We start from the raw sequence: 72,089 nt of genomic DNA on the forward strand, positions 1-72,089 counted from the left end.
TCAAGAAAGTTAAAGAGATAAGTTGTGTTTAGAGAAACTTTATCATCAAACTTCGTGTGTGAAACTCGTAAGCTCATTAAGGAGATACCTCGGCGTTAAGGAAAGCAGAGTTTAGTTCCTGCCTCCATACATCCTTTTTTATTACTTTCCATCACTTTAAATGTCGAGACAATTCTGCAGGGTTGTTCGGAAGAAAGTATTCAGAAATTATTTGTTAAGTGTAATGGAGATTTAACTTATTCTATTTGTTGTACAATGGCCAATACATATATTTACGCTGACTTGTTTATTTTGACTAATACCTATTCAGCACATCTAGATTTTGAATAACACCTCTACTATTTACTATTATTTTCCAAAAACCATCTTTAAATACAATGAAAATGTCCTTTTACATTTTATTGTGTCCCGTATATATTAAATTACAGATTGTATTGTGTAGATTGTAGCTTTGAAAGTAACCGTTAAAAAGAAGAAAGCGTGCATATTGTATGTCAGACATACTTCAAAGTGAAGAATCACTCGCTGCCAGGGCCATAACTATATTCAGACATAAACATAATGGCACGGAGCAGTTGGAGTTTACTGCGTATATGGATCCCGCTATATTGGCTCAGTTTATTATCTTTATATATGTGACTGTAATTTACCTCTGACATGCTACCTGCAAAACTTACAGCCTTTTAAATTTTTTGTACAAAATACCTTTGTAGTTTTGTTCGTTAAAATTGAAAGTATGTAATGGCATTTTAACACTTTAATTGGCAATTTTAGATATTGAGGAACAAAAAGCGTGACTATTTCATTTTCTTACTAATATACAACTGAGAACATTGAAATTTCTGGAATTTATAATGTGGATAAACTTTAAATCAAAATATATAGTTTAATACCGGCAACCGTATTATTGAGCAATATGTTATAATTACAATGTTTTTCATTCTTAAATAGAAAATACCTATTTCATTTGAATAAACAACCTTTTTGCATCACAATTCTTCCATAAATTAATGATTAAGTATAACAAAAACTAGGTTTAAAAGTATGATTTGGGTAAAACCCCATTACATATATATATATTATATATCCTTTTTTGTTGGACGCAATAAGACACTATGTCTGTGTAAGACCCTAGATGTGTTTAATGTGTGTTTTTAAAATTCTTTTACAGTTTTAACTATTTTTTGATATTGTTTAGGCTATCTTTTGGGTACCGTCTTTTGAGTGTACAATTCTACTATTATCTTCAAAAACAAAACATATTGTTAAATCTCAATTACGTAATTCATTTAAAATATCCAAATCCTTATGTTGAATCTCAGGGTGCTTTACTTAGATGAATATTTAAACATTAAACTGAAGTAACAATATTAAATTTTTCTATCATCCGAAAGTAATATTACGAAGAAAACCAAAAATTCTTGAGGAAAGACAAAGCTATTTTTGCCTTTTCTACAAAAAGGGTCTTCAAAAAACTTCATAATACTGTAAAGTTTTTAAAATAACTTACATTAATTTTAAATTGTATGTTTGGTAAAGTTTTTCAGAAACTATTCCAAAGTTATAGCGGGAGGGAGATTGCAATTGACTGATTTTGTATACACAATCTACTTAAAGCGTGTCAAATTGATAACATGTTTTGAAGTATCAAAGAATTGAGTGCAAATGTGTTACAGAATAAATATTCAATATATTATATAACATTCTAATCTTTACGGCAATTTTGGTTATTCATAAACAATGAAGACAATTAAGCCACGCAAACCGTTTATTTTAATTTGCAGCAAATATTTACCGGGCCTTTCTTGTGGGATATGTCGCTGGCCATTGTTATGAATACAAGGTAAGAACAGTTACATGTCGCGTACCATGCTTAGCTAAGGTTGTATGCAACGTTTCTATAGCTCATTTCATCGTCGAGCTATGACAGACAGACAGTGAGTAGTGCAGAAATATTTACATCCCCTCCGGCAGGAAAAAGAGAAACTGCACCAGCTTAATGAGCCTAGAATGGCGCTTAACATAATTTTATGGTTGGATGTGCAACATTATATTCCTCTGTACGTATAAATAAGTTTCAAGCAAAATTTAAAGTCTACGGATGTAGTTTTTCTCAAAAGATCCGAATTTATTCATTTTGCCTTTTCTTGTTGAGACTATGTTTACGCATATTGTAAAAATATTTAACTCAACCCAATCCCATGGAGTGACATGCACTATTATGGGACTTAGTAAGCTTGATATAAAATATCAAGTCAGTTCGTTTCCAAGGTATCGTGTAAACAGGTATATAGACAGACAGACAAATAAATAGACAGACAGTCAGAAATGAAATTCTTCCAGCCTCACGAGTGGTAGACTTCGTTAAAGCTCAGCCGATAATTTTATAAAATTATCATACTCTGGACAGTTAATTATTGGATTCATTATGTTGTAACAGTACAATAAAGTAATTAGGTGTGTATTTAAATACTATGTAACATATATATTATTGACTACAAGGCCTATTATTATTATTTTAAATTATTATATTGAGAATACGCGATGCCTTATGTTGTAAAAAGATATATTCCCTAAACGTGTTGTTTTTAATTTGAGAGCAAAATAAAGACAACATAGTTTAATAAATTAAACTATTCCGCAAATTACAATTATAACATTTGGTACTAAAACGTTCATATTTGATTTATTGCCTTATATTGACTTCCGCAACAGAAACTAACTTAAATTGCTTGCTACTTCCTTCATCTCTAATCTTAAACCACGTCGTCTTAGTAAAGTTTAGAGACCCTTGCAGTTCAAACCTACGAGAAGTTTTGATTAATCTAAGATTTAGCTAACCATCGCAGTTAGTGAAGTTCATTTAACCGTTGTGTTCGACTTTACCCGTTTTCCGTGACCATTTCTAGATTCCTGTCTTTGGCAACGGAATTTATTAAAACAACTTATTAATTGTACCTAAGTATAACGGTTAATTATTCTAGTGTAGCACTTTATTTTGTTTAAAAAGTTTTATGGGTTCCCGAAATAGTTCATAATAATAGACAACGCTACTTATCCGTTACAATGAAGTTTCTGGTAATTTAACTTATTCACCTTTTTTAAGATCAGTGAAATGAATTGTTAAGTAGAATACATTAGCATCTAAGATTATTCTTCTATCTTAAATTACAACATATTTAACTTTAAACGCGAACGTGATAGGAGTCCTTAGAATTTCTATAGAACCTAGAATTAAGCTACACGAATACATTTTACGGATATTGAAAGTGATAACGTTTAGTTGGACAGATCACAGAAACTGTATATTTGCCACAGTTCTTAAATTTGTATATAGTTCGAAAGATCTGATAACATGAATTGTTGCAAAAGGTATTGTGTTTCTTCGTAAATTCAGGAACTAAAAAAGTATTTCAGAGATTTTAATAATGTCCGTATAATTTCTTGTGGCCAAGAATTGAGATCCATTTCTTGATGACCAAAAACAAGTGAATAACTGAAATATCATACTCAGTTTTGCAAATTATAGTTTGCATGAATTACATACAGACATATTTGAGGTATTATAAATGTCCGTACAAAATGCCGTAACATTGTTTACTGAAACATTAAACAATGATGCAATAACATAAAATAGTTTATTATTCTAGACGCCATGCTTATAATTAAATCTAAGGCAAAGCAAATCTAATTTTCTTATTATATTCGTGTATTTAATAAGCTACGATGTTGAGATGGAAACAATTATTTAAACAAACTTCATCGCAAGTTTTTGTCTATTTTGGATAATAGTCCATTTTTTAGTATTGGTTCATTTAAGCATTAAAATTAATGTGCTAATATTTGGAAGACTGTTTTACGTTTATAATGTTTTTGAGATTTTTTATTCCTTACCAGACACCATTACGGAATTGAGAGTCGGTCTCAAGGATTTGAGAAGAAAATTAATAAATGATTTTTATATCTATGACGACGAATTGAGAGACTGCTGTTCACTAGGTGTGGCTGAGCTTAAGACTGTTATATTTGCACGTATTTTTTTATCCTAATCAGGCTTAAAAGTTATTCCATCGTTCCATCAGCAGATTTTTGTTTTAGTACGATTGTGTTGTATAATTTCTTGATTAAAGCATCAAAATGAGTGTTTCCATTTATAATAAAGGTAGGATAGTGAATTATAATATTTTTGATTAATAGTACGTTAACTGGCATAGAAACATTTAAGCTACTTTTATGCCGAAACCAAAATAATTGCTAATGAAAACATTCAAATCCAAGCTATGATGGTAAAAATGAAATATATTAATGTTGCACAATGTTAGTAATGATTGCAGTATAATTATATACTGTATAATCATAATATTATAAATAAGTATTTTGCACAAACAGATCCACGTTACATTGAGCTGCAATTCAGCAGAGTGCTCTCAGAGCAATGTGTTCTCCTTCAACTACACCTGGTATCCAAACAGTCTATATCATGGTGGTCACTGGTATGTTGGCAACTCGGTTTCATTTTAATGTAATCAAAGCTTTCGTTTTATTTAAAGAAACTCTATTATGCAAAAAATTAAAAAAATAATAACCACATTTAAACTTCTAATGCTTAAGGCTCTATCTATGTTTATGCTTTCACGTCTCCGCGTCGTTAGAAGGGAGTGCAATACTTTATGAGGTTTCGAGAATTTATATCTGATTATATCTGATATCTTCAACAGATTATATTAATTTCATATAGAGAACTTGTTTGATACATTCATCACTATATACAAAATTATAGTTACAAAGCAACGATTATCAAGCAGTAATTAGTGATCTTATTTATTTCTTCCTTATCGTGTTTTTAATTAAAATATACAACGAAAAATAATGAAATAGAGAAATAATAATGAATATAATATCATGAACTGTTAGAGTGGAAGGATTAAAGGACAAACGATAGGGTAGTAAATGGATTTTACCCGATGGAGCCATAAATTTGTGGTCCTTGTTGAGAATGCTTTCATTGGCTGTACCCAAGTCTAACTTAATTCACCGTATTACACAAGGGATAGAGAGTCTCACACGGGAAAATTATTCAGAAAAGGATTTAAATGCCATGTAATTTTGGAGTAAGTAACATGAGGTTTAGGAAACAATTCTATTGAGCAGAATTTTACTGAATCGTAAAAAATATATATGCTGTATAGGTTAAAGTAGTGTTAAATTCTGTAAATCAACAATAAAATACATTTATTGGTGGAAAACTGAAACAACTCTCTTTTCCGTCTTAGTCTTAAAATGCTAAATAGAAATATGTTGGTAATATATTGTTAACCTATAGCCCAGTAATAAACCTAGAATAGGGCATTTACCTATATGTTTCATTACATGTTTAATTTAGTTGTTGTTAAATGTTGTTAATTTAGTTGAGTTTTATTTAAAACAATAACGAATAAAAATAATATATTTCCAAATTGTTCAGTCAGGTCAAATGAATCAGTCTATCATGACGATTTATCCAAAAGATGATTTATAGTAAACGATTGCTTCAGGGTTAAACTAGCATGGTCTGATATATTGTGCGTTATTAACTTCAAACTTTGCATGAAACTTAAATTATAAATTAGAAACACTGAGTTAATTGGTAGTAAGTGTCCCTCCATGTTATTTGGCTGAGCGTTAGTGAAATTTTCTATATTGGTGTTATGGATAACCAAGATAGCAAAGAAAAAACAGCAGAATAAATAAATTTGTACCTAAACCAAACCCAATAATTAAGATTTTAACTTTTATTCATAGAGTAAAGGAATATGTAACAGAATAAAAGTCATTATTCAAATTCGGTAACAATACTCGATTCACCAAAACTCTTGGTTTGTAATAAGTACCATCCCAAGATCACAGGGTCTTTTATTATTTAAACACTCTATTATGAAACCAAATTTAATGAATAAAAACGTAAATGTATCATGTAGCGAGAAATTTAAAATCACCTGTAGACATTAAGACTTACACGAACTCATTTTTACATAGTCAAGAATGAGTTATATATCTGTCAGTTTGTAGGCTGGCACAATTTCCTTCTTGTCTACAGCGGGATTAAAAATTTCTCTTTTCTAAGATATCTGCCTGTATATCACAGAACATTTCAAGAATAAAATAAGCTACAGCTTTCAATTATCACATTTATTTAGTTGCAATTTTTTATTCGATTCTAGATCAGCGTAGTATTAACCAAAGAGCAGTAAAGAAATAAGGAAATTAATTTATACAAACTATATAATATAAAAATAAAAGATAGCATATGTAACCTTACTTGCCAACCATTAAAAATACGGGAATTCTTGTCAGTGCATCTAAATTAGTGCTAGTAATTTAAAGAGAGATGAGGAAATTTGTATACAAATAGTTAATGTTTTTTTGTTTGGAGTGTATATAATCAAACCAACACCATTATAGGAATTAAACTGCCTCATCACATTCTATGTCTCTTACTACTTTACGGAAAACATTTAATGTTATTGTTCACAATTTAGGATTCTATAAAAGCTTATTTATTTATATAAATAAAAAAAATTTTACCTCTGCTGAAGTAAACAGACATTCGTAGGAGAAGAGTCTCGGATATCCCGTATCTGAAAAATAATGAGACCATTTAACTAATCAAGCGGGAAAATTTAACCTTTATAATATCGTATTACATCCTACAATAAATTTTAAATATAGCTATCTTTAGATAAAGTGCCATTCGAAGACGAGGTTAAAAGCAATTGAAACCACAGTTTAAGTAATAAAAATCGCGAATTAAAAACTAGTATTAGTATTATGTCATTACAGTATTACAATTTAAAATGACAATCCCCGAATAATAATGTTAAGAAAATGTTTACATGATTATAAAGATTATGTTGTATAAAAATAATTTATACACTACAAAACTCATTTGCTGATACACCACTTGGTACTGTATGTTTCTACTATACATTAAAAACAATTAAATTCTCCGGAAAATAAATTGTACAAGTCCAATGATAATTATTTCAGATATGAAGGTTATAACTATGGATAAGGCTAATGTTATTAAAAGAAGATCTTTCATGAAAAAATTAAAGAATATTATCAGGAACAGCGGGGTGGCAACAAAAGTGCTACAAGCACATCTAAGGAAAGGTAATTAGCATAATAACTCTGCAATATGGCGCCACGTGAACTGTCAGCAATTAAGGCGGGCACACTTTGGCAACTGTGACGGTAATTTCAGTGATAAATATAAAGTTTGTGTTCCTATTATGCCAAGCAGCATTTGCATATATGCCACTTTGAGTTTTTAACTTTGTAGTCTTTCTACATTTAAATTATTGAAATTATTTAAGTAATGAATTAAGTATAAAACACGTGAGTATCTCATTATGCGTAATCATTTAAATTTTGAGTCAACTTGAACGTAGTAGAATACATTTGGTAACAATATGAAGGCGAGTATTTTAAATGTTTTAATTAAATTTAAAACTTTGATTGAATATGATTTTTTTTAACTATACCATCTTATTTGTTTTAGGCTAAGAAAGAAAATAACACGAGGATCCATACAATAATTTAACGATTAAGATTGAAATAGTAGAGTTTTATGCCCAATATAAGTTAAACCATAATAAGTGAAGCAATAAGTGTCTAAACTTTTTGGAGCATGAGATATCGTCCAAATCGGCTTATAAGTTTCGCAAATTTAATGAAGTGAAGATTCTTCAAGAAAGTTATTCGTTCTGTTTTGTTAACTTTAATAAGCGCTTAGTTTGGCTGTCAACTCTCACTTTACAAAAATAGCATTCAATATTTCAACTCATCTCTGTCTCTCTTCGACACTTCCGTTCTACTGACTATAGAAAAACATCTCCTAAGCTTGCACTACCGTTAGTCGTAAAATAATCTTCGACATTGGACTAGCAGTTTTTGTAGACTCTAATTTTTCGTACTTTAAACTCCACGTGCATAATCTATAGAAAGCATTACAAAATTATTGGGAATTTTCCACCATCTGTAGGAAACACCACTCATACAAATGAGTTTGATCAAATTTATATATATATATATATATATATATATATATATATATATATATATATACATTCATTAAATTTATATAAGAGGCAATAGCCTAATTTAATTTCAATAAATATTGAATCGCAAAAAGTACTTGCTCCGCCGGGATATAAGTGAGGGCTCTGTGTTATATATATATATATATATATATATATATATATATATATATATATATATATATATATAAATATATATAAATATATGTGATTGTAATTTGGATCATAAATTAATTAATAACTTACTTTAACTCCAAAGCCTATCATTTCTCTTTCCAGATTTTCACAGTGCAAAATTTTTATTTCGTATAGCTTTGATATATTAAAACAAAGTACAAACCTAAATCGTACAAATTGTAAGGATATTATGATTAGAATACAACATTGTAAAGTTATTATCTGTTGAATAAAGCAGCTCACATTAAAACAGCTATTTTTGTGGCTTACTAGCAGTGCTTGACACTGTTTAGCACTCGAATTTCCAAAAGTAAGCTATCTCCCTTACTTATAAAACGATTTTCTTAAACTTGGTGTCTTTGAATTTTTAATTAAATGGTCTAACCACAGTGTAATAACAATGGCTTTTTGGTTATTTGTTACTGTAACTTATTTACGTTTAAAGTTTTAAAAAAGCCACCATTTAAAAAATGAAGTTTTTATATATTTATTAATAATATAGTAATTTATATATAGTAAATGAAAATTTAAAATATTTAAATGACAACCTCTAAATGGTTGCTGTACGGGTAACTATTGAGTTCGGAAATGAAATACAATATTTTGTTTCGTGTTTATTTCAGGAATAATATCTGAAAATGTTGGTAGAGAGTGCTGAACATGTACCCCGGTACATGGTAAGTAATATACGGCCCTTTAGATAACCTCCCATTTGAGCACAAAAAAGATTTCATTCTTCCTCTGTCGATTTAAAATAAAACCAGGTTGAGTTCTTATACAATTCAAATTGGCTATCGGCTCATAGACAATTAGAGATAATTGTCAATACCGTTCTATTTATATTTTAAAAGTAAATGAAGGAGTTGCTTCTTAATAAATAATTCAAATGGCTTCTTAATATGAAATCTAAGTTAGTTTACTGAAGTATGAATTTGTGCAGAAGATAGATGCGTTTGAGAGGAACTTAAGGAAGCAGCCCATAGAACACGTGTACCTATATAACTTCGATTGCTCGATACATAGTTTATATCATAGCAAATCAACATATCACTATCTAATTTTCACAACAAATCCATCGTGGTTTTAAATGTTAACGCTGGATAAATATACATCCATTTAATTAAGCTGTAATGTGCCTTGTAATTTACTGCGGTATAAAACTCCAAAACTCTGATTACGTCCACTATGACTAATGGAACAGTGAAGTTCACAATCCATTACGATCGGATCAAATATTTATGTGATAAACATGTAATTAGTTCTGTTTGGCCGACACAAATGTTATCGGGATGCTTAGCGTGTTTGTCCGTCGTTAGGCGCGCCCAGCGATTGATGTGTTTAGTTTCCGACACCGATCTGTTAATGGGTTTGTCCACTGAGCCTTAGTGCGCCGCCGCGCCGTTATCATAACTTATCGTGTTCTCGAACCGAACGCTCGTACAAAATGTAACAAAGTGCAGCAAGTGATAACACTAAATTGCATTCATCAGATCCAAGAAGGAGTTTCGAACTGTATTTTACTTTTACACGAGTTTCTATTAGTTTCCCAAAGGAAAGTTTCGTGAAAAGCCCCGTTCGATTATCAATAACGGAGCTTACATCGCGTCATATATCTCTCACGTCACCCTTTGTGCAGTGAGTGGCCTGTCAGACGAGCGAAATCTACTGATAACTTCTCAAAAGGAGGTCTTCAGCTACCTGTCGTCATAAATACATTTATATTTTCCTTTGATTCTGCAGTGCCTTCGTAAACATTATTTTTATTTTTACTCACATGCGTCGTCAACACTTATTTTTCTACGTGTATCTAATTTGTTTTAATCAAATAATGTTTTGACTAGCGAGCAAAAATGTATTAAGCAGTGTTAGTCATTTTCTTGAAAAGGCAATTCATGCATAATATTCAGATTAGAATGTAGTTTATCACATTGTTCGGAACTGTGTTGGTGCTACTTGATTAAGCACGTGGGACTTTTTATTAGAACACACCTACACGCTCTGTTGACCGAACTAGATGTTTCCTATGCATGTATATTTACGTAAGTTCTCGTTCATTAAAAATACACCTCGCTGCAATTTTGAAGTTTTAAATTAAAATGTTGGTAGCCAAATTACATTTCTTGTTAACAATAAACCACTTCCATTATTTAGGTAATTAAAGTTTTTGAACATAAACGAAATCTTTAGTTTTGTTTATTTTGCTATATATAATGATATTCTTCATTAATTAAAATGCTTTATATATTTTATCACGTTGTTTCTGACATAACTAAAATATGCTTAAGAAAAAATGTGTTCAATCTTAACGTGTACGTCTAGTTGCCTTTGATATAATAGAAAAAAGAGAATTTTATACTTTTTCACAGCGAGCACTGCCTAAAATATATTATAAATATGAATTAATAAATTAATGAAAAATGCAAAAACAACGAAAACTTCATGAAACAGCCTACCTGGATTTGCTTTTGAAAACTCTAGTATAAACAATAGTAATAACAATTGCTCCATTACTTTGGCTTACGAGAAAGCATATATTCTTGATCAATCTCAATTAGCTATGATAATCAGGCTTTATATTTTCTGATAGTTAAGACTTTATTCTCAGAAAAGGTTTATTAGAATTACTGAGTAGTTTTGCATGAAATTTATCATACATCAAACATTTATCATAAAATACATTCAAGATTGTGCGCAAGACATAAGTCATCAGTACAAAATGTTTGCTATTAACATAATTTTGTTCTAGGTATGCTGCATTGTGTGAAAAAAAGGAAGTTAACATGAGTTTCAATAAAACAAATTAATGTGATATTATCTTCATTAAATTTATAATGTGCTTTATAAAATAATGTAATTTGTTTGGGTTTTGTAAACCCCCATAATGTGCCATTTTATATAAATAGATTGTGTAATATTTATAATTAAATTTCTAATAAATAATTTAAAAAATCTAAAATGAAAATTGGAACTCGGACTTCAAGATTTCAATTTAATTTGCATCGTGTAACATATTGTAACATTTCATGAACATACAGACAAATCTATTGTTTTGTAAGTGTATATTTTTAACTGCGCTTGTAGAAAAAGAACGAAAAAACCAAAACATCTGTTTAATTCTTGTAAAAATATAATGCTCTGTTTAATTCATATATTTCAAAAATATATACGAAGTTAGTATAAAAAAATATTTTAGATATGCTAAATATAAAATGTAGTAAAATATATGATAAAATTTAGTATAAATGTTGTAAAATATTATTTATGAAATTTTAGTAAATATATATATATATATATATATATATCATTTTAACTATTGTAAATATTACTAAATAAGCAATAACTATAGTATTTTTATAATGCAATACAAATATGAATTATACAGCTTAAATTAGATACCAAGTTCAAGGATCTATTGTAATGCACTTTGAAACCACTTTAATTAGTATTATTCATACCGAATACCTTAACTTGTCACGTGATTTATTTTCTTTACAAGGAAGAGTTTTTGATAAACCCTGATTGCGTTTGGGTGCTCTCGGTATAGATAGACCCTACATAAATCGTATTGTGTTTTTGGGGGTTTTCTGTTATTTATCTATTTACTTTTTTCCGAGACCACGAACGAAATTTCTAAGTAATTTTTCTTGGCGATAATTCATTATCAACACTTTAAAACTGCAAACATAACAAAGTAGCTTTTTGAACGGAACCATGCGATGGAAATGACTGCAGGGCAGTGAGACGCGAGTTAGCGCATGTATTACGAAAGACCGCACTTTTCCTTTTGCGGAATGACATTAGGTCAGATTGTACCTGGTACATTTCCTAACCCGTAGACTCAACCCGTGGAAGGGAATAGGAAAATGCCTAAAACATCAACAGTCCTATTAGTAGATTGCGTTACTTTATTCCGTTTTACATCAGAAGAATTTGCTAACTAAGTTTAGTTGTATCTATCTGAACATTGTTAACACAATTAACTCTCTTGATATATTTCGATCTCGCTATGGAAAGTCATATTCATTCAATAAATATTAATCCGTAACAGATTACCAACTTTTAACTGAAGATGGCTCTCCAAAATTAAAAAAATAAATTAAGCTATGATATATGCAGCGCAAGCCAACCATCATTCATGTGGTGGTATTTATATCAAACCTAGTTAAAGGTATTATACAATATTAAAGAAAGAAATATTACTGTAACTGTCAAAGGGGGCACGAATATATTATTTACTTTGTGTGATTGTTTGATTTTGACTTTACAACTAATGTAAAATTTGAAATTTGTAGGTCAGTTTCTTCTTGAGGTACGTGCGCACAGACAGTGAGAAACAGAAATTAAATTTTTCCAGCATCTTGAGTTAGTAATAGGCTTCGCTAACGCTCAGCCAACTACCGAATATTTATCATTATTAGCAAGTAGTTACTAATTATTAAATATTTTTAATATAGTAGTTTTTTAATTTTAATATAAAAATTATTGTAATATAATAGTAGTAATAAGTAATAACAACGGATAAAATTTATTTTAAGGAAAGGCCAATTCCTTTCCAGCCTTTTAGTTTTGCAAAACAGTTTTAGAAGTCTGTACTTTAACTTGTATTTTATCCAAAATCCTAATTTGTAACAATAATTTTAATACTAATACTCCTATTTTTAAGGCATTTCATATAGTTATATTATTATTCTTTTTATCAATAATTATTTAATTTTTAATATCTTAGTTGTAACTAATTCATTAATCTGTGGAGTGAGAGGTCATCAAAACGTATAGAGCTCAATGATGGTCATTGGCAGGTATCTGCGTTTATATCTCCATCTAGGCACAAAGGCACGTTGCAAAATCAGGAACACATGGAACGTGAAAACTATATATTGAAAAACAATTTGTAAATCTGGTGTATTGGGATAACACATGTGCCACATGGCAGAGATCTGCCTAATCTTATTTACAGTATTTATAACATATCAAGAATGACTGAATCCTTACAAGGCTTAAACGGTAATGTCATTATAAGAAAGTTATTATGTAACACATAAGGCAGTGAAATCGGTATTCTGTATATTTATAATAATATTTATATAGAGAGAAGAGAGTCGTTTTAATATTTAATAATAATGGGTAGGATTGTGGGACATCATATAACCAGGTTGAGGTACAAAGAAAACCAGTTGATGATAAGGATAAGAGACTTTTCAGTATTTACATAAAATAAATTTACTGAGTAAAAAATATTTCATAAACACAAATTATTAAAAATTATTTAATATTCTCAAGTGGTAATTAATAAAAAACATAATTACCAAGAGGCAATTAATGAATATAAAACTCTCACTCTCTGAAGCTATAACTAATGTATGTAGAGCAAAACGTATTTATTTATTGATCAGCTGTTTATATTAGAGGCCTGATTCAAAATTACCTAAAATTCCTATTTCAAATGCCTACAATTCCTCCTAGAGTAATCAGTTTAGTTTAACTTTTTAAGTCTTCAAATCTTAAACAGCTGTGGATTTATTTAAATGTCTCTACCAAAAGGTATTTACAACAAAATCTAGAAATTATAACAGCATAGAAAACTTTCCACTTGTGTTTTCATAGCCTTAAACATACAAAAGGATTCACATTGGCCCATTTAGAATGTATTGGATGCTCGGCGAGACTCGTGATAGATGACTGTGTGCGCTTTCACGTTCCATGGAAACTTCCTTCTGCGGAGTATTTTCTACGTCAAGACTCAATAACCCCGGACAGTCAGGAGCCTAGATCGATTATCGATATCAACAGCGTGGATACATCCACTATAAATCACGGCGTTCGCCGTTGGGGAGTGAGAACCCCTCATTACGACCTGTTGTCTGGTAACGTTCTATTCTAACCATAACAAGGTACACTTTGTATAACGAAATGTCTACAATAAATTTTAACTTTATTGAAACAAATAAGGTAGTATACCAAAGTTAAATTAATATTGTAAAATATAACATTAGTCTGTAAGTTAAAATAAAAAGTATTATTTTTGTAATGTTAACGGATAAATTATGATAAAGATTATGTGCTGTGTAACAAAATTATAGCTTTAACTTTGATTTTCTAAATGCTAATACTTACACGCGATTTTTTACTGCAATATAGGCATATCCTTTTAAATGGCATAATAAACACTCCTAAAAATAAATAATGAACACTGGAAGATATTCCAATATCCAGGCCTATTTCAGAAGAATTTAAATTTACAATAAAGAGCAAGATTTTGAGATCCTAAAGTACGAAAGTGAAACAGGTTTTATGAGATCTAATGTAATAAACATAGGTTATTTCGCTGTAGTATTCCATAATATTTGGATGAGAAGGTTTTAAACTTCGGAGTCGATTAAACTATTTTAGGCCATAATAAATAAATGAATAAACATATGAAAATGCCTTTTATTCATCGAGCGTATTTCAACGATACATTATTGTTTTGCGATTGTATCTAGTTCTAAAATAACAGTAATAAACAAACATATAGGCCTATACACAATACATGTATTAGTCTATTCCTATCTTGAAAATATTATACCTAATAAATAAGCTTAGCTAGCGCAAGTACAACATTTCTGGCGTGTCCAGGAAGGTCATTAAACCAAAAGGCCAATGGGGGCCAAAAAAGGAGAAGCCTCTTCTCCGGACTTCCAGTCTTACCTTAAGCTTTCCATCCCGGCGGGTGCTTTGTTCAGAAACCTCCCCATGGTGCAAGAGACACTGTGGCTCTCCAACCATGAGTACCTTTTGAATCATGTGGCATGTCAGATATTTACGCACTACTTCGACGGGAAACATTTGAGCAGTATTACGAAAAGGAGAAACATGGTCACGAATCCGGAGGTTGAAAATGAATCCGATTGCACAGTTCTGCCGGAGATGATTCCGGCCTCTATCCACATCGCCTTCTGATATGCTGTTTCCCTAAGCAGGATAACAGTAGCTGAATACTGACAAAACCAATTACTGCATGAGCTTTAGCTTAACAGATTCCGGTAACAGTGTTGTGCAGGCTTCTTAGTCAATAACGTAGTCAGGAGGGATGCTGAAGGTGCTCCAGCACCCCCGAAATTCTCATACAATTTTGTTTACGTTTTTAACAATGACTAACAGTAAGCCTACTTAATAACCTTCAATGTTGCTGTCTTGTGTTACACGTGGGAATTTATTCATAAATTTAACATATTTAGATACGATACAAAAATGTTCAATAAGCGGAGTAAGCGAAGTTAGTTGACTGTATGCAACGCAATACCAATGATGTGCACTGGCTGTACGTAAGTGCATGCACAGTCGCAGGCACAGGGTCGACTCACATGAGTCATTATATCACACACGCAGCTCTTTTCAAACAAACAAAAGTATCGATACCAATTCAAAATAAAGCTCCAGCTTTTTGCTCAACAAATACATAAGAAAATGAAAGGTGTGACAATGACAGTTGTGCCATATTTATCCTAAGAAATAGGATGAATATTGAAATATGAACTGGTCTTTCACTCTTGTCTGTTCACTGCAGGAATGTCAAGGTTACACCAGAGGTACTGGATGTAACAACGAGCGTTCCTGGAGAAGCTGGGGTTTTTTAGTTTTGAATCATTTTTTAAACTGTATAATTGATCAATTGTAATAAGCTTTCTGTTCCATTTGCAAGCAATATAAAACAAAAGTATTTTAATTGTTTTCTATCTGTTGTCCACCACAGAGCCAAGTGCTGAGTGTATCACCGTTCAGCACCTTACAAAATATAATCCTGGCTACGTCCTTGCTCTCAGTCTACCACGAGTACGTTGGAAGGCGCGAGAAACGTGGTCAGTGAAACTGAGATTGCCGTCATACAAAGCACCGAGAGTCGCACACGGTCAAACCCCCGCCTTCCAGCATGACCGCCACCCCATCCCCACCAAGGACGTGCACCAGGTTGTGTGGGACAGTATGAAGAAAGGAGTATTTGTCTGCTTCGAGCTTAAGACATTATTCACTGACTAGGTTAAGACATGTTGTAGATGGAGCTTATATTGGTACTGATAACTTACTTACATTAAAACATAAAACCAATATTTAACACTTTTATTATTTTGTGATGTGTCTGAAGAAGATATCCTTGATATCAAAAGGCCTCGCAAAATAATAAAAGGCTTAAATATTGGTTTTATGTTTTAATGTAAGTAAATTACGTTAAAACAGTTTGAAGGTCTGGTTTTTTATTAATTAATGGCAGTTACCATTTTCTCAGACTCATAATCCAAATGCGGTTGGTAGTCATCTGCATATAAATGAGGAGTTCAATATGTAACACAACTGCGGAAATCAGAAGTTTTCACTAAATCCGTAGTAATCTTAGAATTCTTCTTATTATGTAACATAATGGAATACTGTACTATGGTAATTTTAAATAGGAAGTAGACATGTTTAAGTTGTATATTATTTCAGGTTTAGCACGGAAATAGCTCTTCTGGTTCAAACCAAATATATTTCACGTGCCATGGTAGAGGTTTTATTCTTGCAAGTGAATTAAATTTCATCTTTCTTAGAAATTAAGAAGATGAGAAAGGAAATATAGTATTTTTTTGGGTTGCAGCCTTTATAGGTGTTTGATCTGGTTTGATACAGGTGAAAATGCTTGGTTTGTCCTCCTAGGGCAAGTAGCTTAGACATTGAACAGAGTCCTAAAGCTATCATTGCGCTGCTTCTGGATTAACAGGATATTCTAATTAAGTTTTGGGGTAAGAGCCGTATCCTGTCGAGATCCATGAGGAAGAATTCCGGGCATTAATCTCAGTCACTGGAAAGTAAAAAAGAGCTAGAACTGAATCCTCCTGGGAATGGAAATACTTTAGTTTTTATATATAGGTATACATGTCCCAAATTTAAACTTTCCCTGATATTGGAAAATTTTAGGAATCAATGATGATTGAGAACGATTTTTTTTTGATTTTTATTAATCAAATGGTTTGCTTTTTATTACGTCAAATAAAAATTAGATACTTGGAAATCGTACTTTTGAAAATAGAAAGTCTTTTTTAATTTAATTCTCTCATAAATGTTAGGACTATTGGAGTTTGGGAGTGTTGGAATACATTTATGTATATTTTAAAGGACAAGCTTCATTGATTTATAACTCTGTCGTACATCTGAGAAAAAATCCACGAGAAATTGATTTAAATTTTAAAAGTAAGTAGTTGGTAAACTAAAATGTTGGTAGTTAAACTGTATATGAAGCTAAACTTACGGTATGAAAAAATATTGATATATAAAGATGAATTTTGTTCAAAACTTTGATGAAAATCATTTGAGCTATACTGCTCAATCAAAAGAATTGATCTAAATCTATACTCATTACCAATACCATCTTACAGTTCAGGGGAATTTATTTAAAGCAAATACAATACGTCGATGATATACTTTTGTTTGACCGTAAGGCTCTATATTAATTAAGAGCAAGTTAAGTAGTAAGAGTAAGTTAAGTTAGTAAGAGTAAGTTATTAAGAGTAAGTTAAGTTATTTTTGGAATTAACTAATTTAATGGCAAAGTTTAGAGTGCACAGGTAATGAAAAGTTCCCCGCAAAAACGTTTTGGGAAATGTAGGATTTTTATTGAAAATAAAAGAGTATCCAATAAAACGTAAGCATAGCGCACGGCAGATTTACTTCTGTATTAGTGTAATATCCATTAAACGTTATTATGATTCAATAAATTATAGTAGATAAATGAAATTAGCCAAAGTAAAATTCTTAAAGAACCGAACTATGAATAATGACTTTCACTACGTTCACGGATTTTCTGCAAGTCCTAATAAGGATACTGGTTAGGATACATTTAAAAAGATTATAGTCTGTTATATAAATTGGCCAAATCATCATTACATTACATATAAACAGATACTGAAATAGACCATTTAAAGTTTTACTTATACAACTAACGACAGTTTTATGCAAAGAAACACTTTACACGTCACAGTAGGTTGAATTGTCTACAGTAATTGAACTGACGAAATAATAAATGAATTAATAAAAAAATTAAACAAATGTAATACTCCACTTCAGAAAGAGAAATGTACGCTATGAGCATTTGCAGGGCAGTTGATTTACCTGGGTGTTAAGAAACCAGTGCTTCTCTATATTTCTATTTTACCTAGTATAAATTAAAATTTGAATCATCAGGAACAATCAATATTCTAACTACATTAATTACAAGTGATATGAAAATTTAAACAGGTACATATTTTCACTCAGTATATGAGTCCCTTCTGTTATCCACGGCTTCGCAAGAAATTTCGTAGGCCTTGCATGTGTATGAGTACTTCTGGTTCGAGTGAAAAAATATGTGAACAACAGTGATTGTAAAAAAAGTGGAAATAAGAATTGTTATTACTATCAAGCTTACTATATGTTTTCAAGATTATAAATGTAAACAAACTGAATGTAATGTTTTAATTCATTAAACGTATGGTTGACCTCTGAAAAATCAATCTTTTACCAAACAGTTAATTACATTTAACAGACTCTTTCCATCCATAATATGATGTAAAAATACTTTTCTTTTTCTATTTACCTGGTTTATTCTGTGAGCTATTATATTTTAGTAGTTATCCTGCCATTCAGTGTGGAGACGAAGACATCAAATCAGAGATCATTATTATCAGTAAAACCGTTCTTTAATTATAAAGGTGTAAATGTAACTAACCCGACCTTATTTTGTGTAAAAAGATAACGTTAAGTTTCTAAATTATATATTTTTAGTAAACATGTTTTGTGAATATACATTTACAGTAGTTGTATTAACTTTTATAATTTCAGTGTAGGATTTTGTATTATATAACATATATAAAACGATTTCGTTTCATATTTCAACAAGATGAGAAGGATTCTACCCACATAAATTGCTCTGTGATCCCCAGAGGGAGGATCAGCCAGATGGAGTTCAGATCAGGTTTACTGATTGGGAACAAGCAAGATACTATACTCAGTGTTGCAGTAGTAGCCTTCAAAATATATTAATTCTGTTCTCAATTATATTAAAGCGTGATTGACTAAGTCTAACCCTTTTTAGTAATAGGCTTTTATAAAATAAATATAAAATTACATTCGTTTCCATAGGTTGTTGAACCAGTAATACTTAAACATTTGGAGGGTGTAATCCGTTTTTTGTTTCTTTTTTAAATTTAAACCACAAAACCCTGAACATCAGCACACTCTTCAAAATTGCTTTGCTCTAATTTGCCTAAACACATACTAAGCTATACAACTACAATCAAACACAAAAAAATTACAACTGTACAGAAGAACAACACTAGGTCCTTTTATTAGACAATTATTCAATAGGAACGTATTAAGATATGATTTTCACTTTCCACGTAATTTAAAGTCTTGTTAAAACATTTATGATTGTGCACATGCTATTGAACTTCTTGGTTATGACTTTCTAATAATATACAGAAACAATAATAAAATATCTATGTAAACTAAATAAAATATCCAGACATAACATTTTATTACGATTTCTGGCACATAACATGATTTAACTGACAAAAGCAATTTGATATGTTCATTTGTGTAATTTTATTTAACCGAAGCCTCTGGTAATTTGGTTGATTTCCATCTACTCGTATGAGAAATTAATATTATAATATATCACTAGCTTACAATGCTACACCTGAAATTTTATTTATTTCAGTAAGAAGTGTTATACGTATAATGGAGCTGACAAAACCTTTCCATTTTCAAAGGTTAGTTTCTGATTTTGTTTTTACGTGTCTTTAAGAGAAGTTACATAGAACAAATTAAATTATTTTTATTTTAAGTTATTTTGTTTTTGTGTTACTATAATGCGTAAGGTATTTATTTGATTTGAGTTGTCAAAACTTTGCGCACAAATCTTCGTGAAGATACCTAGACAAGAACTCTACGGGGCCGATTTACTGACTTTACTTTATTCAGCCAGTAAATTTATACGAGATCATTAAGCTTATTAAGATGTATAGTCAGTCAGTCTAATAAGAGGAGGACAGTTAAAACAATTGTGAACGAATGATAAATTTCTCAGTTTCTCTAATGATATTTTTATTTAACGATCCTATTCAATCAGTTCAGCCAAAAAGAAAGTTGCGTGAAAAGACCTGCTCGGTTATCAATAACAAGCTTAGATCGCGTCATATATCTCTCACGTCACCCTTTGTGTATTGAGTGGCCTGTCAGAACGTGCAAAATCTGCTGATAACTTCTAAAAGAAAGTTCTTTATGAATGCTTATACTTTATAATAGAGATTAAAGATATTTTTTAAATTATTGAGATATTAATTATGTTACGAAAACTGTTTCACAAGCGTATTTTCCAATTCAGTATGGACGTATTTATAATTTTTACAAGTATAAGGAGAATGTATCACTTTGAAAGAAACATCTTGTAACAAAAACGTCTAAAAATGTCAAAAACAACTACCTAAGGTATTCTCATATTTCCCGTAAAAGGGTGAATAATTTGGTGCGTTTTTGATTTTTTTAATCGACATAAAAACGGATTAGAATCTGAAGTATTAACTGAATAGGGTTTTTATATATGTCCTTCCCTTTGTAAACATATAATAGAGACTACGATACAAAACGTTTGAATTTCATCTAGCAAGATTTCATTGGCGGTATTGTAATGTATAGGTTCCATTAACTAAACTAAACGCCAAGATATAAGCACAAAGAAAAAAAATTACATCTGTGAATTTAACATCACCCAAGTCCTGAAATTCGACGAAGGTGATTTGAAAAATTGATTCATCAGTGAAACAAACCATCATATTTTATCAGAAATGTTTCCAGGATCCGGAAGATACGACCTTATTTGAAATATCCGGCAACACACCTTAACTCGCTTCACAAAGGTAACGAAAGTTTGAGGTATCTGAAACTGGACATCCTCTGATTGACTACTCCGCAGCAAATGCTAACTCACACCAACGGACAGAAAGTTTCTGGTCTCTAAAATACAAATACATCATTAGCCAGCCCATTACAACATATTAGAAAGTTTTGACCTCCATAAGATCAGTGGTTGAACACCCTTACCTATGTTACTATACCACAGCCCATTACAACATATTAGAAAGTTTTGACCTCCATAAGATCAGTGGTTGAACACCCTTACCTATGTTACTATACCACAGCCCATTACAACATATTAGAAAGTTTTGACCTCCATAACATCAGTGGTTGAACACCCTTACCTATGTTACTATACCACAGCCCATTACAACATATTAGAAAGTTTTGACCTCCATAAGATCAGTGGTTGAACACCCTTACCTATGTTACTATACCACAGCGCATTCCAACTCAGTCTTTCGGCGTGTCCTTAATAAATATCAGACTTTGAAAACCCTTAAATAATCGACTTTACATCGTATATTACTGCACTACATTAAGTCATAGCCTCCGTATAATCAGTAATCAAAACATTTACTTACTTATCCCGCAGAACGTTCCAACTTACTCCGTGTGTGGCTGTCACTCCAAGATCTGTTTTTTTTTAAATCCCCTCCTGGAACATCCGCAGCATATCTTCCGAAGGGAACACATGAACCCGAACGGATATGATATCCGGAATATTACTTGTTATAATAATCTTACTATAATTTGAGACGTTTCCAAGAACCCAGATTTCTATAATTATAATTGAAATAATGTCAATCCACACAGTAAGTCCTAAATCAATGCATTATAACTGCACTAGCCCTACAAAGATGCTATCAGGTACATTTCCTGAAATAAAATAGATCTCTAGATATTTATCAGGTCAGTAACATCCACATCTTTCACATACTGTGAGAAGGATCGAGCTACAGACGATACATCAATACAATTGCTTTCATTCAGAGGACTAAGTCAATTCGCATTAAATCTGTTTGTCTGTATTCAACAGGATATCTGAAGAAACATTTGAGCTGTAGGTGTTAAATATTGCATGAATGTTCATTTGCACATAAACTCGAGTTTGATGAAAGTACATGTCCATCTATCAAAGTTTTTTTATCGTTACCCTATCGCCCAGAGAGATAAATTAAAAGTGAATTAAACAATAAACTTTCAAATATTGGATAAAACTTCTTTTCTCCTACATGTACAAAACTTAATTTCATGTACAGTATGTGTGTCAAAATTATTAGATACTTGACGTTTGCTATACAAATGTACTATTTGTCTCCGCAATAAATACTTGACTATTGACTAAAGACTATAATATTTATTTTGCTATGTAGGAAACGTTGCACGTCAAAATTTTCACTGTTTTTATAACGAACTAAACCAACTATTATCAGAATACCTTCATCACAAGTGTTGTAGAGTATCGAACATGTCATTAACTTTAACAGTACTTATTAACTATTTGCATACTCATTTGTTTTTCCTGTTTTTATCGTTAATCGGTCAATGGAAAAACTTAGGCATTTTATTTTTATTCTTCCTTTTAAATATGTATATAAAGAATTCTTCTAAGAAATATTAAGAGTTTAAAGTATCTAGACCATATAGAGGTCGGTTAAATATCGAGTGCAAAATTTATTCGTTACCAACGGACTTGACAGTGAGTTAATAAAAATAAAGTTAATAAATTCACCTGCATTATGAAATAACCGAATGAATGATACTGTTGGTTTAATAATTTCCACACATATAATCAAACACAGCAAAAAGATTTTAACGACAGGTCTATCTCATTTCCAGCCAAAAGGAATGTCGTTGAAGGTGAGATCTGTTAACAACGGTATGGTACTGAACATTTCCGGTTTGAAAGAATAATGTTAAATGAAAAGCTTTTAAATCTACCATTTAAGTCGTTGTGTTTGTCTCTTTGAAGGACAAAAGCCGGGTTAATTCCAAGTGACTGTTGTGAAAGGGCTGTCCCAGCGCTCTCACAATAACACCTGCCTCTGTCTTTGAACGTAACTCAAACACAGAATACATTACATGCTCCATAGCCTCATCTGGCTTCATTGAAACACGTACACACAGAATCACTTTTCTCAGGCAACCGTTTGGTTCTGATTCCTCCATCCATACCTGAAGGTGTATAACAAGCTTCTTAAGGTTTTGTAAAGCGTAACACAGTCCTTCGTCACGAGTACATGTTTTATAGGTTTTCACAACAAATTTTAGCAATTACATTTTTACTGAATCACTGAGAAACTAGAAAAATTGGGAAGTTTTGAACTTTTGAAATATGGATAGGCCTAATTATCTCTTTGAGGTAATATGGCAGTGCAAGTCTGATGAAATACTATGTCGATAGAAACAAAGAAATATATCATATAGAATGTTTCTTAAAAAATAAAAGACGTGCTTCTCTTCTCTACACCACTAACAATAACAAAGATAATACAGTATTACAACCTCCAATCGTACACAACTGATGTATCAGTAGATGCAATTACTAGTTTACCATAGCAGTTTTAGACAATCAGTAATGCTTATTGAGTGGACAGAATCACTCTCTCCGCACTCGTGTCAATTTTACTGCATTAACTCAAAATGTTGAGGCTTTAAAAGGGGGCCTGAACTGGCACCTTAATATTGCCTACAGTCGTTAATTAGAGTTCATGTACTCTATTGGGAAACATATTATAAAAATGTTGTATTTCTATGTTTACAGTTTCATTTGACACGTTAACTAACTATCGAACATCACATGGAAATATCCTGTAGAAAGCTTTTATATCACTTTAAAAGTAATAGTTATTTGAAGTAATGTGGTGTATTTCAAATCGTACTTAACTAGTATTAAAAATATTGTACGATGACTGTTTTTTATGATAACAAACAATTGCATATCTTATTTTCGTAATATTAGAAATTAACTTACAGATAGTACAAGGATGTACAAATTCTATTACTTATACAAGCGTGTTCTTTGCATATTTGACAACTAATGGTGCTCAACTGACGAAAGAGTAATTCATAATTTTCTGTAAATATTAAAAACGTTATATATTTCAAAACGTAAAAATTACTTTCATCAAGGATTCAATGCTGACTCAATGAAACACTCTTGAAACAAAGCGGGACATTACTAGAATGTATAGTACAGAAAACTCATAGAAAGTAGAATTTGTACAGAAAGCTCAATACAAACCAGAGATTTTACATGCAACACCTTTGGTTCAATAATAAATCACAAAATATATTTCCTAATTACATTCCAATCCAAATCAAAGCTGTATACAACAGTTTAGCCCACATTATCCTACTGGTACATATACAGAACACCTAAAGTATGGTCTCAAGATTGGATAGGTAGATATAAGTTAATTCAAAATCAATAAAGCTAAAAATATTATGGCTAGCAGATGAAATCATATATTGGTATGGTTTACACAAAAATACTAGCATTTTTCATCTTAATATTGTCATAAATTATTCATTCTGAGATTAATATCAGTTCAGTTTTATGTATTTAACCTGAACCTTTTGATATTGCTTGTGATACGATTAATAGTGTTTTAACAAAATAGGTGTAAAAAGACCTAACACTGTGTATTATAATTTAAAAAAGCATCGCGTTCTGGTATATAATACAGGATTCAATAAACAAAACTACCTTCTGATAATAACTTGACAAATAACAATCAATTAAGTCTGTTATCTATTTACGGTTAAAAGAAATACACTAAAAATTATGAGCCTGTATTTTCCCAAATAACATATTTGTACTTAATTACTAGTTATAAATATCATTTTCATACTTTTGGTTTTTGTTTTCTTACACTTTTTGTGCAGACGTTTTATGACTGATAATGCTCCAACAGGCGGAAATGTTTTCCCATTAAGATTTGTGTAGTTTTACTCAAGTACTCGTACATCAGTTCTTAACTATTTGGCTAGAACGGTATCATTCTGATATATATATATATATATATATGTATTTATTACTGGTAAGTTGGTAATAAATATATATATATATATTTATATATATATATATATATATATGTAAGTGTATATATAATATATATACATATATTATAATATATGTATTATAATATATAACCACTTTTATATATATATATATATATATATATATATATATATATATATATATATATATATATAAGTGTATGTGTGTGTTTCACTTATTCAAACATTATGTTTTCAATCAACGAAGGATGTTAACTTCACTTCAATATTAAAATATACTTATTGAGCAAACTTTGATTGAAATTTTTCACCTTTCAAACTTGCTTTCGATACGTAAAAATCACGTTAAAGCTAGAATTTCATTTGTAAAACATAACTAATTCAAGCTTTCAATCAATTTAAACCAAATAAAAGGTAACCATATATAACGAAAAAGAGTTTAATCTGATTGTAATATGCATTACGAATTTACGACAATTTTAATATTTAATAACTATTGAAAAATCTAAGTTTATTTGTCACATGGCAAGGATTATTTAACAGTTTTTAAAATACTCCGTATTTGAAGTGGTGTTCGGATTTAACAGCCTTTAAAACCACTGTTTTATTCCATATCTCAGGTATCAATCAGTATTTTCTTAAGAAGTAAGTGATTTACTTCCTCTCACAGGGTAAACATATTTACATTATACTCTGAGATATGAGTGATTTCGTTACTTTAATATGCTTATATTTTCAAACTGTTTCCTATCTGAGATGTATTAAACTGTTACTATTACAATCCCTTTTGTTAAGTCTACGATATACCTCAGTTTGCAGTTAAGACCACGACTGAGCTACATCGTTCGATCACGTAGTAATACTGTAGTAAATTGGTAACTTTACAGAACTCAGCCACGCAATCGTGTATTGACAAGTACAGATGGGGCAAACTAGTATCATCAACTGGAATGTCTATATAAGATTAGGAACATCATATACCACATAATAAAACTATTATTTATCAAACAAACTGTAGTATTTGTTCTGAACAGATTTCATAGAGAATTTAAACATTATGGGCCTTTTAAATCACTTGCATTTGTTTGTAAGAATGTTTGTACTTGGTTTTGTAGATTTAAAGCAGTTCGTGTGGCTTTTAAATTTCAACTCTTACCAACTGGATTATTTCAGTTCCATGCTTTCACACCTGATTAGAGAATATTTAAATAAATAAATTATATATTTAAAAATTCACAATATATTAAACTATAGTGTGAGATTAAATGTAGGTTTCGTGGTACAAGTTTCCGGAAAACATCCCAGATACGATATACCAGATTCTTCTTGATTTATAACATTTCCTATCCTATCCTTCAAGAGAATTCAGATATGCAGTACCCAGTCTCTTCTGGGAACAACCGTCTCTACTAAGGGTCATTGCTAGGTGGTAGGGCTCTTGGTTTAAGGAATGTCGGGGTAGATTATTATTTAAAAATATATGAATACTGAATAATTGACCGATAACTTGTCTTTTGTGACTTTTCCGTGGTCAAAACTACTCTCAGAAGTAAAATATATACAATGTAAAATTTTTAAATTTCAACGAATCTAAACCCCACCTGATGGTGGGTACATGATTTCCTCCACTAATTTGGATGACATTAAATATTTTTAAACTATTAGGCCGTTGCCAGTAAACTGCAATATATGACACCATTGATTATAAACTCATAAGCTTTATTATTAAAAAACAACAACAACCGAAGTGAAAACTTAGGGATAAGGCTCTAGTGAAAAACAAGTCTAAACTAAAAAGTTTTAGATACGATGAATACATATGCACGGCATTTAGTGAATAGCTCGAAAAAACTTATATGTATATAATTCAGAGAAGCTAAAGAAATATTTTTTTAAAGAATCCAAATATAAAGAGTCCCTTTGGTTCAGTTGGAAGAAGTATGTAGATTTTGGGACAACTAAAATATTTTTTCATCATCTCGAAAACTGGTAAAGACTAAATAATGTAACAAAGGGTATAGGTGATTTTATAAACATTCCAGAAAAATTTTAATATTTTTCTAGGTTTATAAAAAGTTGTGAACTGATTTCAAAGTTTGAATCGCAGCCATACTGAGACAAAACGTTTGTACCAATCTGGCAAATATACTTGGTGCAGATATCTTTAACATTAATCTCTTAACCAATTTTAGGTTTTTGGGACATTTGTAGTTTCCACAAACTATTATAAGAGTATACCATATTTAGCTTTTCGAACGGAGAGTGGTTTTAGGCTTTAGGGGCCATGTTCGGTGATGTTATGTAGAAATTTGTATCAAGTGCTACCATTAAGACAATTACAATAGGCTGATTTTATAAGGACCAGTAGTTCAATTAGAAAATTAATTTTATCTCCATATTTAAAATTCTACCAATTAACTCATATGTGGAATCTGTGTGTGCAAATACCAGCCTAATTATTACGAGGGAATTACCTCCGACTGTATATCCCTGATGGTACAAATAAAGGAGACTACTGTCTATGGCCAACGGTAGCTATATTCCATATGCATGTCTACCGATCCCTATAGCTAATATAATGGTTAATCGTGTACAGAAGATCAATTATCTGGTAAAAAAATGAACGTACCGAGTACGGAGCGGTCTAAGTCATTAGACTTTAGATCTGATTTTGTGATAACGCAGGCCCAAATCCTTGTATGTCACCTTTGAGCTATCTATCATAAACACCCTGTTATTTTTTGTTTCAAGTTTGTTTTTTACAATAGAAGGATTATAAAGGAAACCGGATTTTTCGGACATTTGCTATCGTTCAGTGAAACAAGAAATCAGTAACACTACGTTTCAATATGTGCAATCTGAGCTCTTCTTCAAGTAATAAGTAACCTAACACATAACTACTAATTAGGTTAAACTAAAGAAACTAAACCAGAGCGTTGTGACTCGCGTAAGTCAGAAATCACAACCACTATTTTGTGTGTCAACTTCACTAACTCTGAAGGTTGCACTTAATAAAAATTAAACACAACACTAATTACTAAAACTGAACTATAGAATACAGGTTACAATAGGTCTGCATTCGCCGACCAGCCACCTACGACTGACCAGGGGCTAATATAAAAATCGTCACGGCAGAAAAAATGGCGGCAAAAAGCAGGGGACAGGAGTGGGATTTTTTATTATTGGTTCATGCAATATGTACTTCTTAATACCATACTGTAACACCAAATTTGGTTTTTTAAAAATATCTAATATGATTGATACTTCTGATTTACTTTTTAGTTTATTTTTTTTGGCAATTTGGGCAGCCTAATATCGACTGATGGTTGACTGATTGGTTGGTCTGCAAATTTAATTTATGTAGCATTGATTAATTTCATTGTAAAGAAATGAGGTTCCCGATGAATTATGTTGGCTTCATCCAAATTTATATGATGGTCTTTGGACCAAAAATGGTGAGAAATTTTTAACTTTTTTGTTTGACTCTTTCTTTTGTTTAAAATTGTTAATTCATTTATTTATTTTAACGGTTTCTCCATTTTCTTCAAAATACTTCTTATACACTAGCTTATACAGGATAAATAGTTAGGAACCGTAAACATTAGTTTAGCAAACTAATTAATAAACTAATAATCAACAATAACAATAAAAAATTAATCTTTGTAACAATAATGACAATGCCTTAGTAACTAATGCCAACAAAACAACATACTAAAGAAAAGAATGCACTATTTCTACTCAGCAATAAATTTATAGTCATAATATAAATAATTTGAATCTTTGAAAAGAATTACAATAAGCAAGGGATAACTACGGCAATATCAATAAACAAACCGCAGGAATAGCAGGATTAAGTGGTAAACTATAAGAGAACAATAACAAGCTGATATTTACATCAAAAATCATTAGAACTACAAAGAGCAAGTTAGACTATGAAACGGGCAACAAACAGGTAACTATAGCGAGAGTCTGACACAGATCTCAAGCCTGAGAAGAAACTATCAGTGTGGCCAGTCAGAGGCACCACCCAGCACTGCTTACACTGGAACATTGAACCTCTCAGAGGAATGTGGTGAAAGATTATAAAAAATTATTCCTTGCAGGTACAGGGAGACGGTGTGATTAAGGTTGTAGTGGATGTTCCGTGAAGAAGTCAGTGTGAGCCGATGCTTCTCCACCAGACCTCAGCAAACTGAATATCCCAGGAATATACAATATATATAGTATATCAATAGAATATTTTCTGGCTTGGACTCCTCTGGCGAATACGGCCTTGAATATTGTTCCTCTGTGGATGGAAAAGTCTATAAAAGTCAGTAGAGATGTGCAGTCTATATATCCATTCATCAGCTTAACCAGGAGTTGAAATTCGTGACATCTTCGCCTTATAGAAAGTGGTTTAAAGTCATTCACCTCCTCCAAGGTGCCAATGGGAACGTCTTGGAACTGATAGCCAAGTCTCGGTCCAACTAGTCTGAGGAATTATTTTTGGACTCTGTCAAGCATGTAAATGTGCTTGGACTAATATGGGATCAGACCACACAAAAATATTCCATGACTGAACTGACCAGTCTTGTAAAGAAGGACCAGAGTACGCACGTTCCGTAGGTTTCTAGCTGCAGACGAATCCAAGGAGCGATGAACCCTTCTCAGATATGTGAGGTAGATGTTCAAATGGAATAATAGATGGGGTTGTTACAACACCTAAATATTTGACCCTATCAACAACTTTGAAGACTGCTCCATTTATACCGTATTCGCATGCGTATACAATGGTACTGCAACAAGGACATAACCAGACACTTGTTAGCATTCAATTCCATTGTGTTTGCCTGACACCAGCTATTGATATTACTTAAAGACGTTTGTAGTCTATCTTTGGAAGAAGAGCGGGTCACTTTTTCAAATACCTCTGATGTCATCGGCAAAAAGAAGAAGTTAAGATGACATGACTTTGCATATATCATTTATAAACATTTTGAACAGCAAAGGGCTCAAGTGTGAACCCTGAGGCACTCAAGATGGAACATGAAAAGGATAGGAAAAGCCTTCATCACACTTCATAATGAGTATTCGATCACTCAGATAACTTCTTACCCATTGTATTAAAGATCCACAAATGCCATAGCTTTATAAATTTGCTAGGAGTAAGCGATGGTTAACTTTATGAACGCTGTTGCTGAAGTCGAGATAAATGCAGTCTACTTAGGCAGAGTCATTAAATGCCAACATGATGTAATTCTGAAAAGAAGAAGTTAGCGTGGTGGATGAGCGGACCCTTAAAAACATATGCTACTCGGAGGAGATGAAGTTGCTGAGTTGGAACATCAAACTATCCAAAGCTAAGCTCTCATGTACTTTAGCTGGCAAGGTTGGATATCAATTTGCCTATAGTTTCTAATATCGTTCCTGCTTCCTGACTTGAAAATGGGAACATAATTTTGTTTTAAGGTGGAGGGAAAACTCCGTCTTCGAGCAGTTTTTTGAAGAATATAGTGAGGTTAGGGGCTATACTCTGGGCAAAAAGAAGAAATAATCAAATTAGGAAATAAGCCGCTTTAGCACCATATTCCATTAGGACCCGTTCTCTTGTTGGGTTCAAGAGATTCAAGTTTCTTCTGAATGTCACTCGTAGAAAACACAAAGCCATTAATGGTATGATTAAGGTCATAAGAGAAAGCAGGCACTGGAGCATCAACTTCATTAAACATTAATGAAAAGTATTATCAAATAGGTTGCACTTTTCATCTTCTTCAGTAGCGATTATTGAATCAAATTTCGTAGTCAGAGGAAAAGTGAATGTGTTCCTTAGTTTCTTCACATGTAACCAAAAGGACTTTATGTTGTAAGGAATAACTTCTTCTACCTTTTTACAGTATTTTTGTAATTGGAGTAGCAAGTATTTGAAAGAACCTTGCAGTCTCTTCTTGTAATTTTAAATTTTCTGTGGGTGACAGAGTCAGTTTATGGAGCAAGCTGAAGGATACTTCGGCATCCAGAAGCTCCTGAAACACAGGGTAATTTAGGTGTGTCAGCTCCTTTCGAAAAAGACCAACATTGCAACTGTGATAATCAATGAAGTCCTTTGGGCCGTCATAGGAGGTAGACACGGTGGCAACAAAAGTAAATGACAAAGCTATGTGATGCTTATCCTCATTCACAAGAACTTCATCGGCACCCACAACCTGAAGATCATGATTTGATGTGAAAATCAAATCCAGTAGCACAGCTCGAAATTATATACCCTGTTGACTTGCTTCAGCTCGCAGGAAGAAAGAGCATCCAGAATAAAACGGGACGAGATAGATAAATTAAACGAACCTTCTGGATTGATCCAGTCAGTACAGGTTCGTCTCCCATAGAAGAAGAAGCAGATGAGACATCGAACCTTACTTGCTTTTGTAATATCAATAAAAAATTGATGGAATAGTATTCCTATACTTTATGGTGAGTTCAAACTAACCAAGAGATTTTCTATTCATTTTTCATTGGGAGTACGACATCTTCCCAGTTTGACGTATGAGAAGTCAGGATCAACAACAGCTTTAAGAGAAATGTTGAAGAATACAGTGCGAGCGCTCAGTTTGATTTTCAACATGACATTCCGTGGTATTTTGTTGTTTAAAATATTCTTCCCAATTCGATAGGCTATCACTCCCTCTATACTTAAGTCAGGTTGGCATATGCTTACAACATTTTTTCTAAAATACCTCCATAAAGATATTGGAAAAAATAGGAGACATTGGAGGACCCATTGCCATCCCCTCATCTTGACGCCATTGACCCTCTAACTCAAAATAATTGCAACGAGTGATAGCTTAACAGTTCTATATTTACTGGTATGGAAATTTATTTTCTTTCTGTAATGTTTGGTCGCCTTTGAGACGTGTTTCAATGATATCGAGAGTTTCTGGAACTAGTAAATTTGTGAATAGACTTTCAACGTCAAAACTTCCTAGTTTTTCAGCTTCAGTTAACTTGAGAAATTTTAAACTTATTACAGAATCCCCGAAATTTTTGTCTAAATAGTCAGTTTTTCATACCAATGGCGATAATCTCCAAAAGGACTTTATAAAATTCTCTGCAAGGTTAATAACGAGAACTAATGGTAGGCCGGAGAGGAATGCTAGGTTTGTAGAGTTTGGGAAGGTCATGCATTGGGGAATTTTGGAATGGCGAGGAGTTAATTTAGATTACTAATTAAGATTAGATTATCTTTTCGAAAGAAAGCACACACACACACACATAATATTTAAATTAAAAATCAAACCATCAAAAATATGTCAATGAAGGATCGGTTTACTCGTTATTTAATAGAGCTTATGCTCAGATAAAGACGGATTAAAACAGGAATTTAAGAAATTTAAATCGGATCTTAGACGCAATGGATACCATTAATCAGTAATAAATCAGCGAAACCAGACGAATAAATCCCATATGTTCTGGGATTATCGGGGACAGTTAGAAGAATAGGTAGTAAGTAGAACATCGAATTTAAAAACACAAAATACTCTTAGTCAAAGCCTCGTAAAACGAAACCAAAAATGGCACACGGGATTCCAAAAACTGTGTTTACAGTATAAAATGTTGTTGAAATAGGGTATGCATGGGCGTGACAAAAATACCATTAATCGTAAGGATAAAAAAAAACACAAGAAAGAGTCTAACAGATAAGTAAACAATTTCTCACTATTTTTGGTCTGAAAACCATAATATGAATTAGGATAAAACCAACATAATACATAGGATACCTTATTCCTGTATTGGAAATTAATCTTGGCTAAACACATTAACTTGGCAGACCTATCAATCAGTCAACCATCAGTCAAGATTAGGCCGCTTTGGTTGCCCATTCTAAAAGAATTAACAAAAATAAACCAAAAGTATCAATTAGTTTAGATATTTATAAAAACCCAACGCGGTGCCACAGTATAGTTTTAAGAAATTCGTATCATGAAACAATTATAAAAAAGGCCCACTCCTGTTACCTCCTGTGGTTGTTGGCGAATGCAGACCTATTGTGACCTGTATTCTGTAGTTCAGTTCAACCTAATTAATAGTTATGTGTTAGGTTAGTTATTTACCTGAAGAAGAGCTCAGATTGCACATCTCGAAACGTAGTGTTACTGATTTATTGTTTCAACGATGGCAAATGTCCGAATAAATCCTGTTTACTTCACAATCATTACAGCGATTAGTTACCGGGGTGATACCCGACCTAAACGGTTATAGAGCGTTAGAGGTATCTTAATTTATCTTATGTTACTTTTATAAAAACAAAACTATAACAAGAATAGAATCAATAAGTAGGCATAATTAAAAAAACATTTAAGTCATTAAAAAGGTTTCTTTGTATGGTACTCAATTCTTCTGTCAATACTTAACCTTCGATCAATACCGAAATAACACCCTCCAGAAGCGCAAACTCAGAGAATAAAGTAATTTCTCTCAAAGTCGATCCAAAAGCTGTAACCATATCGAATTTCTTAATATTTTCTGCTGACAAGAGAGAGAATCTTTTACCGTATTCAGAATTGCCAGTAATCACAATAGTCAATTTTTAGGAAACTTTTTGCCGCTATCAATTAACTCACTTAACCTCAGATTGAAAAGTCAATATCTCGAAACGTATGCCTTAACAAGAATTACACCGGAAAACACATTTTACAACGAGGCATGTCATTGTAACTTGAGTCATCTTGTTTGCCAATTTAAAAGTAACATTTTTTTCTTCTGCTTAGTAATTTTAATAGTTTGAAGCTTTAAAACATTATCTGGACTTACAGTCACTGTTTCAAATAATGCTATTCTTGTAAATTTACCGGGTTAAGTTTCTTTATAATGAACTATAACTGGATTTTTCTTCATAATACAACTTGAACGGTTGTAGTTTTGTTAATAAACATGAGCAAATATTATTATCATTTTAATTGTTTTACTGCTAGAAAGTATTACTACATTAAACAGTTACAATATAGGTATCGAGTTAGAATGACGAAGTTTCCTTGTTATAGGACCACAGTCGCGGGTGCGGTATTGGTTCTGAGCCAATGCCAACCGTTTAGCCGTCTGGCTTCTCTGTTCCCCAGATCAGTTCAATAAGAAACTCTGTTCTCTTTACCAAATTAATTCTTTTTAATTCCTTCAAGTACTCAGTTCTATGTTTATTAAATCGATTTTAGTATAAAGAGCTATAAAACTATGGTGATAGAAATGACCAATAACAATTTGCACATGATATACAACATGAATGAGAGTTTGCTTCTATGAGGTCATTCACTTAATAAGATAAGATTTTACTCGTCTGCACGTTACATTTGTAGGCAATGTGTTAGTTTATGCTTCAACGTAGCTTTCTTCGATAAACTTTAAATAGGACATTCGAAAGAACTTAAAAACCACAATCTGTCACACAATAACTTGTAAGATTAGTTTTAAATTTCTATCTCTTGAAATATTAACTAAACTCGAAACAGTAAAGACAGATAACGACACCACAAATTGTAAGAGTAGATGTACGAGTCCAACATGACAAGATTAGACGAACTACATGGCATTATATTCTATATGGAGACAAATAATAGTTTCCACTTTATTGAATGATGTAATTCTAAACGTAATTCTTAAGTAGAACATGAGTCGTACACAGATGATTGAAATCTCCTTCCATCTGTATATTTAATTTGATTTCATACAACAAGAAGTAACGGCTGTTTTTCACACAGAAGACGTAGATGAAGTTAATGAGCAATTCCGGATGTAAAGCAACATTATGCTTCATGGTTAATTCTCTAAGTAATGTCTTCATTGAGGGTTTTGTTGATATAATAGACAAACACATGCGGAGTTTGAATGCATCAAGTGAATGCTGAACCATCACTTGATGTAAAACTATGCAAATGACAAATTATTTCACATTACTCAATACCCTTGCTATTCCTCATGTATTTAACTGCACTTAATTTTAGTTACAATTGGAAGCGATTTTAATAACTGCGTTACCACACATCTTGGACGATATCGACATAATATGTCATAAAATATTATTTTAGGTGTGAAACCCATACCATTATATCGGTTTAGGTATAATATACAAGTTGTTTGATCCTTACTGAATTCTTACTGAGGTTTCGAAATACTGTAGTTCTTCATCTAGCATTTTTAATCTAGTTTCGTGTATTAGATAGTAAACGTTCACGTTGAACTATTTGTCTTTACCGCCCGGTGTGCTGTTTCACTAAAAATTCCCTTATTTGTTTCTTTCCATATAAAAACCTTTTTTAAGTTTGGAATTTCTCTCTCGTTTAAAATGAATATCTCTATTTTATTCTTAGATACAGAGTAGTAACATTATTACAACGTTGAGTCAATATTATACTTCTTTCAATACTGTTAATTTGGCTACATACTGTAAAACGTTCGAAAACATTTATAATAACGTTAAAATTTGTAGAATCAAATAGTAGTGAACTGTTCGCAATGAAACCTGATACTGTTGAGGAAGTGAGCTGTGAATAGTTCTGTCCAGAAATTTTAAGTTTTACTAACTGCTATTAAAGTTAACTAAGTGTAGGTACGAGTGTCATTAAAATCCTACGTACTGTCCAAAGTTCATCCCTTTTAAAAGTTTGTAGAAGAAACTTAACTTTAAGAAGGAAGATAGTTGTCTGGACTGAAGAGATATATATATACGTTATTTATATACCTTTTCTCTGTGTTTGTAATTAACTCTACATAAGCAAGACGACTCATTTATTATTAGTCTCAGCAATGTCTAACATACTATTAAACTATCATATCATGTTATATACTTGCTTTAAACTCTATAATTACAAATCTCATGCATAATTTCAATCTCCATCAGGTAATCTAGAGAAAACCCTTAAGTATGCTCTTGGTTTGTGAACGTATAATGCCTACTGATATTGGCTCGGTAATTATGCAAAGTATAATGATAAAATTTTCTTCATCTTAACGTCTAAATAACAAATAAAGTATAAAACTATACACAAATACATAAATATGCACTGGAAATTACTTTGTGTTTGTTATATTACTATTATTTTGATCAAAAAGGTTAAGTGTAATTATTTTAATGATTTTTAATTTGTCTTATCGCAAATCTTACAAAGAGAGAGACAAGTTGTTTACTCCCTAGTTAAATTTAAGAATTCACAATTAAAAGGTTACGGGTTTACGGGAGTTTAATTTAAAAAATCAGTTGAGAATAGTAACATATGGTACCATCAACAGGTTACCTCTGCGCATGCGCGTGACTCGTTCTTTTAACGCGCGACTTTGTTACAGAAGGTGTATTTCAAATTTCTGTTCGACTTAATTGCATGACAGTTTTACATAACAAATATTCATTTAGGACATTTTTATGACTTGTAATGTATTTGATAAATATTATAAAAGTAAGCTTACCGTACTCATATTATAACTATTACCTTAATAATATTTTTTTAGCTACAACGGCTATAGTAATATGTTTTGTATTAATGCATTGTGTCTAGAGTAGGTATGAATACATTTAGTCCATATTTGTTCGCATTAGTAGTTATATAAGTTACAATTTACCTGCTAGACCAACTAAACTCTTATATTTTTCAATGATTTACAGTACTAATAATATTTATATAAGGCAAATAATTTCTTCTAATAATTATGTAGGAAAATACAGTATTTTTACGGCAGTACTGTATAGCGACTTTATAAAAATGCTTTGATATTTATGATTAATAACAGATCTTAATTGACTCTGAGTAAAACTTTTGAAAATGAAATAGTAAATAAGGTAAATTCTTACCTTATTTTTGGGTAACAGTGATTCAGAGTCGACGTAACCGTGTACATACCGACTAAGATGGGACACAAAAGTATTACCAACCGCAGCTATTCCTCGAAACGGAAAAATCAAAGGGAAGGGTAGCGAACTGTACCATGGTTTAAACCCAACTAAGCCCGGTTGGTATGAATTTGGAATTCTCTACGCCAAACCAGAGAATATGGAGAGAAGCTTGCGCGGGTTTATTCGCACCATTCGGGATGTTCCGGTAGCCTTCGGGGTAGTCCGCGCGAAAGTCAATACCACCCTCTAGAGGATGGGTCGGGTACAACCCAAATACTCTATACTTTACCGCTTAAATCCTCTTTATTGTAAGCTATTTTAAATTAGTTATTTTAATACCAAACATAGGACAATAGTGGGAAAGATATTAATTATTTTCAAGACCTAACATGCTAACATATTTTTCATTGGCATGTCTTAATGCCGTATGTTACTACAACACACTGTTAACTGGCCACCACGATGACCTACTCTGATATTATCCTTCCATACATTTTTACTGGTAGGTTGTTATGTATCTGTGAGAAATGGTTTGCGTGACGTACTAAAAATAATAAAACTTCTGTTTTAGATGTCATTGTAGATAAAATTAACTAGTGCGTTCATATTAATATTTATTAAAACGATGATTAATACGACAACATATTGCAATCATAATTAGTTTAGTTTAATTCATTACAAGTTATTTAAAAGTATTTGGTAAATATAATGTATTATAGATATAAAACTTAATCAGTTAATGTTTTGAGGTCTGGTAAACAGTTCACATTTGGTTTAGTGACCCCACGGAGAACGACTGCACGGTTTGTAATAACAGATATAATGAGTTATGACACATATGAACAGATAGACAGTCGTATTTCTATTTGAAATTTTGACCCTAAAATCAATAAAGTAATTTCTTAAACTAAGAGGAGTATATATCCCAATTTTTAAGTCCAACGACCTTTCTATGAAGAGTTATCGCACAAAGAGGCAGACAGAGATAATCAGACGAACATTCGATTGAACATGGACCCCAAATCATTAGCTATCTTTCGTAGCCTAATAGGGGCATACGTATCAAGTTTCAAGTTTCTAGGACCTTTATATCGAGTTGTAACATATATGGATAGACGTATGGGCAAGGATCGATTTCACAGATGCCCTTTTGGGTCCTGATAATAATAAAGGAACCGGTGTTGTTTTGTTTGGACTTAAATTTGTTTTGATAAACTGGTAAATGACATCGTTAAAGATCAAACGAAACCTGAAGTAAATTGTATTTTTCAAGTTATCTTTTCCACATATAAATGTTTGTCTGATAATCTGAAGATAGATAACATGAGTAGTTATAAAAACTGAAACTACAGGGTTCAATGCACTTTAAATTCTTCGATCAATATTCTTGCATGTAAAATATATGATGAACCTAATCGAAGCATTTTACTTTTGAGATGTTCTGACTGAAGTGTAAATAATGAACAAGACTCTGCTCTTTCTTCAAACCGTATTGGACATTGTTTGACCGGTGTCGACCAACTCATCCTGTTATCAGCCATCAGAAAATAAATGCAACCTTTAATGCAAACTAATGAGATCCGTCAGATACAAATACAGACGTGTAGATCAGCATATTGTATATGATAACCTTACATTCAAATTTAGTTACTTCTGAAATGCAGCAATCATGCATTTGGTATTAAATATTATCCAGACAGCGTGACTTATTGTTTTTGGAAATATTAAATCGTGAACTAATGAAATATAACCATAGATGAATCAGAGTTTAGCAAGTACCAATCTTAAGAGTTCACTATGAAATTGTGTATTCGTCGCGTTTATATTCCGTTTGAGATAGCCGGAATTGCTCATATTATTTGTGGAATTGCTCTATCCCACGGCTATTGCAGATACTTACGGTGCAAATGAGTGTATGTTCTCATCGATTCTGTTTTAGTTTCTTCCAAAAAATGTTTTGTGTGAGTATTCAGTATCTTAACAGTTAATTTGACCATTATGAGTTCGAAAGCCGATTTTTATTTTATCAGCAGATTAGTCTCTAACTTCGTTAAAAAACTTACTAAAACACCAAAGACCGATGATGATGTCGTGTGCGTGTGAGTGTAAAGACATAGGGCATCTAAATGTAGTTTTATTTTGTACTGTAACATTTTTTTCTGAAAAAGATAGGTGTAAGGTATATGGATAAAAATTATGGTCAGATAGTTGTTTCATCATAATACATTTTCATCCATACATTAATGTATTGTTTATATAACATATCACATAAAAAGTTAAAAACATCACCTCAAGACTGAGGGATAGTTGCTTGTCATTCAAAAGAATTTATATTTGTCATTTATACGTTTATACATGATCTATAACTTGTAGCAAGTAACACGTTTCAAACCTTACCACATCACCTCTTCCTATAAGCATCTTCTCGCTTCTCACAACTTATCAATGACACTCACCGCTGGTTTTTATTTTCCAAGTCCGATTTCCTTTTAAGCACATTCTGTCCGTCCTGATGAGCTAGATTAATGTGGATAGTTGATGCAGTACGAGATTGATACTACTTATAAAAAAGTTCTACATCCACAGACAGAGTTTAAACCCGCGCTATCTCTAGCGCAAATTAAAAGTTTTGACCTCAGACCACTCTACCATCAGTACTCCTTTGTGCTTCGATTATACACGCTATATATTCATTCGAGAAGGAATCTCGCTTAAATCTTGACTCTCCAGATATACATTATAGATAAAGTTTAAAACTGTCATGGCTTCTTCGCTTTATTAAAAATATGTAATTTGGACAGTTGAAGATTGCCAAGCTAAGGATATACACAATTCATATTAACATCGGTATTGTTGCTCGAGATATACTCGGATCAGCAGTGGTGAGCTTCGCGTCGGTGGAACTCTTTTAAGTTGGGCCTTTGTAACTGTCACGGGTTGCTTACCCGCAATTGTTTCCTTGAAATTTAGACTCTTAGAAAATTACTCATAAAAAATGATAGTACACTTACCAAATTTTTTCTCCAGCCACTGTAAGAGCATGTAACTATATCAAGGAAGTAAACGTCTAGTACCTTCCATGGCCAACAAGTTATTAATTAACATTTTTTTCATTAAATTATGTTTTATATAAATATTGACATAATATTAGTTGTAATTTTAGATCTAAGGGTTCGTAGTTGGTATTATAACTAAAATATATGTTTTCAATACACACCACATTGAAACAAAATGTCAATTCAATTTCTCAGATATTTTGAGCTCAGTACGGAGAGCCTTCTTCAGTCATGAGTTTCAGTTTACATGTGTTGGTTGAAGATGGCTCTTAACATTGGGGCCAAACTATTTCAAGAATTGAATTTCACTTTGTAAGCTATGATAAAAATTATGACTATGTTTTGATCTGCAGTAACTAACAGTTCGATCGTATATTTGTCACTATTATTTTAGCTATCTATTCACCAAGCATTGTGTACTCAATATTTTCTAAAATAATTTTATAACACATTTCCTTGTTTTATATAATAGTTTTTTTCACTATAACATATTTATTTATCTTGTGAAAATGTCTGCACACTATTAATATAAAGATATAGGTTGAGATAAGAAGTGTTGTTTCATTCAAGACTCAATGTAAACTAATGTTCAGCCTCAGTAACCACTGTATACATCCATATATTTAAGTATCAGCGAGACGAAGCCTTATTGAAAATACTAAACATAAATAGTTGTATATGTTATTTTAGTGTTGAATTAGGTTCAAACAATTTAAATATAGTTAAAATTTATCGGTTCACTATGATTTGCAATATAAAAGAACAAAGGTACATACATTCATCTCATAGATCTCCTTTTCTACTCAGCACACTTTAGAATTGTTATTTTTTATTAAACATTTCTCATCCCATTAATATATTCTGTTTTACTTTGCTCGGTCTAAGGATTACTGGGATCCTTCTAATACGTATTCTGGATTTTATGTTTTGTTTATTAGTAACGTGCTCCATTATTTATACACAATTTGTTAAATGCGTATAGAATTAATAAACTAAGTTCATGAATTTTCTGTCTCCTTCCGTTTTTGTAGCAAGTTCAATTGTTTTTTTTCGATTTTTATCGTGTCCACAAAACGCGGTATATATATATATATATATATATATATATATATATATATATATATATATATATATATATATATATATATATATACTCGCCTTCGGCTCGCTGGGGGCTACGCCCCCAGGCCCACAAAGTGGATGCTTAAAAATGTGGGGATTAGATGGATTTGGTGATTGGTTAAATTCGGACATATGGTTTCATGTTCCCTGCTCTATCCGATTCCGAGAATCGTACGGGTCATATCGCTTCGCTAACGCTCAGCCAATTGATATGTGGTGTATAATAATAATCAATAGACATCGTAGAACAGTAATTTATGTGTTCGCGAAATTAGAAGACAAGAAGAATTTGATGGTAACTAAAGTCAGCGTATATCATAGTTTAATTTTCCGGATTCACCCAAACTTTTGACTTTGAGAGCGTTTTACGGCTTAACCGTTAGAGATACGACAAAAAGTGACTGGACCTTTCTTGTCGGAAATTTAATTTTATCTTCGATTCCGTTGTCAGATTTGAAGTACGACGTCTGGTTTAGGAGGTAGAACGCTTTTGATAAAAGTCTGCACTGGCCAACTATGGTGAATTGTTTAGTGTAAACAAAATAAAAACTACCTTTATCAGATTATTAGGTTGTTCAGGGGGTTTAATTTAATCAGGAATTCATCTACCAGAATATTTGCGGGAGGGGGTTTATGTTATCGGGGGTTATAAGAACGCGTGGTACTTTTCTGGGAAATGTGTGTCTGTGCTACAAAAATATGTGTAAAGTAATTTTTATAAAAAAAAAGTTGATCAGAGGTTACAATTACTTAGGAAATTATCATTCCATACCACAGTGTTGATAAGGAATCAGTATTTCATTAAAATTATTAAAACGCACTCTGTCCCCATCTACTATTGACGCTTAGCTAACTCTTAGCTAATTTCAAATCTGGGGTTGTATTCACTCGTTAACCTAGCAAAGAAAGTGCAATCGGAACCTGGAATGAATTACACAAATATTAGTCACATATAAATTAAAATCTCCAAAAATTGCCAATTCACGACAAATATTTTACTATTTAAGGCGATTTTCGGGCTTGCGAAAGCTAAATTTCGGGATATACGACAAAAAGCTACTGGACCTTTTTTGTACACCCTGTCATTTTATATTAGTAGAAACTTTTATATTTAATCTAAGACTAAAGGTTCGACCGCTATTCACTCCAGAAACAATTGTCACGTCAAAATTACATAATATTAGCATTTATTAGCCAAAAAAATAAAGATAGAGCAAAAAGCTACTTAACCTTTTTTGTAGATCACTTCAATTACTAATCAAAACAATTTTTATATTCAAGCTAGACCCAACGGTTCGGTCACTATCGAGCCCGGAAGGTAAGTTTTTAAGTACAATCTTCAACATGATCACGTTTTACGGCTAAACCAATGAAGATAGAGTAAAAAGTCACTGATTCTTTTTTGTAGATCGCCTTATTTTGTATTGAAATCACATTTTTAAATTTGTGCTAAACTTAAACTGCTGGTCGCAATGTAGCCCAGAATCACAATTTTAACGGAAAACGGAAAAGTAATGCGTTTAAACGCGTTTTCCGGCCAAACCATTGGGGATAGGGCAATATGTTACTGGACCTTTTTTGTAGATCGTGCAATTTCCTAAATCTTATTAAAAATTTGTTTTGAGCTACGACCAACCGTTTAGCCGCTATCAGGCCCGAAATGTAAATTTTAAGGCGAAAATTTCCAAAAAAATTCACTTAATCGCGTTTTGCAATAAAAATAATGGAGATATAGTAAAAAGTCACTGCACCTTTTTTGTAGACCATATTATTTCCTAAATCTAACCTTTGTTTTATTTTGACCTCCGACCAATTGTTTCGCCGCTATCGACCCCAAAAACAAAGTTTTCACGTGAAAATTACAAAAAAATTGCACATAATCACGTTTTTCGGCCAAACCAATGGAGATAAGGCAAAAGGTCACCGAACATTTTCTGTAGATCGCGCAATTTTCTAATTTAATGGGTCAATCAGATTTGAGCTACGACCAACGGTTCGGCCGCTATCGGGCTCGAAACATTATTTTTATCGAAAAAATCTCTGGAATGTTTAATATTCAAGCGTTTTGTCGCTTAACCATGGAAGATAGAGCAAAAAGTCATTGGACCTTTTTTGTAGTTCACTTCATTCCTGACCATGAATTTTTCGTCAGATCCGAGCTAGCTCCAACGGTTCGCCCGCTATCGGGCTTACAAAAAAGGCCTGCAAGGGTAAAAAATTCGCGTTTTTTTAATAATTTTTTTTTAGGGGTTTAAAAGTAAAAATGTCCAGTTTTCAGACTTTTCCTCCGGGTCATATTGCAAAAGGTACCTGCATGCCAAATTTCAAGTTTCCAGCACTTCTAGAACTATGTTAGAATTTGTATCTATATATCAGTGAGTCAGTCAGTCAGTTTCACATGCGGCTGTATAGTATATTAGATTAGATATAGTATATAGTTGTTTAACACACAGACACACACACACACGCGCGCGCGCGCGCTTGTGTGTTAAACAACTATATACTCGTACATTTTGATAATATTCCAATTAAATCAAACCGTAATAGAAATTACTATTGAAAACCACCGCATAATACAGATCTTGTATTGACTAATATATAAGCGGATAAATGAAGTTTTCGATTAATTAATTGAAGACCCACAACGAAACTACTATTTTATTAAAACAAGACTGCACAATATTTCCTTTGAAGATAGCATTTGAGTCATACAATGGGCTATTGTATAGGGATAAACTATTACTGGAAATTCCTTAGATGCCCCGCAATGTACACGACAAACAATTGTTCTTTGGGTTATCTACAATAGTGTCATTGGATTTGATGTTGCTTCTAATTGCCTTATCCATCCACGGATTGTTATATTCAGGTTTTACTTTTGATATCCACAAATATATAAGTGAAATTTGAATATGTAGAAACGAATATTGGGTCATTTGGCGAATACAAGTCATGTGTCACAAAAACTTCATTCAAAAACTCTCGTTATTGCACAATCAAACCGAGGAACACTGCCAAAAAGAATGTTCATAATTTGAAGAGAGTTTATTGGAAATTTCGTAATAAACGATATAGTACCTTTTTAATAACGTTACATATGATATTGGCCCTACCCTGATACGTCGCTTATGGATCGCAGTGTTCATACCACTGTGCATTCACTTAGTAGCAAACGTCACGAGGTGTTCCCAGTTTCGTCCTGCCACCGGACCATTGTTTAGTGGTAAGTGTGTCTAGTTTGTTCATACCACAGTGCATTCACTTGATATTAAACGTCACGAAGGGTTCCCAGTTTCTTCCTGCCACCGGACCATTGTTTAGTGGTAAGTGTGTTTAGTTTGTTCATACCACAGTGCATTCACTTAATAGCAAACGTCACAAAGGGTTCCCAGTTTCGTCCTGCTACCGGACCATTGTTTAGTGGTAAGTGTGTCTAGTTTGTTCATACCACAGTGCATTCACTTAATAGCAAACGTCACGAAGGGTTCCCAGTTTCGTCCTGCCACCGGAAAATTGTTTAGTGGTAAGTGTGTCTAGTTTTTTAATACCATAGTGTATTCACTTAATAACAAACGTCACGTAGGGTTCCCAGTTTCGTCCTGTCACCGGAAAATTTTTTAGTGGTGTGTCTAGTTTTTTCATACCACAGTGCATTCACTTAGTAGCAAACATCACGAAGGATTCCCAGTTTCGTCCTGCGACCGGACCATTGTTTAGTGGTGTGTATAGTTTGTTCAACTTTTGGAAGTTTACTGGGGGATTATCTTCACATTTGATACCTTCGCCCTTATGTCTTAAAAGTTAAAAAATTAATACTTTATAACGTGAAATTATATTTTTACAATTGATTTTTATTTTAAAACAACCAATCATCTTGGTGTTCGGAATGAAGCTATCTCTAGTCTTCGCCTGAGACCTGAGCCTGAGCTCATCGTCGATGAAACAATGGGGTCCACACTAGTTTAGAGGCTTCGCAGGTTTTTGGAATCTTGTTGAAGTGAGAAGTAAAATTCATAAGAACATGAGATCCCTGAATACTGGTTTTGATGAAATGAGCTTATGCATGCAGTTTTGCTTTGGTGTATTTGCTATTTCCAAAGGTTTATCCTGGAACCCCATTTGACTGCAATATGATACCAAGGTACACTTTGTTTCGTTGTTATCGCCAGGGTAATACAGATTGTTGCTCTATATATTTAACAGATAGAAAGTATTGTATATTAAAGAGAGTATTGCCTACAGGCAATATTCACTTGGTAATAATGTGGGCCCTGGTAACGAAATTCTCTCTGCTTTGGTCAAGGTTTAAAGGGGTTAGGATTGTTTTATGTGTGGTTTACACACCCCAAAACGTGAGGTACACTTCTACGTCTATTCTTTTCTTTTCTCAATAGAAGTAAACACCGTTATGTGTATTGAGGATATTAATATTGATTCATTATCGATGACCTGCAGAGAAGCTGGATATCTTTGCCGATTCTTAAAAGCATAAAATCAATACAAATTATAATTGATCGTATATATAATTATAGGGCCCGCAATAATGTACATGAAGCATGTTAGTGCAATCGGTTTGAACAGTTTACGCGTGAAAGCAAAACAAAAGCGCTTTTTCATTTATATTATTACTAGGATTTAATTTATTAATCCTTTTGTAATAATATATACCTTACACTAAAGGATCATGTTTTTAAGCTTACAGTTCTCTTCGGTATAAATTTAAAACCAATGTTAAAAAGAGTGCAACTTTAAGTATGTAGAATTGTAGTATGTAAGTCTTTTTGTTATTGTAATTTCTCCAAAGAGTAACGGAACACAACTGGCTTGGTTCGAAAGGAACAACAAAATACAACAGTTGCCGAGGTTTACAGGCTGAATAGCAAATTGAACAAAGGAGTTCATTGAATATAAACAGCGTTATTCCTCCAGCTATGTTATAAATAACTTGCCTTTTGTGCATCGCTGTTTGTATCACTAACGATATAGTACTTGAAATCTGCAAATTCTAAATTAACAGAATTCAAGCGTATTGGGAAAAATAATAAGCACTTCATATCCACTGTAATGAAGGTGCAAAATACTGTTATAGAACGGTTCTTAATATATATATATATTTATATATTTCATATATATCTATCAATATATTTCTAGAAGACGCAATATTATATTGTTGGCTCAAATACCATTCTTACGATTTACCACGATATTGCTGATCGTAAGTTATTTTAACAATAATTTGTTTAAAATTATTATACCTCAATGATCAAACCACAAGCAGAACACAAGAGAGATTATTATTTTTCTCAATCCACTCTGTTTTTTTAATTGTTTAAAATTATGACAGAAATATTATTCCATATTTTGAAATATATTAATATTTTTTTACAAAAAGTGTTTTTCCCGTCCACATAATAGCAGCCTAAAAGTGATAATGTACATATTTGAACTGAAATTCTCGGTCATTTATTGACCGATTGATTGGTAAATGGAAACCAATTAGGTATAAACTATTTCGAAAGTCTATGAATGTAGCATCTTTTACACATATCTTAGGCATAACAAATTCAATATTTGTAATTAATGAAGAAATCTTTTCCTATACCTAAATATTATATGTACATTTTTAAAAGCACAATACCCTATAATCAGGCGATTGTTTTCGGTATGAAAAGCTACTGCTCGATATTGAATTTACTTTTTACTATTAATATTTTTCATCATAACTGTGAAATGAATATAGTTGAATATAGCTGTTCTATATTCAAGATAAAAATGGAAAATATCTATTATAAAATATAAAATCGCCACCAGCATTGAAATTAAAACAAACGCATTAGTTTGTGGCATGATAAATATTATACATAGCAATCACCATATTTTCATTTTTATGGGTTTTAATGATAATAAATGAATTCTGGACATGTTTCCTAAAAAAATTTTTTATAATCTGAATTTTAATATAAAAAAATAGTTATTATGTTATACATAGTTATTCAACGATATTTATTTCTTTATTGTATGGAAACTTTGGGTAAAAATACGATAAATGTTATATTAAAAACACTTGGAATATATTACCTTGATTATATAATATATATGGTAGTTACATATATTTGATCAACAATGCACTTTTTATATAGCTAAAAATAATAGTTTTACTGTATATGTTTGTAATATTCTGAAGAATCGACAACTAAGCGAATAGTATCAATAAAATACCAATAACAATTATCATAAAACATACTAATTAAATAAAAACTGTGGTTCAGGTTTATATTTGTAATACAATTTTGTTATTGCAGAGAGCAATTTCACTTCTTAGGGTATCTTCTAGTCTGAAGATTCACTGTCGTTACATTATTTTATCAATATACAATATATTTTCTAAATCTACCGGTCCTAATTTATAAAATATTGACGTATACAAATTCATACAAATAACTACAAAGACACATACAATTAAAATTACCAGTCATCATAATCTTGAAGTGCGTTTATATAATTTTTCAGTCCTTAGACCTATCGGCTAAGATAAGGGATAACACAGTTGCGATAAATAATTTAAAGAGAAAAACAAACCTAAATTATTGAGCTAGTCACACCAAATGTCACATAACAGGCTTCGAAAAGCTTTCATACTAAATTTCAAATCTATGGGCTATTTCATTTCATTTTTAAATGGTTCTTAAGGCAGATTATTCACTAAAATTCAGCCTAATCCCAAGGCATGATATGGATTATCATTGGAATTTACATTGTCTACACATAACAATGAAGCCTATTGGAAGCGAAATTCTAACTCTATTTCTCGAAATATCGTGTGGAAATAATATTCTGGGACAGAAATGAAATATTTTAATTTCCACGAGTAAAAGGCTTTGTTAACGCTCAGTCAACAAGGCTAAAACTATATTACGCTCTAGTCTTATGCAGGGAATGAACATACTAATATGAAGTTAAACTTATGAATTTAAAGAGAAATTTCTCTGAAATCTCAAAAGTTTCAGAACGAATATTTGATACAACATTATACTAGCAAGTAATTGTTTGCAGTGTTACTTAAGGGATGGTGGTTGTTTGCTCATGCATAGAATAACAATCCTGTTACTTGACAAGATAGCTGCCTAACCTGATATCTCATCTTCTGAGAAGGAAGAAACCACTGCTGTAACTCAATACATGTCAAAGTGTCGACTGAAAGCATTACGTTCTCATATTCGGTTTAGTTATATGTTTAATATTTATTTATATATAAATATTTAAAGATAAAAATAGATCTTGGACCAATCTAAAATGTTGTGAGTAGTTAAAAAAAATATTTATTAATCAGGAATATACTCTTATAAATATACTGATCCTAGGACTTTCGGAAGTCCAGTAAATCAATAAATTTACTGTCAATGCAGAATGAATAAAATATCTTGCTGTTGTAGCAGAATAAAAATGCTCAACCGTCTAAAATTGTGTTAAAGAAATGGTAAATCATTAACTCTCTTGCTGTCTAAAATCTAAAAAACAAAAACGAAATCTCTAAAAAAAGAGTAAATTATAATAATTGTAAAAGTTTTAAGAAAGATTATAAAATAATAATGAAATATCTGTAATAAAAGACTAACATATGGAACTAACTTCAGATTAACATATGGAATAAAGTAAACGTATAAATATTATTTTAAAATAGCTATAAATATTTAGAAATCTCAAACAATTTTGCTTCACATTTTTGAAATGTTTGTATTTGCCTATCTGAATAAATTGAGAGAGTTAGGCTGACTTGACTGTACTGCAAAGTATAAATTCACAAAAATAAATAAATAAATAAATAAAATCCTATTTGTAACTATACGGAAATGTATCAATGTTACTAAAACTGTTCTCTTGTAACTTTTTGGATTCAACGCTAATTGATCAATTCGTTTCACGACGAAGTTCGTGTTTATAACTTCTAACCCAACTCATATTTGAAAATGTATCTATACTATACTCGAATAAACACATTTAAATAGCAAACAGTTTTACTAACTGCGCTTCTATTAATCCATTTGTCTACATGTTTTTATTTATTTTTATATAAAATTATTTTTATCTTGGTTTATAGAGGAATACGTCTCCAGTCTCAAACAACATAATTCCTCTCAGATGTCACTGTTTAATTTATCTTTAATTATTCCATTATATTTCTTGTTTTTAGTACTACAAATATACAGGGTGTACATAAAGTCCTGCACGGGTATAATATTTTTTGAACGTTAACAGATAAATAAACAAGATTTGGTACATCAACACTACACCTAAAAATCTACTTTTTGAAGGAACTATCGGTTTTCTGTAATATCATGGGGACGTCCCGCAAGGAGTCAGAAGGAAATCTTAAATAGGAGCATAGGTCAATATGCACATCATTTTAAAGGGCTTATCTAGCAGAGTTTAATGCCGCAAACCGCACTCAAAAAGATTGATTCAGTACAAAATGGCGGCTGTTCAAAGGTTTTACTTGGTTACATTTTATTAGTAGCCATAACCCCAGTAAAGCAAAACTGCAACCAAACGAATACTGCAGCTAAATACTACATTATGCTTGTCAGTTGTGCAGAAGTGAATTGTGACGTTAGTTATCCTCAAGGGTTACAAATTTGGTCCTAATATATTGATAACGGGGAAAACCTGATAACAGTAACAATTAGAAAGAAAGCTCTTATCTTTGGGTCGCATTTTGGACTTTCCTATTAGCCAGTCTATTCATAGTAGGCTATTCTAGTTTTCTTGTTTCAGTAGTGCTGTCCAACCTTTCTATCAGTGCGCTTTAATACAAAATAATTGGTCGTATTGCTTGTGTATTCTTAAACTACACTATGTCGCTTGACGAACGTGAACGTATAACACTTCTTATGATGGTTGGTTGGGGAAACAACAGACGATCACACGAGGAAGTATGCCATTTCTTTAATGACTACTTTCACGAGAGGCAGCCAATTTCTAGAACAACTGTAGGGAGAACTGTTCAATGCTTTATGGAAACAGGAAGTGTTTCCGATCGTCATAGGTCAGGAAGGCCCGCTACTGCGACAACCGAAGACAACTCTTTTGATGTATTGCAGTCATTTATTGAGAACCCGCAAGAGTCCTCCCGCAGCACAAACTCATGACATCACTGTTACGTATGTTAAAACAATTTTGAAAGGGTCTAATTTTAAGCCTTACTGGGGTTATGGCTACTAATAAAATGTAACCAAGTAAAACCTTTGAACAGCCGCCATTTTGTACTGAATCAATCTTTTTGAGTGCGTTTTGCGGCATTAAACTCTGCTAGATAAGCCCTTTAAAATGATGTGCATATTGACCTATGCTCCTATTTAAGATTTCCTTCTGACTCCTTGCGGGACGTCCCCATGATATTACAGAAAACTGATAATTCCTTCAAAAAGTAGATTTTTAGGTGTAGTGTTGATGTACCAAATCTTGTTGATTTATCTGTTAACGTTCAGAAAATATTATACCCGTGCAGGACTTTATGTACACCCTGTATATGAATTATCACTTGTAACAAATAAAGTTTTTCGAGATTGAAGTGTCATTTTCTGAGCTACTTAGTATTTATCCCTCGTAGCTAAACCCTGGCCCTTAAACATTTGGAACGTGTAAAATTACCAATTATTCCTATTATTATTTTAAATTAAATGTTTTACCATTGTAACTGTTACAATTAATTTTATTAATTGACTGCAAACATATCTTGCGAAGTATAACAGGGCCATGCGATATTTTACTTAGATGGACTCATATTTAAAATCAAATTTTTGTTACGTTGAGAAAATATGGTATATTGTGGCATACTAAATTTATGAAAGATCGATGTTTCTTTGTGAAAAGGCACGTCCTCATTGAGTTTTCTGTTTGATCAATGTTGAAACGTGATTGGGCGCGTGAGGGCGCAGTGTCTGGGGAATACTCTGCTCGCCCCGGGCGGCAATCTCCTTATCGGTGGTAAACCTCCGTCAGCCGCTCCAGAATATATTGTTGACTTTACTTCTTCAGGCAACTTTGAGCATCTCCATTTAAACGTGTGTTTCTTTAAAACAATGCCAAGTACGATCCTTGGGGAAGTCACAAAGTTAGGGGTATAGAAACCATTGTTACAGTATGTCTTACATGTTCTTGTTTATTCTTTTCCAGGTTTTGACTTTTTATTTTCATCTCTTTATCATGTATTATTCTTAATTTTTTATAACCGTAGTGCAACAGTTATTCAGCGAAAACAGACCTGAAGGGGTAAAATCACACTTGGCGAATAATGTTGTAGGAACATAGTTCCCTGGGCATTGTACATAATCACATATGCGGGTGTATGTGAACACGATATTGGTAAGGTAGCAATTGACATTCCTATGGTAAGTGTGTACATGAAGAATATGTATATATAGTATGTATTATATAAAAATTAGAACTATGATGATTTCTACTCTGCGTATATACTCTGTAAAATTACCAGCAATTAATTCAAATGTGTAATTGGGTTATATCATCGTAATTTACACAAAACTGTTAACTTAATATAAAAAAATAATAATAGAATAAACTGTAAAAAAGTAATTTATGTAGGGTTTGTTATGTTTTACTTTTATGTAAAGGCCATTTGCTAACTAATGGTGTGATGTTTTATTGAACTATTCCCGTGTGTTAAATCATATAACAGAGTAATTTGAGTTGCTGTACGTTTCAGGAGTGACCATGTCTACGAATACATGTAAAGTTTTTGAAATGGAAATACGTAATGTGTAAAAAGTAAATGATACCTAGTCGTTTTTACATGGATATAAGGCTCATACAAGAAAAACAATAAATATAAGATTTGTTCTCTAGACATTTTATAGATGAATTAAAATTGATTAGTGTATTTTTTATAGTTAATCTATAATAATAGTACATGCAAATATTATTTAAAAAGCTTGACAGGTTTTTCTTTCCCGTTGAATTTACTAATAACAATAAGTAATTAATAAATAAACTAATGATAATGTATTCCTCTATATTATATTATGTATGAATTGGCTAGTACCGTTGATAAAAAAGTTAAACAACTATATTTTTATCCTTAGGACAAGAAGCTGAGGAAATTCCTTCCCGTTTGCTTCAGGATTTTAAGAATAAGTAAGGTTCAAGCCGCCTTCTGTTGAGATAACAGTTGAGATCCCATGAAAAGGGATAGTGAGTGGCCTCTATACCCCATACACCGTTATGTGAGCATGAAAGAAAGTGAGGCTTGATCCGTTACAGCCCCTTCCAGTCCATGCGAGTAGTGGAGGGTGCCTCCTTATGTTTAGACCAGCAAACTTAAGTGAATTTAACTCACTTTAACAGTCATCAGAAGTAAAATATATCTATTGATCAATAATTTTTCCCCAATGTTGACATTAAACGTTTGTCGGTTGAGATGTACCATTCCTAGGAATCCAGGGGTTTGCACATATGTCAGTGACACATCGGTGTTTGCTGTGACTAGGAAAGCTTCAAATAGAAGCCATCCAGCAGTTAACTATTCTGGGAAGACAACATGCAGTGGCTGAACGTTAGCGAAGCCAATCATCCGTGGGAATGGAACATTTTTATTTCTTTCAATCCGTCGTCTGTCTTTATGTTTGTTTGTGATTCTGTACGATTTCTCAGAAACTAAATGACCTTTAGACTCGAGATTTTACATGAAAATTTATTTAAAAATAAGCATCACTGAGGTCGGGGATGGTGCATGTAACTCTTTGGATTTAGTTGAGCATTGGGCAAATATTTTAACATTTGTCTTACAGATAAGTAGTAGTGAAACATATTAGAATAAGTACATTTATAAACAGGCTGTATACAAGCATATGAGATTTTAACATGTTACCTATTAAAAAGTGTACCTTATTTATGTGAAAAAATCAATGTTAAAAGTCGGTGGCAATATTATTTTATTTCATTACAATGCACTCTTGCGTTGTTGTACTGAACTTATTTAAATTTAAATACTGATATGAAAACTAACCAATGAATACAAATGTCAATGAATTATGTGGCAAGGTATCTAAAGAAACTTCACTTGAAATTTCATTTCTACTTAGACAAGAATAAGTTCTGTGATGGTGAATGTCTAACTAAGAAATTTAGCTGAGCATCATTAAAGCTAGTAGGCTGAAAATATTTTCCTGTCGGGGATGTAACAATTTCTTTCCATTATGATATCAGCCTGCTTATATACTCTAGAATGAAATAAGCTAAATACTTAAATTGTTACATGCCACTTCAGTGAGGCCTGTTTCATTTAAATATTACATCTTAAACCAATAAACGTGAGTACTACAGACAAAAATTTAGAAATAGTGTAGTTTAACATAAACAAAAAATATACAGAATGAATATTGGTACCAATATATTGTCATATTCTGTGGGAGAAAATCTCGTTGCTGCATAATATTGTATATGCGTTTCCAACAAAACGTTCCACATGGATTCCAACAAAAATCCTAGAATCCTGAAACGATTTGAAAAAATTTCCAAGCATAGAAGTAAGTAGTTTTCGTTAGAAGAAAGCCATATTCAAAATGTAGTTCCTCTCTTTGTGATACGTAAAGTTCCATAGAACCCCTCGTGGATCCAAAGAAATCTCCAGTAGTCATCAACTAAATCGTCTTAAATATTACTCGAAACTTTATGCATAATTTACTACATCATTAAGCTTATTTCAATAACCCAAGTTTAATATATCATTAATATAAATTGTTAGTTACTAATTTAAATTGAGCGAGGATTGAAAACAAAATTGGTCCATTTATTCCTTGTAATTACTCAGCGAGACCAAATTAGAAAGGAAGTTATTCTATTGCTCTCATAACATTATAAGACCAATAAGCTCTCTAAAAAAACATAATATTTTACATAATAGTCAAATCATACGTTTTATTATTATAGTTTCTCCAGGTAAGGAAGAGGCAAGGGAGCACATCAAGCTTTTATTTCGGTTTATACATGTTTCGCTTATTTAAAACCGGCAACACATATAATTGAAAAATAACCGATCTATTAGAACCCATAGCATTACAGTATTATTATTTTATGATCATATATTACAATTATTTGTAAAAGGCTCTTAAGATCTTTGTTAAATTATTGTATACCTATATATTTCTAAATACAAAATAATCATATGATTTCTCTCGTTCAATTCAGTTACACATTACTTATTTCAAAATATACTTTATTTTTGTCTTATAACTGATATTACAAATAACAGGTTATATAGAATTTATGCCGCTCAGTATAAAATTCAGGATGAATATAGACGAACTATGCATGTGAAGTGTTGAATCAGGGTTGGTATCAGGGGAGCCCCGGACCTCGCCCAGGGCTACTAAACTCCTTATCTAAAATGTAACCTACATCAACCCAGAGTAGGTCTTCCATTTTATGCGGGTGGTCCTCCTGTATATGACGATCAGTATCAAGGTCAGGCTGAATATATTCGAACACTGCATGTGAAGTGTTGAATCAGGGTCAGTATCAGGGGAGCCCCGGAACACGTTCAGGGCTACCAGTCTCCTTTTCTAAAATTTAACCTACAACAGCTCAGAGAACAGGCTAAATTTAGTCAAACACTGCATGTGAAGTGTTGAGTGAGGGTCAAGTATCAAGAGAGCCAGACCTCGCCTAGACCTACTAATATCCTTATCTATTATTTAACCCTTTATCAGCTCAGATAAGGTCATACATTTTAAGCAGGTGGATCCCCTGTATAATTCGATCAGTATAAAGGTCAGGCTAAATATAGACGAACACTACATGTGAAGTGTTGAGTGAGGGTCAGTATCAAGAGAGCCCCGGACATCGCCCAGAACTACTTAATATCCTTATCTATTATTTAACCCTTTATCAGCTCAGATAAGGTCATACATTTTAAGCAGGTGTATCCCCTGTATAATTCGATCAGTATAAAGGTCAGGCTGAATATATTCGAACACTGCATGTGAAGTGTTGAATCAGGGTCAGTATCAGGGGAGCCCCGGAACACGTTCAGGGCTACCAGTCTCCTTTTCTAAAATTTAACCTACAACAGCTCAGAGAACAAGCTAAATTTAGTCAAACACTGCATGTGAAGTGTTGAGTGAGGGTCAAGTATCAAGAGAGCCAGACCTCGCCTAGACCTACTAATATCCTTATCTATTATTTAACCCTTTATCAGCTCAGATAAGGTCATACATTTTAAGCAGGTGGATCCCCTGTATATTTCGATCAGTATAAAGGTCAGGCTAAATATAGACGAACACTACATGTGAAGTGTTGAGTGAGGGTCAGTATCAAGAGAGCCCCGGACATCGCCCAGAACTACTAATATCCTTATCTATTATGTAACCCTTTATCAGCTCAGATAAGGTCATACATTTTAAGCAGGTGTATCCCCTGTATATTTCGATCAGTATAAAGGTCAGGCTAAATATAGACGAACACTGCATGTGAAGTGTTGAATCAGGGTCAGTATCAGGGGAGCTCCGGACCTCGCCCAGGGCTACTAAATTCCTTATCTAAAATGTAACCTACATCAACCCAGAGTAGGTCTTCCATTTTATGCGGGTGGTCCTCCTGTATATGACGATCAGTATAAAGGTCAGGCTGAATATATTCGAACACTGCATGTGAAGTGTTGAATCAGGGTCAGTATCAGGGGAGCCCCGGAACACGTTCAGGGCTACCAGTCTCCTTTTCTAAAATTTAACCTACAACAGCTCAGAGAACAGGCTAAATTTAGTCGAACACTGCATGTGAAGTGTTGAGTGAGGGTCAAGTATCAAGAGAGCCAGACCTCGCCTAGAGCTACTAATATCCTTATCTATTATTTAACCCTTTATCAGCTCAGATAAGGTCATACATTTTAAGCAGGTGTATCCCCTGTATATTTCGATCAGTATAAAGGTCAGGCTAAATATAGACGAACACTGCATGTGAAGTGTTGAGTGAGGGTCAGTATCAAGAGAGCCCCGGACATCGCCCAGAACTACTAATCTCCTTATCTAATATTTAACCCACATCAGCTCAGATAAAGTCTTCAATTTTTTACTGACGGTTCCCCTGTACAGGTATATGTCGATCAGTATCAAGGTCAGTCTGAATATAGTCGAACACTGCATGTGAAGTGTTGAATCAGGGTCAGTATCAGGGGAGCCCCGGACCTCGCCCAGGGCTAACAATCTCCTTATCTAAAATCTAACCTATATCAGTCCAGAGAAGAGCTTCCATTTTATATATTTTGGGTGGCCCCCTATCGTACTCTGATATAGATAAGATAGATCATGATTACTAGTTATATTGCATTCTCACTATTTATTTCTAATTTTTAACCGGTTTAATTGGCTGATCTTTAGCGAAGACAATCATCGAAAGGCTGCAAAAACTTCATTTCTGTCGCATTAAATTTCTCGAAATCAAAATTACTTGAAGTATTTTATGTAGACGCTTTTCTATATGTTTAGGACTGAGCTTGATGATGGTGTACGTATGTCACTACATGGAGATTCGGTTAAGCGTTACTGACTAGCTTATTATGTGGCCAGGCAGAATAAGAATAACACGGGTCCAGTCACATCTTGAAACAAATATTTAAATCTATTAAATTTATATTAAATATTTTTGTACAAGCAAGTAGGCCAGTCTAAATATCAATAGTACTGCATAGATCAAGTGATTTAACGTTGTAGAACACGTACGAATGAAGAGACTAGGTAGTTCATGTTTTCTCAACATTTATTTTCATTTTATCATGAATAGTTTTATGTGTGCAGCTTTAATTAGTATTATTGTCTAAATTTTAAAATAATCACCGTCTTAAAAATCATGGAGGAGGAAATAAAATTCGTAGTTTATAATTGAGTATAGCTTCCTTAAAGGTAATATAGTTTTCAAAGATATGTACCTTTTGTGTTATGTACGAGATTTATTATTAATAAATGCCATGTGGTTCTAAATAATTCCTACTGAAAAATAACGGATTCTATTTTGAACATTTTTGACATGGGGTAGCGTTTTATAAAGATAAAAATTACTATTTTGAAAGACTACGGCAGATATTGTTATATATTTCACTTTTCCGATAAAACCGTTTAGAACCTGGTTCAATAAACACGAACCAATAATAGCAAATGCCAGAGATGGAGACTTTATGGCCTTTTGGTTGCCGGTGGCTCAATCACTAGATCACAACGCACATAAGTTAAAAACACTTTTACTACGTACCCAAGTATATCTACGTACATAATGGACCTTATTATAATATATATAAATATAATATAATTATATTATAATAAAGAGATCGTGAACGTTTCGTACTCATAAATAAAACTTTGGTTCAGATATATTTGTATTTAAAACACACACAAAACTTTATGTCTGATATGCTTAGTAAAAAACGAATATACTCTCTTACATCATTATCTTTACTGGTATTTTTGTAATAAAATGCTAATTCTAATAGAATGTAATCTGAAGTCTGAGATGTAACTTTGAGAAAGTGAATGATTAAACCTAATATAGTGCATACCATTGTGTTAGTTTTAACTTTGTGTCCAAAAAATCACTTAATCACTATTTAAAAGGACATATTTTCTGTAACGTGATAATCAGACTGAAGATTTTTACTAAATTTTATATCATTCTATTTGAATGTATTGTTTTGGTTTTATTTCATTCGAATAAACGTTTGAGCACAAGCATGTTCTAAGACAGTCACTCAAGATGGTATATATCTTTCAAAGCACAGGAACCAAAACTTTTCTACTTTACATAATCCAGAAACTGATTGTTTTGCTTAGTTCTGTGGCCATCACACACTATCTGAAATAAAATGAACTCAATAGGAAATTTATTTTATAGTAGTTATGAGCAGATTAATTCAAATATAAAATGTCATAGGAAAACAAATAGGTCCATAAGACGAATCATATAATTGCATACTATTTTACATGTAATCTAAAATCATTACGTTCACCATGTTATTGTTTTAAGCGGAACTTTTACCAATGCCTCATATTTAAATCGCCCACAAACATCAAAAACCCATTAACACTGTGAGTGCTGTAATGTATTGCTATTTGCTATGGACTCTGTGATCGATTTGGACATACTACTTGAAAAAAAAACAAATATATTTTTAATGTCACCCACCATTGGAGTATATACCAGGTGTAAATAATGTAATTAAATCGACATGTCGTATCCGTTTTGCTACACAGAGTGACCCGTAACGGAGTATTATAGCAAAAAAAATTAGATTAGTTCATACAAATAAGAATAATCATACAGAGCATATTACAAAAAATGCTTTGTTTTCTGTCTGGCTGTATATGCCCTTTAGAATAATGTTTTTATTTAAAACATAGTTAAACCTATAGCACTGAAATTGTAGACACATTTTGAGAGGATCCCTAAGTGTGATAGTATATAGCTTTCAGTACTAAATACTATAGTCAGTGTTTTGATTCATATCTTTCACAGTAACTTTATTCCATTAGCAGAGGGCCATACAAAGAATTGCGTGATATAAATATAGTTTTATAATATAACTAGCAGCTACCTGTAGCTTTCCAACTAAGTTTCACATTAAATAACGGGAATGTCATAGGCATATCGTTAGTAAATAGTATAATAAAATACTCATTAGATAAGTAATGGTCTCAAGAATATTTCCAATCCTCTTATCCATTTCAGAATAATTGAATATTAAAATTAAAGCACCGAGCTGGGATCAGGAAGCTGAAGAGTGAAAATTTTTTATATAAATACCACTCTAATAACTTAAATATGTCTGAAAATTCCATATTATCAGATTGAATAGGGCTAAAAATTTCAGTAACGCAACACTTGAAATATTTCAGGTCCATGTAGGAAATCTATAGTTTTCTTTGGTGAAAGCACTTACATTTAATATAGTGGAAATTTAAAAGTTTTAAACATGAAGTAGCCATATTTAAGGTACACATTATTAAAGTATTGTAGTAGTATGGTTAAGAGGTTTAGTAACAGTAAAATGAGACTGGCTAATAATTTCACGTTTTACGCATGTAGGAGCATTTCAAGTTAGAATAAATTATTTATTCAGCACCATAGATCTGCTACCCTTTTTGCCTCGATCAGAGAACATATACATGTATATATGAAAAATAAGAATTAAAAAATTTGTAAAAATTCGATATACAATCATATATCATGTGACGTAGTAACGAATGTAGCGTAACTGTTCGCAAGATTCTATTTATTAACAAAATTTGCGATCGTATCATAATGTGTATAGGCGGATCTTATTAAAGAGAATAAAAAGGCAGATCGGCACAGTACAAGGTGGATAATACTGACAAAAAATGTAAGTTCAGAGACAGGACTGTTCCACTCGAAACTTCATTAATTTGTATAATTTATTCTTAATAAAATTTTAAAACATCAACAAACAAATCTGTATTATAAGCTTTCATAAAGGAAACAGCCATTATTATAATATTCCAAGAGACGGTAGCCAATTTACATTGTACATACACAATACCTGGATACGAGAAACATACTGAAAAAGTATCGATCGTCAATCGTGAAAGTTTTGGTGGAGGTTGAAAGATAGGTTTTATAAAGAGTTAAAATATGAACGATAATTATTTTCCCAGATCATATTCTTTTTAGCTCGAAATACTTAAAAATAAATGTTAAATCAACTCCAATTAATCATATACAAACCCTTAAAATGGTGAATTGTACTTTATTCATCCAGTTAGCCAACGGTGATATAACTATTGTTTGTCTGTCCGACCATCATATTTCCACCACAACAAAACTATCATGACTGACAATGGATTTCTTTCTTATAAAACATTCCTTTGTGGATTTCACGAAAACCGGTTGTGGGCTTTTACTGTGCAATTTGGCTTATAACTCATATACTATACAATATGTATGTTTCCGTTCCTATCTTTCTAGAACTGTCACACACATAGAGTTGTGGTTTACGCTGGAGTGGAAGTACTTTGTCTGTATCGTTTGTACTAAAAGTTTGTCTAAAACTTCAATAAAAAAAAATCATTATTAAAACAGCTTTTACGTGAAAACACTTTAATTGAAAAATTGAAAATCATGGGAGATAAAGGAAAAGTTGGTTAGGTAGGTGGATTTAAGGGGTAATTATTCACTTGACGAGGGTTTATATGAATAATGAATGACACTTTAGGGACGTAGCTTGTCGGGAACCTCAGCCAAGCCGACCTCGAGCGCTTTAGTTGTCGAAATAACAGTTAAGCCACTGTGATTTAAATACACATTCTGATACAAATAGTTTATTGTACATACACATAGCTTATATTGCATCCATAGTGAAATTTAATGAATTATATAACATTAAAATGAATGCAAACGATACAATAATAATGTTTACTATAGTATAAAGTATTATCAAAACGGATAAGAAAGACTTACGATTTCCGTTTTAAGAGCAATCCAAGCATTTATGGCAGTATATATAATCCTATACTTGATTTTCTATTGAAAATTTGACAAACAAAATTCTTTAATTTATAGTTTCAAGATATTTCCCTTCCACATTGTTTGAAAAACAGTTATTTAGGATATTCACTGTGTGGCATATATGATATTTTAACTACGATGTCATGAAACTTGTAGTTTTCTTTTACAAGAAACACTCTAGTAGTAGATACATTGTTAATGATGTGTTATATTGAAAAGATATTATTTTTATAGAAAGTTTTATTAATAATTAATACAGCAATAACCCTGCTGCTTCTTTATATAATTTGTGACAAATATTTTAATGTGTGTCTTCAATCTTTGGCTTGATGCAGTAAAAAATACTGGTTCTCTATTTTTGGTCGCCATGCCTATGCGTGTTAATGGGAGGGAAAGGCTACCGCCTTTCCCTCCCATATGGGTTTATTTCACATTTATTTTGTTGTGTTTTTTTAATTAAGACGAATACCTTAAGGAATAACCAGTACTTTATTAATTATCAGTATATTCATAATGAATTTACTTTTGAAATAACAGTCGATATAACTTATTTGGGTATAATAAGTTACGTGTCTCAGTAAATATACATCAATAAAGTTATTTTAGATTTTTATATAAAAAGAGGAGAATATATTATGGTTATATTAAAAAATGTTAAGAAAGATGTAACATGAGAAATATTAACACATGTAGCCTAACCATGTCAACACATCGAATTTAATGTTCCAAAATTGCTACGAAAGTCAACTTAATTAACAAAAATGTAAATGTGTCATGTTGCAAGACATCGCAATTTGGATGTCATGCGTACCGTTAAAATTTAGCACGAAGCTTCATTTCTGGATATAAAAGAATGAATTGTATGACGGTGCATCTCCGAGCACTAAATTTGGATGAGTGTCATTGAAACCTGTAGACTACTACAATTTACTTTTGGCTTTTGGGGGAACGTAAAGAATTATGTTTGGTATGATTGTCTGCACGTCCAACTGTACGATGGATATAAAGATCGTGAAAAGAGCTGAAGACTGGAAATTTTCCTTGTAACCTCACCTAAGTATAAAAGCGACAGATGGTGTTACGTAAAGTAATCTAAGAAATAAAGGTGTTGCATGCTCCACGTATTTACTCATGTTTTACTCGTATTGAGATTGAAGTTACGCAATAATAAGAAACTAGTTTCGTGACTCTAACAGTTCCTGTCTTAATAGACTTACTTAAAAATTCTATAACTAATTGTTACTTGTAATAAGTAAATACATATAAAGAACGTATAAATGGTACCAACTTAAGGAAAAAAAATTACAGATTCCTTCTTTAAAATTTTTTATTGGTGATATAAGATTAGAAAATATAGTATGATTTTGGACATTTACCATAGTTATATGTTAAAAAACATTATAAGTACTGTTTGTGATCTTGGTTTCTGTACAGTTCATTCTTTATAGCCTTAACTTCATGCCGTCCACCGGTATCAACTAATAAATATTATAGCTTTGGGTGGAAATCTATTGCCGCATATTTTAGCTGTTTTATGTCTCAGAACATTGTTCACTCATGAGAAATAGGGTAGATTTCAATGCTCGAAACGCAGTTCAATACTATTTTGTAACATATAACGATGGGTAATATCTGAAATCCTACTATACTTTTAATGTTAAAAGTAAAATATCGAAAACATAATATGATTATTAATAAATAAAGATCAATTTGTCCAGATATACTTACGCAATAAATACTCAAAGATTGTCTCAGAAATAAAAGAGGCCCTTAACGCCAGACAAAACTATTAAAAGTTTATAAGAAATATAAAGGTCAAAGAAAGGCAAATATTCATAACAATTTATGCGATTTTTAAAATTTGGTCATCATAATCATATGATTAAAAATATTCCGTATTCATTCTAAATAGCTATCAAAATTTTACATCGAAAAGAGGTTAAATGGTCATACTATTTATTTTCATTTCCAGAAGCATAATCGTAAATAATAACTTATAATCGTAAACGCTATTGACTTATAAATATTCATGTCAAAAGACTAAGATTAGTAAGAAATTAAATAATCTGATATATTTTTTAAAGTCAAATAGAAGCATGTCTTCCAACAAAACTTATTTTATACGTGGCTGACTTATTTGTATAATTTTTATGATATCACATCATATGACATAACATATCATATAAATTCTAAAAAATAAAATAAATGTTGATTAAAACATATTTTATTTGCAAAAAAATCGAAACTTTTGAGCAATTGTTCACATTTGGTTTTCATTAGCGTAAGCCATAGGTAGGTATACATGATAAGTTTAAACGTTTCTAAGCACTCGTAAAGCTCAAGGTTCCATGTCTGACTTCAAATTAAAAATAGTAGGTAATATAATAGTCCTTGGAGTGCTGAGGTAGTCAGAAAATTTCTTTTGTTTTGCTAAGCGAAACACTGTAATAATTAATCCAAGAGTTATAAAATTATTATCATCAGATCTTAAGTTAAGGTGAAATCATAATAATGCTCGTTGTAAAACACGCCATGAAAAATATCAAACGCTATGTTCAGTTCGATTAACCTGTATTTCTTTTAGCCAAAGATTCAATCTGCGTATAAACGTAAGAGATGGAACTTAAGGGTTTTGTATCTGAAATCTTTGAAAATTAATATACATAAAATGTTAATGAAGTTGAAATTGTACGAGTAACGCGGATAAAGCGGATTCAGGGCAAAATACAATAAATCAAAGTTAAAGGAGTTTTGTGAAGGTTTATGATACATTTTTAATTTAAAGAGTACTAATCAATAAAGTATATGCAATAATTATTCAAATATTGAAAATTTACGAGTACGGCTACCTATTTAAACTGCATTGTTATATTATATGTGAAAATGTGAGACCGATTAACCAGTTCCACACATTTCCCATCAAGCTGCACCCCTAAAGTGTCATTCATTATTCATGTTAACTCTCGTCAAGTGAATAGTTACCCCAACCCTTATCCCTTGGGGGTATATGTGGTTGTGGTATGTCATAGTAATATATTCAGCGTTGCAATATCACTAATTCAGTATTCTTCAGACTGCAAAATAATTTTTGGTCTACAAAGGCATGTCCTCAACTCAAGGTTTAGTTATCATAATTTTATAACTAAACCTTATGCAGCGTATTAAATTTAATTCCTAAGAAGGGAAAATATTTTACAATAAAGCATCTTAAACATAACGTAGCTATTAGCAATAGCTATTGGGCAATTACTTGTGCACCTGATGAGACAATGATATTGCCACTTCACCAACTTATAGGTGTATATAATTGATGTAAATATCCGTTTTAAGCTTATTAGTCACCAACCTTTCTTGGATCTCTACAAATGAACATGACTGAAGATTTCAAGAGTCAAGTCCGACATAGCGTCAGATAAAAAACGCTGCAAATAAAAGGAAGGTGAAAGGGAGCTAAATTTAACATTGAAAACATCTAACTAGTGAAAATACAACTGATGAGAAACATTACTTACATTTGCCTGTATAAAGTTTTATATGAATTACATGTTAAAGAATGGATCTTAAAATTAATATTCTATAATCTCACAAAAACCTTCATTTGCTGAGTGTTGGCAGAGTGGTTTGACAGAGTAATTAAAGTATTATACATGTCCTTAGCATATCTTGAGAACCCTTCGAAATAAAGTATTCAGACATATGCAAATATAGCTTTTCAGTAACAAGGTAGGATTATGCCATACCACGTGTTGTGTAACAGGTATTCTTAGAGGTTGCACTCAATTTTTGAGTCCAAAGCTCATTTGAACCTTCAGATATCACACGGCAGGCATATATTTTTATATTCTCCAGCCATAATATATGTTGAGATAATTAGGTTACATAAGCTACTATGGTCTCAGGTTGCAATTGAAAATTTCACAGATGATCTTTATGGTTGAAATCAGTTTGTTTTTCAAATTTATGTATTCTGCCATTTTTTTGCTGTAATCATTGTTATCAATACACTAATGGAACAAATCTTTCGTAACGCCCGGCAAAATCCTATGAAAAGCTAATGTCAAGTATCAAGTCCCTATACCACTTTGGTATTTTTACTAAATATTGCCTTTAATAACTCTTAGAGATATAAGATGCAAGATATGAGATTACCGTCTTATTTTTGAGACTCTTGATTTGGAGGCTTATATAGAGACTAAACTATTACAACATTCGGGGTGTGTTTTTACGGTTATTCTTTAAACTGGACGATTCTGGTAGCGTTATAACTTACAGTTATTTGCGTATATAACTTACACGCTTATAAGCGTTATACAACTTATAAGTTATATATTATTAGCGTTATTGCAGCTAGCAGCACTAATAATTACATTTTTCATAACAACACATACGACTACGACTATTTTGTACAGTATGAGTGTTTGATTTGACTAACGAGCTCAGATTAAAGCTTTTGCATAAGTCATTTGAAGGTAATATTTTGTGTGACTTTTGTGTAATAATTACCTTGTATTTTATATAAGTAACATTAATGTAAATTCCTCAATAAACTTTATTCTCGCCCAATACGTTTCTTAAATACATCATTATTTTTAGTTTCTGAATGATACATATTTTAAAATGTTTATGTTCGTTTTAAACCCACCCATAAAACCTTGTTATTGAAGGCAAAATATTTAACAGTTTCAAAGGATTGTCAATGGCTATAATGAAACTTTTATTAGTTTTTGGTTGTATATGGATGCGTTATAGTGTACATTTCGTATTGCGTTTACTACTTTTAGCTTTCGTATGAGCAAAACTATTATTACTTCATTCATTATGTATCAATTTCTTGGTGTATATTCAACTTCGTCTAGGATTACGCCTCAAGTCAAGAAGTTATACTTAGCCTAGAAAATTAATGAAATTATATGTTATTAATGCAATTTTGTTTAATTTCGTTGCGACAAAGAAATGTTTATGATCGACTGTAATAAGTGTGTTTTAGCTCTGAATGCTATTTGTTAGAAATTTAGCGAACATCAACGCGTAATTCATAATATATCAGTAAGGTGTATCATGTATCAGTATATTATTTGTGTACACTCTGAATAGCTTAGTTTTACTGATTATTTGTACAACTCGCAATACTAATTACAAAGTATTATCACTAATTTAAATAAGGAGTAAAGTGTATAATTTAACGTTATTTACGTCTATAATCGGAATAAATGTTTCTGCAATATTTAATATAGTTTTGTATTGGATCAGGTAAATACAAGTGCTACTTTGATAAATGTTTATTCTGCTAATTAGCTGGATATAGTGCAGATTGGTGGGAATACTGTCTGACTGATTGACTGCAATTTGTATCATCGGTAGATCATTGATAACATGGAATTTAATCTGTTCACTTGAAATGGTTTGCTTTATAACAGAAAGTTATTTGGTTAACATAGTATGTAGTAATTACAGGGTCTGGTTGATTGTATTCTCAATTTTAAAATACGTTAATAAAATAAGATAAAAGAATATTTTTTAAATAGTTTAGTTATGGATTGAAAACTGATATTGCAGAATTTGTTGTAATGTTCTATCGGGATAAGGCTTCCAAATAATTAGTTTTTAAATATATTTAAGATTAGTCAATATTTCGATAAAATTACTAATTTTTTCAAAGACCGATGTTTTTTTTATTAAACCCCATTTTAAAAATCTATAACTAAAAACAAGTACTGAACATTTTTATATAAAGATCATTAATCTCTACCCAATATATTTATAAATATTTTAACCCTCGAAATCAGATATGTATCAATGCTCCTAGATGGTGAAATTCTCACGGAGATTAAATGTTCAGATCTAAACGCGATAAAAATGAACCCAGGCTGATTCACGCCGTTTTCTAAGCAAATTAGTTTTTATAGAAACGTTTTCAGCACCTCAAAGTAGTACAATTACTAAATTATGTTTAATTGAAACTCTACATAATGTATCTATGTTATATTAGTTTTTAGAGAAGCTATAATACATTAGAGTAATATAGCTAATATTAGAGTGATATTTGTTTTTGTTTCTTAACACTGTGTAATTTCTTCAAAAACATTGAATATAATATATTATATTCAATATATTCTATTGATATAATAGAGAGGGTGTCTTATTGCCATACTCGTTTACCATAACATTTAAATAAGTAATATTAAAGACACCCCAGTTAAATATAAGTGAACATTTTTAAAACTGTATATATTGTTATAACATACTATAACCACCGAAATGGATAACTTTGAGGAGGTTTATACACTCTCGTGGGTTGAGGGGTTGGGAGTAACTATTCACTTGACGAGAGTTAACATGAATAATGAATGACACTTTGGGGATGTTAGCTTGGTGGAAACTGTGTGGGAATTGTCTAATCGTTCTCACCTCTACACATTCCAATACATCATACAGGTATGAGTTATGTGGAGAAAAGTTTCGTAATATGGTAGTATGATATTTTCTTAATGTAAATTTTAATATTTTTGAAACAATAATGAAAGTTTATAATTGACCTCAAGTGATCTTATTAACTTATATCTTAAATATTATGCTTAAGTATTAATATTTTAAAACCACATTTCCAGAAGAATCTCAATAATAAAAAAGAATCTTAACAGTAGTTAAAAATAGTTCACATTTTTCTAATAATAAACAAACCTCTTTAGCTCACCAATTAATTTGGATTAAGTTAGTAATATTTCTTTGTAATGAACATCTTAAACAAATTTCATACATACATTAGCGATAATATTCGTGTATACGTTTTTATTTTGGAAATGGACAACATTAAATATATTATGTATGAAGGTATTTTAAAACCTATTGGCCCCCTTAGTAAATTACTTAGGTTATATTTCATATTATCTCATACAACACACTGAAATGGAACTCGGAGTTGTACAAAGTTTTCAATCATATCAGAAATGACAGGCAAATTCAAATGTGTATAGCTACACACAATTGGTCATTGAGCTAAAGGAGCTATTTAAAGCAGTTTTGTGGCGGGACTTCAACAAATATTTAAAAAATAGCTATTGCACATATTTAAACTGGCTTTGATTTTAAACTATTGTGCAAGCTTCTGCTTGCCTACATAATTTATACAAAATATGTCCTAAACTGTGACGTGCAGTTATTATTGTTTATATGGCCTCAATGTTGTACTTTATAGCTCCTCGTCACCTTATCCTTCTTCCTATCATCGGTTAAGATATTCAGTTATTTACGAAACAAAGTACGTGAATTTTAGGTATCGAATCTCAGAACAGGGGTCATATCTACGATAATGTTTATTTTTTTATCAAATGTGTTTAATTAAAAGGCATATGGTGAATGATCCTAATATTGTCAGAGATTGAAGAATGAACCTTGTACTAAATAGATTTTAGACGTGTCCACTGGCTGTAAAACTGTATAGTGTTATACGCTTATGGCAAATTATTCCAAAAATATAAAATTCTTAGTTTACCATCTTCAGGACTTTTACAGGGAGACACACAAAAATAATTCCTTAAAGCCTGCAACTGCAAAGAAGATTGCACATTATAAACATTAATCATGCACGGAATATTTCTATGATGAATAACTTGAACGAGTTTAGAAGTTTTTCAGCAGAACTATATAGAAGTTTTTCCTGCCTTTTAGTTCATATTATACGTTTTTCATTGCAAAATTGTCAGATAAATTGGAAAGAATACTAATAAAATTTAAATAATTATAGAACTCTGACAATGTTTTACGGAGATAACTTGGTAAGAACGTAATTCGATGGGGGAAAAGTGATAATGGAAAGAATATAAGGAGTTTTTTTAATAATTGTTTCCGATCTTTATTTTTTTTTTAGAACAAAAATTTTATTGTCAGTCTTAAGTGAAAACTACAATATGTTATACAGCTTTTGTGAGAAATAGAATATATTTTAATAATTGGAGACTGTTTTCCTTATCACTCGTCAAATTGTATGATTTACATAAAAACTTGTTGTAATTATAAATTTAAAGCGTATGACTCAAGCCCTTATCTAACGCAATTGACGTAATCTATTTTGAAATAGTGGAACAGTGGAATTTTAGGTACTGTAAACATGAAATTGGTTTCTTTCGTGTATGAAGTCATACATACGAAACACTTGTTTATGTGGCTGGGTTGAAATAATGTATAAATTGGATGTTAAAATTACCGGGACGATTTTTTTGTTGATTTTTTTAAGTACATACGTATTGAATATGTATGTACTTATGAAATCATATTCACTTTTTTATTGCTAGTTATACAGAATGAAAAGAACGCCTTTCAGTGGCATTTTCTACGCATTTGAAATTGGTGAAAGTATAGATAAAATAAAATAAAAACATTTCTCAGAAAATAATAAAAACAAGTATGAAACATGCATCATGTGTTGTAATTTAAATGAAGCTAACCTTCTAAAACACATTTGACAGTTAAATAGGTAAATACATTAAAAGGTTGGCCAATAATATTATAGAATAAAGTTTTCGACAAAGTGGGATTAAAAAGTGGCAAAAAGTGACAGACGTCCTCCACAGCTGTTGCCTTCTTGGCTGGAACTTTGTTTTAAACTGGAATCAATGTCAGAGGATGAAGCATTGTACTTTGTTTGAACATTTTCTCACTAAACGTTTCGTTTTAAGAACACTGCCTTGGTCGTTTTTATAATCTTATAAATGTAAAATGTTCAGAATGTTTATAAAATTTCATAGCTTTGTTAGGAGATTACTTTAGTGTAAAATTTACTTCTAGAAATAATAAATAATAAATGGAAAATATGTGTAGTTAAAAGTATGACTGGTATAGCACTTTTTATATTTTATTAAGCATGAAAATTAGTAACCTAGACATGATTATAAGGATTAACATGTTATTATAAGTAATTGTTACTACTAAAAACACTTAAATGCATTTCCAAATTACCGAAACCATTTGCAAGTTTTTGTTTGCAATACAAATATTTACCTTTACTTACAAAAACTCCGAAATGATGTTTGTTTGGTTTAAAGCTATTTCAAATTCTATTCACCAAACTACCATGTTTTAGTACGGTTCTTGCATATGAGAAGAATGGAATGATGCAACTTCCAGAGCACTTGGTTAATTTTATCCATGCAAGACCCATACATAGAATACTAAAATTCTGGCTCTACATTTCTTCCGCAGCTCTTAGTAGTAACTCCCCAGTATCAATCGAGCTGTAAGACCACTGCTCTCAGAGAGGTTCAGAGAGGAATTGTACGACCTTCGTGCTATGAAACGATGTGGATGACTTTTGTGCTATGAAGCAACGTCTATGAGGATGTTGTCAACAGCAAAGTTGTAGTTTCGGTACAGACTGGTCTCAATGATTAACATGTCGATCACAAATTTTTAAAATATTGAAGGCTTTAACTGAAATAAATTATTCATTGACATATTTAGTTGGCTGAACATTAGCGAAACCAACTCGAGGAGTTAGACAAATTTCATATCTGAAGGTGTGCCGATCGAATATGTGACGAAAAAAATTACCTGCAGACGACATTTTGTTTGAAGATTCATTTCTCTACGGGCAATATCGAGTTAGTTAGATGATGAAATGTGTCACTCCGTGGGATTTTACTCAGCAAATATGTCTCAAATGGTTCTATGGGTAACCATGATGGTAGGCCTAAAAAGAAAATCACAAAATTAGTAAAATCATATGAAATGTTAACACAAGATACAGTAACACATATAGCAAGAGAACTGAAACTTTGCATACAACATAAAGCAGCCTTACACGACACGTGGTACGATACTTTGCTATATTTAACTTATATTGTGAAGTAAATGTTTGTGGTGGAGGTAGGAGAGCACCTCTTTTTTGGACTAAAACAGCTCTAATCACAGATCTAATCAAACAACCGAATCCTGTTTAGAGCGTCTCGTTTCACTGTTTAGCAACTGCTCTTATGCCAGTCGATATCGAATATAACCTCACCCACGGTGACACATATAGCAGTATGACGCTTAATATTAATATGACATTAATATCATGCATTGTTGTTTTGTATTTGGAGGAAAATAACACGGCAAAATTTCTCCTTATAATACGTAAAATGCCGTTAGTGTTGGGATGCAGTTTATTCAAAATATGTAGGAATTTACTCCTACTTCTTACGTGGGATTCAAAAGTCAGACCATCTTGGTTGCTGAGGTGGTAACTCTCTTTGAGTGTCGTTCTCTATTGAGTATGCAGTTGTTTTCCATTGTTATACAACAACAAATGTTATTCTTTGTTTAATGTTTGTTATTGAAAATAGATGGTTTGATTTGCAATTTGAATTCATGCATCTTTTTATAACGGGAAATATTCGAGGGGAACATTGCATCTGCTTTTCAATTAATGCCGTATCGAGTTTGCGTTCTGCTTAATTTGTTAGGTATTATTTGTCATCTCTTTGTTATCGCTTTTTTTGACGTAGTGCAGAACACAACTGTCATAATGTAGGTGTTTTATTTATGTTTATTTTAATTTATAATATTTATTTAACATAAAACTAGATCGTCAAAACTTAGAAAACTATATTATTTTTAATTTAAGATCTGAACCAAATTGCGTGTGTGCGTATATATATATATATATATATACATAAAAATATAAATACGTACATGATATTATGTTAATTCGAGTAAAATATCGATCTTAAATTTTAACGTCGAAAATATACTCTATATGAACTGGAATGCTCCTACAAGCTCAAAACAGGAAATAAGAGGTTCTAGCAATTTTACTTAGCTTGTGATCCTCTTAACCATTAAAATTGAAACATATTGGCCCAATACACATGATATATGACTACATCCGTTGTAAAAGTTTGATAGAAGCCATATTATTATTTAATCATAATACATCACAAGTGATTTTACTAATAAAGCTGTGGATTTCGTCTTTAGGGTTTCTCTATATTGGTCTCAAATAGTTCGTGATACTGTTATATTTGGAGGTATTCAATCAAATATGTCGAATTTTCTAGGCATTGCATGTGAAGCCATGGATTACTTAAAGTTTAATATAATACATTAAAAAATGGTACCCTTTGATTCTTTATTCTTTCTCTAGTTTCAAAAATTTATCAGACTATTTTAAGTATTATATTAAAAAATATGTTCATCCAATATTAAGTATGACAAACGGGCTAAAACCATGCTATAAGTACAAAATAAATTAAAAGTGTGCACTTTTTACCATCTGAACAGCGAAACAGTTTTTAAAATTTATGTTGAAGTAATGTTTATGTTTCAGTATTTTATTTAGATGTCAATATATTTGACTAAAATCTTTAAAATTTCTTTTATTTGACA

The sequence above is a fragment of the Homalodisca vitripennis genome, chromosome 5, assembly GCF_021130785.1.
Source record: "Homalodisca vitripennis isolate AUS2020 chromosome 5, UT_GWSS_2.1, whole genome shotgun sequence".
Taxonomy (NCBI): Eukaryota; Metazoa; Arthropoda; class Insecta; order Hemiptera; family Cicadellidae; genus Homalodisca; species Homalodisca vitripennis.